This window comes from Lycium barbarum, chromosome 10, assembly GCF_019175385.1.
Source record: "Lycium barbarum isolate Lr01 chromosome 10, ASM1917538v2, whole genome shotgun sequence".
NCBI classification, from domain to species: domain Eukaryota; kingdom Viridiplantae; phylum Streptophyta; class Magnoliopsida; order Solanales; family Solanaceae; genus Lycium; species Lycium barbarum.
In genome coordinates, this window is record NC_083346.1 from 64,694,524 (window position 1) to 64,766,612 (window position 72,089).

Below are 72,089 nucleotides of genomic sequence, written 5' to 3' on the forward strand. Positions count from 1 at the left end.
TGCTTGTAAGGTGTTTGCTTAGAAACTTGATGGATTCAAGGATTAGAGACTTTCGCCTAGGCGATGATCTGACACTACTATACTTAAGTTATTTTTCTTGGACTGTATTGTGGTTGTATTCGCTCAAGTATGTACATTGCCAATTATATCATGCGTTCCCGTGTTGTCTATTCTCTTACCCTGTGAGTTATTCTCGATACATTGTTAGTAAGGTGGTAGAGTCCCCTATCGTGAGGAGAGCATATTTCAAGGATAGATTGTAAAACTTGGATTGCAACTGAATACAGTAAGGTTACTTAATTTAAGGAATAAAGTTAGTTCATATGAAACAAGGCATGCATTGTGTAGTTAATGAATTAAGGATTAGAAGTGTATATTTAGGCCTGGAAAATGATTTATGTAGGGAATATCTCTCTCTTGATAGACCCCTCCCCTTGTACTGATTCTGCTAATTAATTGAGTTGTTACTATCATTCTTACCTGTTGATTTCTATTGTTATTTATGTTCTCCTAATCGTTGTCGGCGAATGATACTTACCAGTATGAGTGTTGTACTGATGCTACTCTTACTACACCCTATTCGGGGTATAAAGTTGTTACAGGTTGTGTTCGTGGACTTGTTAGCTTCCGAAGATCTTCCGGTGTCCATTCCAAAATCTTCTGTTAATTTCAGTCCAAAAACAGAGGTTGTATTTTGTTGTAATGTACTTCGAAAAGTTGTAAATCTTAGAAGCTCTTATACTAGTCTAGACCCGATTTTAGGAAATGGGTAATGCATAAGTACTCTTATTTATTACTGGTTTTTAGATGATGTTGGAATTACTAAGTGTTATATTATTATTTCATTTATATAACTTGAGTTGTGTTTTGGAAAAAGGGTTCGCCTACCAAGTGGGATTGGGTAGGTGCCCCCACGATCCACAATTTGGGTCGTGACAAGAGGAGTCCACAAATTCGAAGAAGCTTTTATGCCTCCCGTAAAAGTGAACCGTAACAGATGGCGACTCCGCTAGGGATTTTTTAAATAGGTTCTAACCGTAAGAGTTTCAACATAATGTGATTTGTTGTGATTATTTTCTTAATTGTTTACTTTCTTGTATATATACCTGCCATTGCATGCATATCATAAATTCTGCTAAACTGGCAAAAAACTACATGGTTTCAAGGCAACTACGCGGATTCGCGATCGATCCTTCACTAAAAATCCAAATATATTTCCTTGCAACACGTTGAAGATGAAGTTGGTTCGCGGTCCTCCTATAGCCGACAACAATTCACCTCAAGTAGTTTGCCTAGGATATAGCAAAACCAAATCCTAACGGATTAGCGTATGCTTACCTAGACGAGCGTGGATATTTGAGACGTATCTAACTAAGCCCAATAAGAGACCACCTTGTGTCAAGACGCTCTATGACCTGAAGACACCGCATCCAAATATGTGTGTCACGACCGAACGAGGGGCCGTGACGGGTACCCGGTGCTAACCACCGAGCACCACTCGTTCTATTACTCATCATACTCATTAAACGTTATTTTATCAAGTTCATACTCAAATCATAAGAAAATCATCTTCCATTTGAGAACATAAATACTTTTATGTAAATAAGTCTTTCGGCTATCAAAATGATAATATATATATATATATATATATATATATATATTGTTACACCTTGGAAAATTCCCCGTTAGGGTACTGTGAATAGGCTAGTGAAGAGTACGATGTATATGGTGATTTGATACGTAAGAGATATCATTTGATGATCTTAATCGAGATTCGAAGACATTTGACCAAAAGGAAGAAGTTTAGTAAAGAAAGAAAAGGATATGTTGCGTGTCGGGTAAGAATTTCGTGCGACGAGTTAATGGTGGCATAATGATAACTTGGAGACGAGCGAACGTCCCTTAGATTGGTATTAAAGTGTTAAACAAGTGTTGAGAAGGTTCCATAACGATCGGAGATCAAACGAGTCGACGAGAACAAGTCCCGGAAAGCTGGACAATATACGGCTAGACATACGGGCCGTATAAAATTCAGGGACCGTATGTCCAGACCGTAGATTCAGCCTAGAACAGCATACCTCACTAGACCAAATATATGGTCCAACATACGGTCAGTGAAAAACATATGGACCGTATGGTTGTCCGTATAAGTTGATCGGGCCAGCTTTTAATTCAATATAAGGGACCCTTTTTCATTTCATTTTACTTCATTTCCACTCTCCACAAGTCAAGAACCCTCTAGAATATTCTCCATCACTCATCCACACGAAAATCAAAGGAAATCCATAATCAATAACACCAAATCCATGAAACAAAGTGTATGAAACCTAGCCAAAGTTCATCTAACTGAAGAAAACCCAAGGGAAGTGAAGTAGGGTTTTGGTGCTAGAGGAGTAACTCCACTCAAGACTTGTTCATCCATCACCTAAGGTAAGTTTCATGACCATACCATGTTGTTTAAGGTATTGAAAGGCTAAGACACTTGAATTGTAAAAAGACATAGAAAATGGGTCATAAATGAGTAAATAGTGTCATGGTTGAATGGCGAATGTTGGTGCGTTGTGACTATGAATATGTTATAAATGACGTTTAGACCATGGAATAAGTATTATATATGAGAAAACGTGATACTGACTTATAACCATATTGTGGAGAACTTGAAAGGAAATGGTGAATTGTGGTAAAACTGCAAATGATTATTGTTGTTGCCATATTGTGAATGTTGACATGAACGCTTGAGAGTTGGTATAGAATATGGGAAAAGTAGTATAAACAAAGGAAATGCTGCCCAATTTTCCCTAGAAATAGCGACACGTTCTTATAGTCGATTAACTAACGTTAATGCGAATTCTCTCTTGAAGGTAGAAACGTGACATTGAAGGAGAACAAGCAAACGATAGACTAATTAACCGAGAAAGGTAAGTGAGGCTAGTCCTTTCCTTCTAATGGCATGAATCCTATATCGTGACTCTTCTTTCCTTTTCATGAATTGTTATATTGCGGAAAGCTAAAAAGCCTATGTCAATGAATAGCTAAGAGATATGTTATGAGTCCTATAATGATGATGATGAGTTAAAGTATAGAGATTCTAAAATGTATGATATGATGATCTTATGATGTTAATGATGTTATTTATTGCGTACACTCACCTTATATGCTAATTGCTTCAAGGTGAGGCAGAATGTCAATGAATGCTCCATAATGAAATCGGGGGATCACGACCTTACGTCACCCCGATAAAGTATAGTTGTCCTTGAGCCTTATGCATGTACTATGATAAACATATTATGATGAGTATATTATGATGAGCATATTATGATGAGCATATTGTGATATAACACCGCGCCTATATGTCCGGGCAGTCACCGCTAAGGCGGGCAGCGTATACACCATGGCCAGATGGCATGGGCAGACACCACTAGTGGGCGGCATGAGATGACACCCCGGACGCGGGAGGCCTGGACGCAGGCTAATACTATGATTATTACACCGATCCGATATGGACGGGCAGCTTATACTTTATCACACCGTACCTGTATGGACGGGCAGCTTATACATTTATGCATACATGACATGATGATAATTATGAGTAAGCCAGCGTGCATTATTTCCTTTATACTTGACAGTCAGGTACAGATGTTCCGTATTGATATTTCTTTTATTTCGTTATCTTATTTCATTGTTTGTGGCTCTCATACTCAGCACAATGTTCGTACTGACGTCCGTTTTCTTTGGACGCTGTGTTTATGCCCACAGGTAGACAGGGAGGTGAGCTTGATCCGGACTCATAGAAGCTGTCAGCTGATTGAAAGCACTCCTTTGTTCCGGATGTGCTTGATTATTCTTTTGTGTACATTTGTATATATAATTTTGAGCACGATGGGGTCTTGTCCCGTCTCTATGTCTAGCACTACAGTTGAGGCTCGTAAATACGCAGTGTGGGTTATATGGTCTCACGAGATTGCTAATATGTATGTGTCTTATTTTGATAGCCTAAAGGCTTATGTTTATAAAAGTATTTATGTCTTCAAATGAAAGATGATTTCCTTATAATTTGAGTATGAATGTGATCAAAGAATGTTAATAAGCATGATAAGTAGTAGAACGAGTGGTGCTCGGTGGTTAGCCCCGGGTACCCGTTGCGGTCCCCAGTCGGGTCGTGACAAAAGTGGTATCAGAGCAGTTCAGTCCTAGGAAGTGTCTTCGAGCCGTGTCTAGTAGAGTCTTGTTTATGGTGTGTTGCGCGCCACATCAATAAACAAGAGGCTACAGGGAATTTAGGAAAAATTACCATCTTTCTTCTTATGAGATCGTGCGATAGAGCTATGTATAAGATTTATCCTCCCTAATAGTGTGTTGTGCTTTCAGAATGCCGCCAAAGGGAAAAAACTACAGCCGTCCAGAAGGGCAAGACTACGACAAAGAGGCGGGCAGAAAGAGAGCCCCCGATGAATATAGAAGAAGGCGAATAACATAATGAGGCCTTATCTAATACTTCTTCTACCCCGCCTAATGTGGTAGAACAAGGAGGAGCTCCAGCTCCAATTCCTCCACCGGTTGCTTTGGGTCAACAAGTGACCGAGGCCATACATTTATTGACACAATTAGTTGCCGCACAGGAACAACGGCAAAATGTGAGTTCAAGTGATTGGGTAGCTAGTACCAGAGCCCGTGATTTTATGAGTCTAAATCCTCCAGAGTTTTTCAGGTCAAAGCCGCATGAAGACCCGCAAGGTTTCATCGATGAGATTTTGAGGACGTTGAGGATTGTCCATGCCTCCGAAACCGAATCCGTGGAGTTGGCATCTTATAGACTCCGGGATGTGGCAGTCTTATGGTATAATAACTAGGTATTGTCAAGAGGAGAGAATCCGCCTCCTCCGGTTTGGAAAGAATTCGTAGATGCTTTCATTCGTCATTACTTTCCACCCGAGGTCCGCCGAGCTAGAGCGGATAGATTTCTAAATTTGAAGCAAGGGAACATGAGTGCCCGGGAATATAGCCTGCAATTTAATTGATTGCCTAGGTATGCCTCGACTATGGTGGCCGACATGGAAGATCGGGTACATAGATTCGTGAGTGGCTTAGGGCCACATTTATTTAAAGATTGCTTGACAGCTTCGTTGCAAGAGGGGATGGATATTTCCCGAATACAAGCCCATGCTCAGCATCTAGAGGGAAGAGGGCAACCACAAAGAAGTGATCGTGATATTGATAGAAGGCAAAGTAAGAGGACCAGATCTATGGGAGTAGACAGTGATTATAGAGGGGGATCGAGGCAGACATATTCTAGGTACTCAGGCCAGTCAGTGACTAATGCACCTCCTCGATTCGCAGGTAGGATATTTGATCGCTCCTTCCATTCACGACAGGGCCAGAGTTCGAGGGCCTCAGATTCCCAGTTCAGGGAAGATTATAGTCAGAGGAGACCCCCAATAACCCGATGCAGCCAGTGCAGTAGATTACATTCCGGACAGTGTCGCCAGGGTTCGGATGCTTGCTATTCTTGTAGCCAGGTTGGGCACATGATGAGAGATTGCCCGTCGATCAGTGGTAGAGTTGGGGTTCAGCCTACAGGATCAGTGGCTGGTTCATCGTCAGTGCGCCCGGTAGGGCAGACTCCTCAGACTCCAGCAGGCAGAGGTAGAGGCAGAGGGGGAGCATCTCCTTCAAGTGCCACGCAACCCCGTGTATATGCTTTAGCCGGACGGCACGATCTTGAGTCCTTCCCGGATGTGGTTACAGGTACATTGTCTATATTCTCCCGTGATGTGTATGCATTGATAGATCCGGGTTCTACTTTCTCTTATATTACTCCATATGTTGCTGGTTGTATTGGGGTGAAACCTGAGCCCGTCAAACCTTTTGCGGTATCTACTCCGGTTGGTGATTCCGTGATAGCTAGACAAGTGTATAAAAATTGTGTAATTGTGATATGTGATTGCCAAACCAAAGCTGATTTAATTGAGCTGAAAATGCTAGATTTTGATGTAATTATGGGTATGGATTGGTTGGCCTCGTGCTATGCTAATGTTGATTGCCGAATGAAAATAGTTCGATTCAAATTTCCGGGGGAGCCCATGCTTGAATGGAAAGGTAATGCAGCATCTCCGAAAGGTAGGTTTATTTCCTACCTTAAGGCAAGAAAGATGATAGCTAAAGGCTATATTTATCATCTAGTTCGAGTACATGACACCGAGGCATAGTCGCTAACTTTCCAATCAGTTCCGGTAGTGAATGAATTTCCGGATGTGTTCCCGGAAGAGCTTCCAGGCATTCCTCCCGAGCGGGAAATTTATTTTGCTATCGATGTGTTGCCGGACACCAAGCCTATTTCTATTCCTCCGTATCAAATGGCTCCGACAGAATTGAAAGAGTTAAAGGCACAGCTAAAAGATTTGCTTGAAAAGGGGTTTATTAGACCCAGTTCCTCACCGTGGGGAGCCCCAGTCTTGTTCGCGAGAAAGAAAGACGGATCCCTACGAATGTGCATCGATTATAGGCAATTGAACAAAGTGACGATAAAGAACAAATATCCTCTCCCGAGGATTGATGATTTATTTGATCAACTACAGGGCGCCAAGTGGTTTTCTAAAATAGACTTGCGGTCGGGTTATTATCAAGTGAGAGTTAGAGAGGAAGATATTCCCAAAACAGCTTTCAGAATGAGATATGACCACTATGAATTCTGGGTGATGCCGTTTGGGTTGGCTAACGCTCCGGCCGTGTTTATGAATTTAATGAATAATGTATATAGGCCTCTCTTGGATTTATTCGTGATAGTATTTATTGATGACATTCTGGTGTACTCTCGCACAGAATCAGAGCTTGCAGATCATTTGCGAATTGTTCTTGGCATTCTTCGAGCCCGGGAGTTATATGAAAAATTTTCAAAGTGCGAGTTTTGGCTAAATTCTGTAACATTTCTGGGCCATGCTATTTCAGACGATGGCATTCGAGTCGACACTCAGAAAATTGAAGCTGTGAAGACTTGGCCAAGGCCTACGACGCCTACGGAAGTTCGCAGTTTTCTGGGTTTGGCAGGTTATTATAGAAGATTCGTAGAGGGATTTTCATCTATTTCAGCCCCATTGACGAAACTAACCCAGAAGTCGGCTAAATTCCAATAGAATGATGCATGTGAGCGCAGTTTCCAAGAGTTGAAAGACAGATTGACCTCATCCCCAGTCTTAACACTTCTAGAAGGGTCAGATGGCTATGTCATGTATTGTGATGCTTCTGGTGTTGGGTTAGGATGCGTATTAATGCAGCACAGTAGAGTTATTGCATATGCTTCGAGGCAGCTGCGGAAACATGAAAAGAACTATCCAACCCATGATCTTTAATTGGCTGCTGTTATTCATGCATTGAAAATGTGGAGACATTATTTGTATGGAGTGCATGTTGATATCTATACAGATCACAAGAGTCTTCAATATAATTTCAAACAGAAGGAGTTAAATTTGCGGCAGAGGCGGTGGTTAGAACTATTGAAAGATTATGATGTTAGCATTTTGTACCACCCCGGAAAAGCAAATGTAGTAGCCGATGCGCTTAGCCGCCGATCAATGGGTAGTTTATGTGAAGTCCCTCCGGAAAAGAAAGAGATGGTTCATGAGCTCCACCAATTGGCAAATCTTGGAGTGCGTGTAATTGATTCGGGTAGTGCAGGGATTGGCATTAATGATCCTACAGTTTCATCTTTGAATATAGAAGTGAAAGAGCGGCAATATGAAGATCCTAAACTGTGCCATTACAGAGACATATCTCATGGAAAGGAGAAGTCACCATTTAATGTTTCTATGGCTGAAATTCTTAGATACCGAAGCAGGCTATGCGTGCCGAATATGGCAGAATTGCGCCGTCGAATTCTAGAAGAAGCCCATTGTTCTCGGTATTCTATTCACCAGGTGAAACCAAGATGTATCATGATCTCAAGATGATGTATTGGTGGGATGGCATGAAGAGAGACATAGCAGAATTTGTAGCTTAGTGTCCAAATTGCCAACTAGTGAAAATAGAACATCAAAAGCCAGGAGGGTTGTTGCAAGCAATGAAAATCCCTACTTGGAAATGGGAAGTGATTAATCTGGATTTTATCGTGGGGTTACCTCGTTCTCGGGGTAAGTATGATTCTATATGGGTGATCGTGGATAGACTCACGAAAGCAGCTCATTTTCTTCTAGTCAGAACCACATATTCAGCAGAAGATTATGCCAGGTTGTATCTCAAAGAAATTGTACGACTCCATGGTATTCCATTATCCATTATCACAGATAGAGGAGCACAGTTCACAGCCAAGTTCTGGAAGTCCTTTCAAGAAGGTCTGGGTACTCAGGTGAGGCTCAGTACGACATTCCATCCGCAAACTGATGGGCAAGCCGAGCGAACTATTCAGACTTTGGAAGATATGCTATGAGCATGTGTGCTGGATTTCGGAGGTAGTTGGGATGATCACCTACCCCTTATTGAGTTTGCATACAACAATAGCTACCATTCCAGTATTCAAATGGCTCCGTATGAAGCGTTATATGGAAGGAAATGCAGGTCCCCAATCAGATGGTTTGAAATAGGAGAAGCACAGCTAGTTGGCCCTGAATTGATTCAACAAGCGGTAGAAAAAGTCAAAATGATCCGAGATCGATTGTTGACAGCCCAAAGTGGCCAAAAGTCTTATGCGGACAATCGCCGACGAGACTTGAAATTTCAAGTTGGTGATTGGGTGTTCTTGAAAGTATCGCCCGTAAAAGGGGTGATGATATTTGGCAAGAAAGGGAGGTTAAGTCATAGATACATTGGACCCTATAAAATTATCCGTAAGATGGGTCATGTAGCCTATGAATTGGACTTGCCTTCGGAGCTCGAATCAGTCCATCCAGTTTTCCATGTTTCGATGCTCCGCAAGTGTGTTGGAGATCCCACTAGGATTGTTACGATTGATGATGTCCAAGTGACGGAAAAGCTAGCATATGAAGAAGTGCCTACTACCATTCTAGACAGGCAAGTGCGAAGACTTCGAAATAAGGAAGTAGCCTCAGTCAAGGTTTTGTGGCGAAACAAAAACCAGGAAGAAATGACGTGGGAAGCGGAAGAGAAAATGAAATCCACATATCCACACCTATTCCAACCCCCAACAGAGATTCAATATGAAACACTAGCACTATGAGGTATGTACGCCTACTTTTTATCCTGTTGGTCGTGTATGGCCATAGATATGATGATATTGTGTTGTAGCCCTTTGAGGCAATGATATTATAGGTTGTTGTGACAGGTTGGTAGTGCCATGTTACAGGGGAAATTCTGGCGAAATTTTCGTAGAATTCCGAGTGTTTAACATTCGAGGATGAATGTTCCAAAAGAGGGGAAGAATGTTACACCTTGGAAAATTCCGCGTTAGCGTACTGTGAATAGGATAGTTAAGAGTACGATGTATATGGTGATTTGATACGTAAGAGATATCATTCGATGATCTTAATCGAGATTCGAAGACATTTGACCAAAAGGACGAAGTTTAGTAAAGAAAAAAAGGATATGTTGCATGTCGGGTAAGAATTTCGAGCGACGAGTTAATGGTGGCATAATGATGACTTGGAGACGAGTGATAACATCCCTTATATTGTTATTGAAGTGTTAAGAAGGTTCCATAAGGATCAGAGATCAAACGAGTCGACGAGAACAAGTCCCAGAAAGCTGGACAATATACGGCCAGACATACTGGCCATATAAAATTCACGGACCGTATGTCCAGACCGTAGATTCAGCCCAGAATAGCATACCTCACTGGACCAAATATACGGTCCAACATACGGTCACTGAAAAACATACGGACCGTATGTTGGTCCGTATAAGTTGATCGGGCCAGCTTTTAATTCAATATAAGGGACCCTTTTTAATTTCATTTTACTTCATTTCCACTCTCCACAAGTCAAGAACCCTTTAGAATATTCTCCATCACTCATCCATAAGAAAATCAAAGGAAATCTATAATAAATAACACCAAATCCATGAAACCAAGTGTATGAAACCTAGCCAAAGTTCATCTAACTCAAGAAAACCTAAGGGAAGTGAAGTAGGGTTTTGGTGCTAGAGGAGTAACTCCACTCAAGACTTGTTCATCCATCACCTAAGGTAAGTTTCATGACCATACCATGTTGTTTAAGGTATTGGAAGGCTAAGACACTTGAATTGTAGAAAGACATAGAAAATGGGTCATAAATGAGTAAATAGTGTCATGGTTGAATGGCGAATGTTGGTGCGTTGTGACTATGAATATGTTATAAATGACGTTTAGACCATGGAATAAGTATTATATATGAGAAAACGTGATACTGACTTATAACCATATTGTGGAGAACTTGAAAGGAAATGGTGAATTGTGGTAAATCTGCAAATGATGATTGTTGTTGCCATATTTTGAATGTTGACATGAACGCTTGAGAGTTGGTATAGAATATGGGAAAAGTAGTATAAACAAAGGAAATGCTGCCCAATTTTCCCTAGAAATAGCGACACGTTCTTATAGTCGTTTAACTAACGTTAATGCGAATTCTCTCATGAAGGTAGAAACGTGACATTGAAGGAGAACATGCGAACGATAGACTAATTAAACGAGAAAGGTATGTGAGGCTAGTCCTTTCCATCTAATGGAATGAATCCTATATCGTGACTCTTCTTTCCTTTTCATAAATTCTTATATTCCGGAAAGCTAAAAAGCCTATGTCCATGAATAGCTATAGAAGATAAGAGATATGTTATGAGTCCTATAATGATGATGATGATTTAAAGTATAGAGATTCTAAAATATATGATATGATGATCTTATGACGTTAATGATGTTATTTATTGCGTACACTCACCTTATATGCTAATTCCTTCAAGGTGAGGCAGAATGTCAATGAATGCTCCATAATGAAATCGGGGGATCACGACCTTACGTCACCCCGATAAAGTATAGTTGTCCTTGAGCCTTATGCATGTAGTATGATAAACATATTATGATGAGTATATTATGATGAGTATATTATGATGAGCATATTGTGTTATAACACCGCGCCTATATGGCCGGGCAGTCACCGCTAAGGCGGGCAGCGTATACACCATGGCTAGATGGCATGGGCAGACACCACTAGTGGGCGGCATGAGATGATACCCCGGACGCGGGAGGCCTGGACGCAGGCTAATGCTATGATTATTACACCGATCCGATATGGACGGGCAGCTTATACTTTATCACACCGTACCTATATGGACGGGCAGCTTATACATTTATGCATACATGACATGATGATGATTATGAGTAAGCCAGCGTGCATTATTTCCTTTATACTTGACAGTCAGGTACAGATGTTCCGTATTGATATTTCTTTTATTTCGTTGTCTTATTTCATTGTTTATGCCTCTCATACTCAGTACAATGTTCGTACTGATGTCCGTTTTCTTTGGACGCTGTGTTCATGCCCACAGGTAGACAGGGAGGTGAGCTTGATCCGGACTCGTACAAGTTGCCAGCTGAATGAAAGCACTCTTTTGTTCCGGAGGTGCTTGATTATTCTTTTGTGTGCATTTGTATATATAATTTTGGGCACGACGGGGTCTTGTCCCGTCTCTATGTCTAGCACTCCAGTAGAGGCTCGTAAATACGCAGTGTGGGTTATATGGTCTCACAAGATTGCTAATATGTATGTGTTTTATTTAGATAGCCTAAAGTCTTATGTTTATAAAAGTATTTATGTCTTCAAATGAAAGATGATTTCCTTATAATTTGAGTATGAATGTGATCAAAGAATATTAATGAGCATGATAAGTGGTAGAACGAGTGGTGCTCGGTGGTTAGCCCGGGTACCCGTCGCGGTCTCCAGTCGGGTCGTGAAATATTTATACATAGTAGTACCCTCGTGAGACCATATCACCCACACTGCGTATCTACGAGCCTCTACTAAAGTGCTTGACATAGGGACGGGACAGGACCCCGTTTTGCCCAAAATATACACATGTACACAAAAGAATAATCAAAGGCACCTCCGGAACAATGGAGTGCTCTCAAATCAGCTACTAGCTCCTTCGAGTCCGGATCAAGATCACCTCCCTGTCTACCTGTGGGCATGAACACAGCATCCAAGGAAAACGAACATCAGTACGAACATTGTACTGTGTATGAGCATAAACAATAATAATACGCCAATGAGATAAATGAGGCATCAAATAAAGGGCAACTGTATCTGACTGTCACTTACAAAAGAAATAATACATACTGGCTTACTTCATAATCGTCGTCATGCCATATATGCATACATGTATAAATGTATAAGAGTATAAGCTGCCCGTCCATATAGGCACGGTGTGATAATAATTAACCTGCGTCCAGGCCTCCTGCGTCCGGGGTATAAGCTGCCCACTGCAGTGGTGTGTCTGTCCGTGCCATATAGGCACGGTGTAATATCATTACATATACTCATCATAATGCACGTATAATAACCCAAAGATAGCTATACTTTATCGAGGTGACATAAGGTCGTGAACCCCGGATTCCATTATGGAACATTTATAAGTATCCTGCCTCACGTTGAAGGAAATAGTATATAAGGTGAGTGTATACAATAAATGGCATCATTAACTTCATGGTATTCTGCCTCACCTTGAAGGAAATAATATATAAGGTGAGTGTGTACGATAACGACATCATTAACTTTATGGTATTCTGCCTCACCTTGAAGGAAATAATGTATAAGGTGAGTGTATACAATATATGACATCATTAGCGTTATAGGAACATCATATCATGAACTCTAGAATCTTTATACTTAACTCATCATCATCATTATTGAACTCATAATATATCTCTCATCTCATATGGCTATTCGTGGACATAGGCTATTAGTTTTCCGAGATATAGAGGATTCATGAGGAAGAAGGAAAAATTATGCCATCCGATTCATGCCATAGAAAGAAACGACTAGCCTCACATACCTTTTTCGTTTAACTATTCTATCGTTTGCTTGTTCTCTTTCAATGCCCACGTTTCTACCTTCAAGAGAAGTCGCATGAACATTAGCTAATCGATTTTTCTCTTGTTTGAATAAACCCTTTAAACCTAATTTATCTTATAAATTAGTTTGCGAATCTAAAAAATACAAAAATCCAATAGAGTCCACAACTTCGAAGTAGCTTTTATGCCTCGCGTAAAAGTGAACCGTAACACGTACCCCTTTAGACGGGATTGATGTTGTATTCAGATGAATTAGGATATAGCCTTGGTTGGGATTGTTTGTTTGTAGGTAGTCCTCGTCGGCCTAAATTCAGGGTTACCCCTCCAGAGTTACAGTTACAGAGTGGTACGCTCGGGCCGAGTATGGCACCAGGTGCCGGCCATGCCTCTCCAGATTTAGGGCGTGACAAATTCCCCCTGTTTATATGCTCCTACTAGTTTTTCCTTCTTTCACCCTTCCCTTTTACATATGCACATATATATATTTTGGAAAGGTGAGCTATAGGGATAGTATTCTTTAGTATATGCTAAGGTTGGTGAATTTGGATTGACTGGGAGGGAATGGTTTATTGGATCTTGCTGAATCTTTGAATCTTTTTCAATTTGGTTCCGTAGTGAGAGAGATAAGGTTCATTAGGTTAAATAGCTGTAAGATGCATGAGCACTGTGGTGTGAACGAGTATTTGAAGAGTCTTCTTGGAAGTGGGATGACATAATTGAGTCAGGTTTTCAAGAAGGCTTACTTTTACGCTTTTCAATACACCTTAGTTCCTGCTATGGATGACTAGGGTATTGACACAGGTTTTGATCTAAGCATTTAATTTACTACAAGAGACGGACTGCATACCTGAATTGCACATGACTAACCATATGCGAACTGTGATTTTCATGCCATTTCTGTGACCGTCACTATGTTAGACCTTTAGGAGTTTATGACCATACTAGGCTATAGGACATACAACTCAATTTATAAGATTGAGTAAAATATTTAATTTCTTTTAAAAGCACAAAGTCTTAGACAACGTTCCTAGCCAATTTTAAAGAATAATGTGTAGCTTTAATCATTCTCAATACTAAATTATTCTTTTTCACCCATGCTTAATCAATGAAGGAACTATTTACCATAACCTGTTGTTGTCATGGTGGGGATTTGAACGCTTTAGCACTTCATTAGATGAGGTTGAGCTACTTGTCTCGGTTGACTATCCTCAATTTTCTTGATAGAACGGGTTCTTCAACCTGGTTCATGGTCACTTGGGTACGTTCCACTTCGGATGCATCCTTCTCCTTTTATCTGCCTCTTATTGATAGGTGCTCTCTTCTTCTTCTCATCTTTGCACTTCACCTTTGATAACTCTGAATTTTCATCAGAGTTTTGCTATTGTTCCCTCTCACACTTAGCCCTGGGTGGATCAATGAACTCATTCCTTTATTATTTATCCTCTCTAAGCCTTCCTTTCCCATTTTTCATAAGCGTCGACAGAATTTCTGATTTATTACTATTGTACGATTTTGAGCAAGGCTTTGTATATATCATTGTTTTGCTTGACTTCTGCCACTCTTCCTACATGGTTGCTTAGAGATTGATTTTACGAACCTTGTCTGGCTTGGGTCCCTTCCTTTTGCCTTTGTTTGCTGGACGTCTCTTCTTCTTGTGCATTTTGCCTCCATTCTCTTTTACCGGTTCCAGTTTTTTTCCTTTCAGGATGATTCCAGCACTTTCAATCAGCTTTTGAGCTTCAGCTTGGAACGCTGCTATGTGTGAATTGAGTTGAGCCATCTGTTCCTTCAATGTGCGATTTTCCCTTATTATTTTTCTTTTGCTTCTCGGACATCTTCTTGACCCTTTCTTTAGACTGTCAATGGTGCTCAACAACTTGACTCTTTCGTCATTCATGTCTCAACATTCATAACTCAATTTCATCACCAATGCTAGGAGCTTCTTCTTAAGAAGGATTTCTAGTTTTCTGAGATTAAGTATTCTTTCCCAATTGTCCTTCTTCATGTTAGAGTCTGAATATCCAACGATTATGAAAGCCATGCAACGTGCTTCTACCAATTCTTTCTTGGTGCTTAGATTGGAACTTGCTGTCAAGGGCTCCTTTCTTTTAATTTTCCAGGTTGAACACTCTCCATTCTTGGAGCTTGAATTTTCATACACAAGACATTCTTTGCGATGATTATTATATACAAGGTCTTCTACTTTTAATATCTCTATGTCGCTGTCTGATTTGTCAGATATGGCCCTTAGTTTTGAACAGTCTTCTTTCGCCTTGTGTGTTAGAAAGTACTTATATAGTCCACTATCAGCATGGTACTTGTTTCACAGGCTTCTCTTATGTCCAGAACTTTCAGATCCCAAGAAAGAGAAAGGCTCCTTAGGATTTTTTCGACTAAATCTTCGTTTGAGAAGGTCTTGCCAAGTGCTGTAAGATTCCTAACAATGTTGACAAGTCTATCAAACATATCTCTGATTGATTCCTTCCTTTTCATGGCTAATAGTTCATATCTTCTCATAAGCGTATTCAATCTGATCTGCTTGTCTTTAGTCATATCCTTGTGAATTTAAGCTAGCAGATCCCAGATTTCTTTGGCACTAGAGCATCCTGAGACTCCATAGAACTGATCATTTCCTCTGTGTCACTGTAGAATGTTTATTGCTCTATTGTTTAGCTACAGTTTTGCAGCATCTTTAGCCGTGAATTCCTCCTTAGTCTTGTGTCCTCTAGTTCCATCATGCATGATCTTTGTGGGAATCAATGGTCCATTCTTCATAATTAACACAACCTATAGTCCAAAACCTTTAGATAGGTCTGCATCTGATTCTTCCATGTGACATAGTGCTTGCCATTAAACAGAGGAGGCTTGGAGATTGATTCCCCTCTGTTTTGTGCTATAGGTTGTGCATCCATTCTGTTCTTCTCTCAAGGTGTTAACGTCTGTAGAGAGAACCTTGCTCTGATACCACTTGTTCGGTTACACGGCCTACATCCTATCCTATACGTAACAAATTTTCACCTAAGTATGGAACATGTTACTATACCTGTTCTATGCTAGCGTCTTTACGGAATCAAAAATTGCAGGTAAGTAAAGGACACACGATATTTACGTGGAAACCACCCAGCTCAAAAGGTGATAAAAACCACGACCTACAGAACTATAGGATTTGCCTCAAACTTCACTACAACTGAGCCAACTGCAAATTAAGTTGCAAACCTTGCAACCTAATCCCAACAACAACAGCCTTGCCACCCAAACTCTGACTAGCAAGCTATCTTCAAGCTAGACTCTAACTTGAAGTTACAATGCTTGTATCTACTTTTTGTGCTTCTAACTAAGTGGATAAAGATACAACTTGAAAGCACAAACCTAATACAAGATTCTAGACTTAAGAACTGGAAAACATTATTCATTAGAAAAACTCCTTCAATCTGTCTTCTTATACTAGGGACGCAACCAAGAATTCTTGAATATGCTGGATAAATCTTTTGATAGCACGATAATCTGAATTCTCTCTATGTGGGTGTGCAAACTTCTTCTTGGTAAGACCTGGGTATTTATAACTTTTTAACTCTGCAGGTCGGTCGACAAAACCTTCTCCATGTTAGATAATAACACGCATAAGGTTTTGTGTTGTACTTGGATTCCTTCCTTGTTGAGTCGGCTTCTTTTCCTTGTAGAAGGCTTACTTATGTCGACAAATATGGCAAGGAATATCTCATACTTGACCGCTAAGTCTTTACCATAATTCTTCTACAAGTCCTTGTTGCTACAGGATTTGTTTGGAACATGTTCACGAACCTGTTTCATCTACCTGGTTTGTCCATCTCTAAATATCTGCATTGTTGAGCTGGAACATGTTCATGTACCTGTTCTACCTATCTCTTTCATTTTTCATCTGCTTTTGAACTACTTCTGAGATCTTGGCTGGAACATGTTGACAGACCTGTTTCATATAATTTTGTAAGCTCTGTATCTGCAATTGGTCTTCTCCACTCCTTCACCTCTGATCACTGCTAGGTCATTCATCCATTACACTTGATGACCTGTGATCATCCCTCTTCTGCATATGATCACTACTTTGACTCTGATTGTGTTCTTGCTCTGTGTTGGAACATGTTTGCAGACTGGTTCATCTGTTAACCTGATTCATATGCTTTGTCTGCAAACTCTTTAGCTGAATAATTTCTTCCTTCTGAACACTCTTCTGAGTCTGAGTCACTCCACTTCTCCTCCTCATGATCTCCTTACTTCTAGGTCATCTAATCACCACAACTGATGACTCCTTAGTTTAGAACATGTTTGTGCACTTGTTCTATTTTCCCCTTTTAACTGCTCCGAGACTGAGTCATCATATCTTTATCTTCTCTCCCTTTTTCCACCTTGTTTAGTTGCTCTATTCATATATAATACATATTGTACACTGAAAATCTCTGTAGGCTGGGTTACTTCATCTTGTCTGCTTGTCTGTATCTGATAGAACATGTCTGTGAAGCTCTTCTACTCATCCTGTGTTGTATGCTTTTTCACTGAACATTATTGTCATCTTCTTCTGCATTGCTTGTTCCAGGTGTATGGTTTCTCAATCAAAGCTACACGCATGGCTTTATGCCAACACATGGCATTTTTACAAAAAGGATATACTTGAAGCTTTTTTCATGAAAAACTTATAAGGGCAAAAGGGACATAACATTTGGACCAAATTAAGTTGAACTCTACTGAAGAGAAATCTTTGGTATGTTTTGGTCCGAAAATGAAGTTGTCACTTTAAGACCTTAAATCCATATTTTCTGAAGGAATTCCACTTCTTTTCAAAATAAAGAGATTTTGCCAAAATATTTCAAATTATATGCTAAGACATGATATACAATATTTTAAAATGTTTTTTTAAGCAAATAATTATAAATCACACATTGAAGCTTGAAGGTCAATCGTATTGTACAAATTCTTAATATCGGGGTGTCTTAACACCTTCCCCGAGGAATCACCAGAACCCTTACCTCGAACTATGGTTTAAAAGGATTTAAATCTTATTTGCCTAAACCCTTTTACTTAGTTTTCCTAATTTTCCTTATAAATTAGGTGGCGAATCTAATAAAACATAAAATCCATAAGTGTAACGACCCGTTTTGCTGTTACCGACTTTCCTCAATCTGTGTCCAATAATCCTTGGTCAATTGTGCCCCGTTGTCACGACCCGGCTAGGGGGCCGCGACGAGCACCCGGTGCTACCCCACCCGAGCTCTCCCTTATCGTATATAACATAACATCTAGGTGAACCATAAGTCAATTCGTGCTTTTCTTATCGTTAATCATATTGATCCCATTAGACGACCATCATCATTTAACATATCACAGACATCTGTGCCACATCATAAGTACAAGGCCGATGTGGCTAACAAAAGATATACAAAACATGGGCCGACATGGCCGAACATCTCTACCCACATACACATGACTACGAGCCTCTAAGAGTATGACATATCGTATGAGCGGGACAGGACTCCGCTATGCCCATAATTATATACACAAAAGAATAAGTACCCAAAAGCTACGGCTCCGAAAGAAATGGAGCTCTGCTATGCAATCTCTGAATAAGCAGCTACGGATCAAGTCTGTCTCCCTGTGCACCTGCGGGCATGACGCAGCGTCCACAAACAAAAGGACGTCAGTACGAAGAATGTACTGAGTATGTAAAGCATGATCAACATCAATATAGAAGCATAATAGATATCAAATGAAGATAGCATAGGAGGGGAGACAGTAATATCATCATCATCATGTCGCTTACTTGCATACATCGTCGTTCGTATCCCATAATAATACTCGTACCATACTTGTGCTCATATTCGTATACATGTACTTATTCGTATTCCTATACATGGTCTTTTCACATTCATATTCATATTATATACATAGTCATTTCATATACATAGCCTTTACATAGCATACCCGACCTCATAGGATCGGTGTTTCATACATACTTGGCCAACCAATGCTCAAGATCATACATACCTGGCCCTACCAAGGCGTCAGGGTTATCCGTACCTTCTGCAGAAGTGCACACGCGTTACGTAATCATATACATACTTTATACATAGTTATATACATATAGTCTTACCCGGCATCATAAACTCGGGGTCTTATCATAGCCCTTCATAGGCACACATATACATATATCATAGCTCGTAAGCATCTCTAGTCTCATTTTACTCTCATCATCATTACTATCCTCATCATTATCGTTACATTTACATTATAGACTTACTCGTCATACGAGGAACGTAGTATAATCATAGTACATATCAAGGGTCGTGAGCTTATGAGCTCGGAATGTCAACCATGTGAAGACAACATACTCATATAGAGGAATTTAGGAATTTGGCCAAGAACCATGCCTTATGAAAGAAGGGTTAGCCTTACATACCTTTCCGTCGAACTATTCTACACTTGCACGTTCCCTTCCAATGCTAGCGTTTATACCTTCATTAATAGCATAACAATGGCCATTAGTCATCCACATTATCCACATTATCTATATTCCTCAATTTGCCTCTAATCCACCCACATTCATGGTCATAACACCCATCTTCGTCCATTCGTCTAAAGTGTTTAGTTCATGATCTTAATACCATTTATAACACATTCATATCACAACACAACAACATTCATATCTCAATTCAAACTATTTCTCAAAATGTCACTATTCATCATTCATGACCTAGTTGACCACATTTTCTACAATCCATGTATTTTAATTCTCCAATACCTTAAACATCTTGTAAAAATCATGAATCTTACCTTGGAAGTTGTAGGAACAAGCTTTGGTTGGTAATACTTTTCTTTGAGCAAAACCCTAGTTTTTCTCCATTTGGATTCCTTGACTTGGATGATCCTTGATGATTCCCTTATCCTTGATTCACTTGTCTTAATGTTATTGATGACTTATAATCCTTGAAATCTCATATAATAAATGTAGAGAGAAGTTCTAGAGAGAAGTGGTGTAATGTTGTAATGAAATAAAATAAGTCTTGATCCTCATATTTAATGAATTGGAAAATCTGTGCTGGGTGAACAGTGGTCGTCCATGGAGGTTTACGGTCCGTATTCCACTTTACGGACCGTCCTTCGTGGTCATCTTTAAGCTTAATCAGGACCAGAAACCATGGTCGTAAATCACTTTACTGTCCGTCCACCAGGTCGTATTATACCCTTTTCCTCTGCTGGCTGAAAGTTGAAGTTGGGCATGCCAGTTTACGACTTCAAGTTTACGGACCGTATTGCACTTTACGGTTCGTATTTTGCACTATACGACCACTGGGCAGTTTTGCCAACTTTCAATTTTTTCTCATTTCTCGACTTTTCATTCTAATCATCCACATCCCTTCACATACATTTCCCATGAAACATTATACACTCGCACTCCTCGCACACATCATTAGTCCATTTACTTGCGTACCAACGGAAAATTTCCGAATTTTTGAGGTGTAACATTCTACCCCCCTTAGGAACATTCGTCCTCGAATGTTAAAGGCTTGGGGAATTCTATAAAAATTTCGCCAGAGTTTCCTCTTTAATGTGGCACTACCACCCTGTCACAACAACCCACAACAACAATGCCTGACAGGGCAATAATACAACAACACTAGAAATTTGGCCACACACGACCTGAACGTAAAAAAGGGAAAACATGCATACCTTATGATTTTGACGTCTCATCTTGGACTTCTTCCAAGGGCTGAAATAAATGTGGGTATTTGGATCGCATATTCTCTTCTGCTTCCCATGTCATTTCCTCTCGATTGTCATTTCTCCACAGAGCTTTAATTGAGGCCACTTCTTTGTTTCTAAGCCTCCGTACTTGCCTATCTAATATGGCAATAGGTATTTCATCATAAGTTAACGTTTCTGTCACTTGAATATCATTCACTGGGACGATCCTCGTAGGATCTCCAACACAGTTCCGAAGCATCGAGACATGAAATACTGGATGGACTAACTCCAAATCTGGAGGTAGATCTAGTTCATAGGCCACTTTGCCTATTTTACGCACAATTTCGTATGGCCCAATATACCGGGGACTGAGCTTCCCCTTTTTGCCAAATCTCATCACGCCCTTCATTGGCGACACTTTCAAGAATACCCAATCTTTCACTTCGAACTCTAAATCTCTTCGGCGATTATCCGCATAGGACTTCTGACGACTTTGAGCCGCTAGCAACCGATCTTGTATGAGCTTAACTTTCTCTATTGCTTGCTGGACCAAGTCTGGTCCTATCAACTTAGCTTCTCCGATTTCAAACCACCCAATTGGGGATCTACACTTTCGCCCATATAGAGCCTCATACGGTGCCATTTGAATGCTAGAATGATAACTGTTATTGTAAGCAAACTCAATGAGTAGCAAATGGTCATCCCAATTTCCTCCAAAATCTATCATACATGCCCGTAACATATCTTCAAGAGTTTGAATAGTACGTTCAGCTTGCCCATCAGTCTAGGGGTGAAATGCCGTGCTAAGGCGCACTTGGGTCCCTAAACCTTCTTAGAAAGACCCCCAAAACTTGGCTGTAAACTGAGTCCCTCTATCGGAGATAATAGATACCGGAACGCCATGGAGTCTCACTATCTCTTTAAGGTAAAGCTTGGCATAATCTTCTGCCATATAGGTCGTTCTGACCGGTAAGAAATGCGCTGACTTTGTGAGCCTATCCACGATCACCCATATCGAATCATATTTACGTCGAGAACGGGGTAACCCTGTAATGAAATCCATATTAATCACTTCCCACTTCCAAGTTGGGATTTCTATAGCTTGCAATAAGCCACCCGGCTTTTGGTGTTCTATCTTCACTTGTTGGCAATTAGGACACTGAGCTACGAATTCTGCTACGTCTTTCTTCATCCCATTCCACCAATATATAGTCTTAAGATCATGATACATTTTCATCGCTCCGGGGTGAACGGAGTAACGGGAATAATGAGCTTCTCTCAAAATCTGATGGCGTAGACCTGCCACATCGGGAACACATAACCTGCCTCGACATTGGAGAACTCCGTCTTCCGAAATGTCAAATGATGACCCCTCCTTCTGAGGGAGTGTATCTCTGTACTGCATTAGCATGGGATCCTCATATTGTCGCTCTTTTACTTCCGCTACTAACGATGAAACTGCTGAATTCTGAATAGTAGCTCCGCTGCTACCTGAGTCCACCACTCGGACTCCTAGGCTAGCTAACTGCTGAAGATCACGGGCCATCTCTTTCTTTTTTGGTCGTACATCACTTAGACTTCCCATCGACCTACGGCTAAGAGCATCAGCCACAATATTTGCCTTTCCGGGGTGGTACAGGATTTCAACATCATAGTCTTTTAGCAACTCTAGCCATCGTCGTTGCCGCAAATTCAACTCTTTCTGCTTGAAGATGTACTGGAGACTCTTATGATCTGTATAAATATCCACGAGGACACCATATAAGTAATGTCTCCATATCTTTAAAGCATGGACCACCGCGGCCAATTCTAAGTCATGGGTAGGATAATTCTGCTCATGTTTCCGTAATTGTCTAGAAGCATACGCAATCACCTTACCATTTTGCATCAATACACAGCCTAGCCCGACGCCTGAAGCATCACAATAAATAACATATTCTTCCAATCCCTCTGGAAGTGTCAAGACTGGGGCTGAAGTCAGTCGGTCCTTCAACTCTTGGAAACTATGCTCACAAGCATCTGTCCATTGAAACTTAGCTGACTTCTGAGTCAACTTGGTGAGCGGTGCAGAAATAGAAGAGAAATCCTCAACAAATCTTCTGTAATAACCTGCTAAACCAAAAAGCTACGAACCTCCGTAGGGGTCGTGGGCCTTGGCCAAGTCTTCACTGCCTCAATCGTTTGGCTATCCACTCGAATACCGTCAGCTGCAATAATGTGGCCCAGAAATGCCACTGAGTTCAACCAAAACTCGCATTTGGAAAACTTCGCGAATAACTCTCGAGCTCGAAGAACTCCAAGGACAATTCGCAAATGATCCACATGTTCTGCCTTGGATCTAGAATACACTAGGATGTCATCGATGAATACAATCACGAATCGATCCAGAAAAGGCCTGAATACATTGTTCATTAAGTCCATAAACACTGCCGGTGCATTAGTTAGCCCAAACGACATTACTCGGAACTCGAAATGTCCATATTTTGTTCTGAAAGCTGTCTTAGGGATATCTTTCTCCCTAACTCTTACTTGGTGATACCCGGACCTCAAATCAATCTTTGAAAACCATTTGGCACCTTGCAATTGATCAAATAAATCATCAATCCCCGGGAGGGGATACTTGTTCTTAATTGTCACTTTATTCAATTGTCGATAATCAATGCACATTCTGAAGGAGTCATCCTTCTTCCGGACGAACAATACGGGTGCTCCCCACGGGGATGAACTAGGCCTAATGAAGCCTTTTTCAAGCAGGTCTTTTAATTTCTCCTTCAATTCTTTCAACTCTGCGGGTGCCATCCTATAGGGAGGAATAGATATGGGATTAGTGTCTGGAAGCACATCAATCGCAAAATCGATCTCTCGCTCGGGAGGAAGGCCTGGAAGCTCTTCCGGGAACACATCCGGAAATTCGTTCACTACCGAAACTGACTGAAGAGTCGGCGACTCAGCTTCTACATCTTGAACTCGTACTAGGTGATAAATGCACCCTTTCGTGATCATTTTCCTTGCCTTTAGATAGGAAATAAACCTACCTTTTGGTGATGCCGCATTCCCTTTCCATTCTAAGACTGGTTCTCCCGGAAACTGGAAACGTACCATCTTCATTCGGCAATCAACATTGGCATAACAAGAAGCAAACCAATCCATGCCCATAATAACGTCAAAATCTACCATTTCTAGCTCATGCAAATCAATCATGGTACGACGATCACAAATCACAATCACACAATTCCTATATACTCGGCTAGCTATTACCGAGTCACCCACGGGTGTAGACACCTCAAAAGGTTTGATAGACTCCGGCTCAATTATAAATCGACCCGCAATATATGGAGTAACATATGATAATGTGGAGCCCGGATCAATCAAAGCATATACATCATGAGAGAATACCGATAATATACTTGTGACCACATCAGGAGAAGACTCAAGATCTTGGCGTCCAGCCAAAGCATAAATACGGTGCTGAGGACCGCTAGTACTGGGAGCTCTGCCTCTACCTCTACTATGGCCGACTGGCGCATGTGAACCTGGCCCCGTAGGGCGTACAGATGCCGAAGATCCGGCTACCGACCCTGATGGCTGGGTCCTACCTCTACCATGTACTGAGGGGCAATCATGCATAATATGGCCTGGCCAACCACATGAATAGCAAGCGTCTGAACCTGATCGACACTGACCCCAATGCAACTTTCCACACTGAGAACATCGTGGTACGGGTGGCCTTGGCTGGCCTAAATCACCTCTAAACTGAGACCCCGAATAACCCTGACTCGGCTCGGGACGAGTAGATCTGTCAAATCTCTGCCCCGTGAACTGTGGAGGTGTACTGGTCATAGAATAGCCTGAATGGCTGGGAAACTGCTGTCTGTGTCCGCCCCTGGACTCGCTCCTCGAACCCGAAGGTCTGGCCCTCTTGTTATGGCCCCTATCCTGCTCTCGTTCATTTCTCCGCTGCTGTAGGTGTTCCTCTAATTCCTGAGCATGTGCCTGAATGCGTGCAATGTCCATGCCATCCTGAAGGGACGCAGTTAAGCATTTATCCATCAAGTGTGGCCCTAGGCCTTTCACAAACCGGTGCACCCGATCGCCCATATCCGCTACCATGGCCGAAGAATACCTAGCCAAGGAATTGAAGCGGAGACTATACTCTGTAGCACTCATGCTACCTTGCCTCAGATTCAAGAATTTATCGGCCCTAGCTCGCCGAACTTCTGGAGGCATGTAGTGACGGAGAAAAGCATCGACAAACTCTTGCCATACCGGCGGAGGTGCATTGGCTCCCCGCGAAGCCATCCATACTGTATACCACTGGATCGAGATATCTCTCAATCTATAGGACGCTAGCTCTACCGACTCAGTGTCTGAAGCATGTATCAACCGGAGCGTCCTTAGCATACCATCAATAAAGTCCTGGGGATCCTCCTCCGGTTTCGACCCAAAGAATTCCAGGGGTTTCAAAGCAATGAAGTCACGGGCCCTTGCACTAACAGCCCTGTCACCTTGCCCTGCGCTTGGCCTCTGAGTCTGGGCCGCAACCAACTGAGTCAACAAATTAATGGCCTCTCTCACGTCTTGGCCCGAAGCATTCGGTGGAGGAGCTGGAGCTGGGGCTGATGCTCCTACGTGTTCCTCGGTAATAGGCACTGTCTGGGAGGACTGAGATTGAGCCGCACTCTGGGACTCATCTTCCTCTACTACCGGTGGCGGTGCTCTTTCAGCCCGCTTTTCTGCCACCGTCTTGCCCTTTTGGGCTACTGTAGCCTTTTTCTTTTTAGGCATCTCTGAAATACACAACATACGATTTAGGAACGAGAATTTCTTACATCATAGCTCTATCGCACGATTCTTATGAAGAAAGAAGGTCATATATTCCTAAAATGTCCGCAGCTTCTCGTTTATAAGTGTGGCGCGCTACACACCCATAACCAAGACTCTACTAGACACGACTCGTAGACACATCCTAGGACTGAACTGCTCTGATACCACTTTTGTCACGACCCTGCTAGGGGCCGTGACGAGCACCCGGTGCTACCCCACCCGAGCTCTCCCTTATCGTACATAACATAACATCTAGGTGAACCATAAGTCAATTCGTGCTTTTCTTATCGTTAATCATATTGATCCCATTAGACAACCATCATCATTTAACATATCATAGGCATCTGTGCCACATCATAAGTACAAGGCCGACGTGGCTAACAAAAGATATACAAAACATGGGCTGACATGGCCGAACATCTCTACCCACATACACATGACTACGAGCCTCTAAGAGTATGACATATCGTATGAGCGGGACAGGACCCCGCTATGCCCATAATTATATACACAAAAGAATAAGTACCCAAAAGCCACGGCTCCGAAAGAAATGGAGCTCTGCTATGCAATCTCTGAATAAGCAGCTATGGATCAAGTCTGTCTCCCTGTGCACCTGCGGGCATGACGCAGCGTCCACAAACAAAAGGACGTCAGTACGAAGAATGTACTGAGTATGTAAAACATGATCAACATCAATATAGAAGCATAATAGATATCATATGAAGATAGCATAGGAGGGGAGACAGTAATATCATCATCATCATGTCGCTTACTTACATACATCGTCGTTCGTATCCCATAATAATACTCGTACCATACTTGTGCTCATATTCGTATACATGTACTTATTCGTATTCCTATACATGGTCTTTTCACATTCATATTCATATTATATACATAGTCATTTCATATACATAGCCTTTACATAGCATACCCGACCTCATAGGATCGGTGTTTCATACATACTTGGCCAACCAATGCTCAAGATCATACATACCTGGCCCTACCAAGGCGTCAGGGTTATCCGTACCTTCTGCAGAAGTGCACACGCGTTACGTAATCATATACATACTTTATACATAGTTATATACATATAGTCTTACCCGGCATCATAAGTTCGGGGTCTTATCATAGCCCTTCATAGGCACACATATACATATATCATAGCTCGTAAGCATCTCTAGTCTCATTTTACTCTCATCATCATTACTATCCTCATCATTATCGTTACATTTACATTATAGACTTACTCGTCATACGAGGAACGTAGTATAATCATAGTACATATCAAGGGTCGTGAGCTTATGAGCTCGGAATGTCAACCATGTGAAGACAACATACTCATATAGAGGAATTTAGGAATTTGGCCAAGAACCATGCCTTATGAAAGAAGGGTTAGCCTTACATACCTTTCCGTCGAACTATTCTACACTTGCACGTTCCCTTCCAATGCTAGCGTTTATACCTTCATTAATAGCATAACAATGGCCATTAGTCATCCACATTATCTAGATTCCTCAATTTGCCTCTAATCTACCCACATTCATGGTCATAACACCCATCTTCGTCCATTCGTCTAAAGTGTTTAGTTCATGATCTTAATACCATTTATAACACATTCATATCACAACACAACAACATTCATATCTCAATTCAAACTATTTCTCAAAATATCACTATTCATCATTCATGACCTAGTTGACCACATTTTCTACAATCCATGTATTTTAATTCTCCAATACCTTAAACATCTTGTAAAAATCATGAATCTTACCTTAGAAGTTGTAGGAACAAGCTTTGGTTGGTAATACTCATCTTTGAGCAAAACCCTAGTTTTTCTCCATTTGGATTCCTTGACTTGGATGATCCTTGATGATTCCCTTATCCTTGATTCACTTGTCTTAATGTTATTGATGGCTTATAATCCTTGAAAACTCATAAAATAAATGTAGAGAGAATTTCTAGAGAGAAGTGGTGTAATGTTGTAATGAAATAAAATAAGTCTTGATCCTCATATTTAATGAATTGGAAAATCTGTGCTGGGTGAACAGTGGTCGTCCATGGAGGTTTACGGTCCGTATTCCACTTTACGGACCGTCCTTCGTGGTCGTCTTTAAGCTTAAGAAGGACCAGAGACTTTGGCCTGCATGCATGGGATTTACGACCCTTTTCCTCAGCTGGCAGAAAGTTGAAGTTGGGCATGCCAGTTTACGACTTCAAGTTTACGGACCGTATTGCACTTTACGGTCCGTATTTTGCACTATACGACCACTGGGCAGTTTTGCCAACTTTCAATTTTTTCTCATTTCTCGACTTTTCATTCTAATCATCCACATCCCTTCACATACATTTCCCATGAAACATTATACACTCGCACTCCTTGCACACATCATTTGTCCATTTACTTGCGTACCAACGGAAAATTTCCGAATTTCCGAGGTGTAACACCCGTAGTTTTACGCGGGGGATTTTCAGTTATAATTGACTTTCAGTCGAGTTAGAAGGAAATTAAAGACTGAGTTAGGGCCACCTGAGCTCAGTGCATCGCCCCAGCGAGGGGGGACCGCAATAGCGAGGGGGGAATCGCGATAGCGAGTCCACCCCAGTGTGTCGTTCCTAGCCATAGCAAAATATTCAAATCTAGATGTTCCGCCCCAGCAATGGCTCCTCAGCCGAGGTGGAAGAAATGAATCTCCTTAAATTTCGCCACCGTGGTTGATAGTGCGCCGTAGTGGTAGCCCGCCACGGTGGTCCAAGCTCACCACAACAAGAGTAGCTAGGCAAACCTGGTATTTAATGCTTATTTCGGGATTTGACCTCATTTTTCACCCAACTCTTATTCCAAGCCGCCTTTGTGGACATTTTCAGAGGAAATCCCATGGAACCTTGGGAAGGGTAAGCTCTAAACCTTAACTATTGCATCTTTATTTGATTTCTTCATTTATCCTATTAAGGTTTTGACTATAGGACTTAATAAAATGGGAACTTCCTAACTTGTAAAACCCTAGGTGGGTAAAATGATTTCCTTAACTTAGAATCATGGCTTTGCTGAAAGAACTCATTGGTTCCTAGCCTAAGCTAGTTACCCAATTTCGTATTCTATCTTTTCCATTATTTTGCAAATCGGTTAAGTCTTGAGTCTTCTTGAAAGTGGGGATTTTAAGGAAGAATACATTTGATGTCTTGTTTCGGTTTAGATGACTATAAAATCTAGGTGGTTAATCAATAGAGGCTTAGAAAACCTAGTTTAGGGAAAATGTTTCGATTTTTACCCATGCAGGCCCAGGTCGTATTTTAGATTTTCTGTATTTTAGATTTTCTAGTTTCTTGTTGGGTTTGTATACCCTAATTATCAACACTTTGCTTACTCCGATTTCTCACTATTCCTAGACCCTTCCGTTTAGATTTTCTTTTGGAAAAATGGAAGATGAAGATCAAGTGGATGTTCGTGGCACCTGCTCGTCCTCGAGGTAGGTTACTACTTAATTGAGTTAGAATCCGATTAGGATTTCATATATGTACAATAATGATTGATGGAGAAAGCATGCTTAGGTCCCCGGAGACGGTGTTGGGATGGATAATTCTAGGTTGGTACTGTTATGTGTAGCTTGTTGCCTTAGGATTCGAGCTTGGTATCTCCTTGACTGTGTGTGCTAGTGACTAGTTGGTACGATTGGGCTCGCGCCATGTGACTTGAGATATATTGTTGCCCAAGCTTACCCTTTTGGTTAGATTTCGGATAGCGAATCATTCGTAGAGTTTGTTATGGGCGGAGAAAGCATGTTACGCCTTCGGCTATGAAGTTGGAATGGATTACTTAGGATTGGTATCGTTGACTGATTTGTGGCTTGTTACCTCTTTTTAATTTATTGGCTTGTTGCCATATGTGTGATATTGGACTTGTACTTAGTTTCCATATTGTGATTGTGATACAGTTGCCTCTCCTTATCTTGGTAATATCATTAATAGAGGAAAGAACTTGATTTAATCTTCATATTGTGATATGTGTCCATGTGTCGCACGATTGGCATTGATATGATTTCACTTGGCATTGATATTATGCATGGCACTCATCCTCATTTACATGATACATTGGTATGAGCTGTGATTTGGTACTGATGATGATAAGTGAGACAAAGGAACATCCGAGATCTTTGCCAAATTGTATATGAGAGAGATGAGTGTCCAACGGCCAAGGTCTTTACAGGGATCGTGAGAGTGGTACATGGACTTTGCAGGTCCCCCATGGGTTATGACTATCGAGGCGTGGAGGTACTCCGTCCGTAGCATATGTGTACGGAGATTACATTTGGCCAGTGCATTGCATATCATTACATTTCACTTGCATAGCATTTCTTATCATTGCATGGTACATTTCCTCATTGATTCCTTGGTTGATGATTCATTTGAGTTGCAGCGTGCTTGTAAGGTGTTTGCTTAGAAACTTGATGGATTCAAGGATTAGAGACTTTCGCATAGGCTATGATCTGACACGACTATACTTAAGTTATTGTTCTTGGACTGTATTGTGGTTGTATTCGATCAACTATGTACATTGCCCATTATATCATGCGTTCCCGTGTTGTCTATTCTCTTACTCTGTGAGTTATTCTCGATACATTGTTAGTAAGGTGGTAGAGTCCTCTATCGTGAGGAGAGCGTATTTCAAGGATAGATTGTAAAACTTGGAATGCAACTGAATTTATGAATTTGATGAACAACGTATTCAGGCCTCTCTTGGATCTATTTGTGATTGTATTTATTGATGATATTCTGGTATATTCTCGCACGGAATCGGAACATGCAGATCATTTGAGGATCGTTCTTGGTATTCTTCGAGCCCGGGAGCTATATGCAAAATTTTCGAAATGCGAGTTTTGGCTGAATTCTGTGACATTTCTGGGCCATGTTATTTCCAATGACGGTATTCGAGTCGACACTCAGAAAATTGAAGCAGTAAAGACTTGGCCAAGGCCTACGACGCCTACAGAAGTTCGTAGTTTTCTGGGTTTAACAGGCTATTATAGAAGGTTTGTAGAGGGATTTCATCCATTTCAGCCCCATTGACGAAGTTAACCCAGAAGTCGGCTAAATTCCAATGGAATGACGCTTGTGAACGTAGTTTCCAAGAGTTGAAAAATAGGTTGACCTCAGCTCCAGTTTTAACACTTCCAGAAGGGCCAGATGGCTACGTTGTGTATTATGATGCTTCCGGTGTGGGATTAGGATGCGTGTTAATGCAACATGGTAAAGTTATTGCAGATGCTTCGAGACAATTGCGGAAACATGAAAAGAACTATCCAACGCATGATCTTGAATTGACTGCGGTTATTCATGCCCTGAAAATGTGGAGGCATTATTTGCATGGTGTGCATGTTGATATCTATACAGATCACAAGAGCCTCCAGTACATTTTCAAGCAAAGGGAGTTGAACCTGCTGCAGAGGCGGTGGTTAGAATTATTAAAAGATTATGATGTTAACATTTTATACCACCGCCCGGGAAGGCGAATGTAGTAGCGGATGCACTTAGCCGCCGATCAATGGGCAGTTTATGTGAAATCCCTCCAGAAAGGAAAGAGATGGTTCAAGAACTTCATCGATTGGCTAATCTTGGAGTGCGTGTAATTGATTCAGGTGATGCAGGTATTAGTATCAAAGATTCCAAAATTTTGTCCTTGGATCTGGAAGTGAAGGAATGGCAGTATGAAGATCTTCAGTTATGTCATTATAGAGACGCATCGCATGGAAATGACAAGTCTCCGTTTGAAGTTTCTAGTGATGGAATTCTTAGATACCGAGGCAGGTTGTGTGTGCCAACTGTGGCGGAATTGCGCCGACGAATTCTAGAAGAAGCACATTGCTCTCGATATTCTATTCACTCGGGTTCAACCAAAATGTATCATGATCTCAAGATGATGTATTAGTGGGATGTTATGAAGAGAGACATAGCAGAATTTGTAGCACAATGTCCAAATTGCCAACAAGTAAAGCGGAACATCAAAAGCCAGGAGGCCTATTGCAAGCGATAGAAATACCCACTTGGAAATGGGAAGTGATTAACATGGATTTCATCATGGGATTACCTCGTTCCCGTGGTAAATATGATTCTATATGGGTGATCGTGGATAGATTGACAAAAGCAGCCCATTTTCTTCCAGTGAGAACCACGTACTCAGCAGAAGACTATGCAAGGCTGTATCTCAAGGAAATTGTGCGACTCCATGGTATTCCATTGTCTATTATTACGGATAGAGGAGCACAGTTTACAGCTAAGTTCTGGAAGTCTTTTCAAGAAGGTTTGGGCACGCAAGTGAAGTTTAGCACGACATTTCATCCACAAACTGACGAGCAGGCCGAGCGTACCATTCAAACCTTAGAAGATATGCTACGGGCGTGTGTGTTGGATTTCGGTGGTAGTTGGGATGATCATTTGCCATTAATTGAGTTTGCATAACAACAGCTACCATTCTAGTATACAAATGGCTCCGTATGAAGCGTTATATGGAAGGAAATTTAGATCTCCAATCGGATGGTTTGAAATAGGAGAAGCACAATTAGTGGGCCCTGAATTGATCCAACAAGCAGTAGAAAAGGTCAAGGTGATTCGAGATCGGTAGTTAACAGCACAAAGTCGCCAAAAGTCTTACGCGGATAACCACCGGCGAGACTTGGAATTTCAAACTAACGATTGGGTATTTTTGAAAGTGTCACCAATGAAAGGGATAATGAGATTTGGGAAGAAGGGGAAACTAAGTCCTAGGTACATCGGACCCTACAAAGTCATTCGCAAGGTGGGACAGGTAGCATATGAATTGGAATTGCCTTCGGAGCTTGAATCAGTCCATCCAGTCTTTCATATTTCGATGCTCCGCAAGTGCGTTGGAGATCCCACAAAGATTGTCCCAATAGACGATGTGCAGATAACAAAAAAGGCTAACTTATGAAGAGGTGCCTATTGCCATCTTGGATAGGCAAGTGCGAGAGCTTCGAAATAAAGAGGTAGCTTCAGTTAAAGTCCTATGGCAAAACAACAATCGGGAAGAAATGACTTGGGAGGCAGAAGAGAAGATGAGGTCCAAGTATCCGCACTTATTCCAACCCCCAGGAGAGATACAAAATGAAACGCCGACAATATAAGGTATGTATGCCTTATCTTTATGTTTTTGGTCGTGTGAGGCCATAGATATGATGCTATTGTGATGTAGCCCTGTGAGGCAATGATATTATGGGTTGTTGTGACAGGCTGGTAGTGCCAAGTTACAGGGGAAACTCTGGCGAAAATTTTGTAGAATCTCGAGTGTTTAACATTCGAGGACGAATGTTCCAAAAGGGGGGGAGAATGTTACACCTCGGAAAATCCCCCGTATATGTACAGTGAATAAGCTAACCAAGAGCGTAGCGTATGCGATGCTTTGATGAGCAATAAAGAGTATTAGATGACCCTCGACGAGATTCTAAAGGCATACAATGCAAGGAAAGAAAGTTGCTAAGGAAAATGAATCATACGTGGTGTATCGGCTAAGAATAACAAGCAACGATTTGATGATGGCATAATGAGGTCTTAGGGATAAGCAATAATGTCCTTTAGATGGGTATTGAAGTGTTAAATAAGTGTTAAGAAGGTTCCATAAGGATCGGAGATCAAACGAGTCGACGAAAACAAGTTCCGGAGAACTGGACAACATAGGCAAGACATACTGGCCGTATAATATATACGGACAGTATGTCCAGTCCGTAGATCCAGCCCAGAACACCAAGGTTCACTGGACCAAATATACGGTCCCAACATACGGTCAGTAAATATTAGACGGACCGTATGTTGGTCCGTATAATGAGGGTCGGCCAGCTTTTTAATTCACTTAAGGGATCATTTTTTTCATTCCATCTTGTTTCATCTTACACTCTCCAACCCAAGAACACTCTAGAATATTCTCCAAACACTTCAACCACAATAATACCAAGGAAATCTGTCACGACCCAACCCCGTAGGCCGTGACTGGTGCCCGACCTGGATACCCGTATACATACCTATCAGATATAGTCAAACTGAAACTACGAACAATATGGAACTTTACAAAAGAACTCTGAAGGTTCATAGCGTCATCATATATGTATATTCAGATACACTGTCTCCTGAAGAGTCACAACTGATCATATCATGAAATAATACGCAAGCCGACAAGGCTGCCACTATAGACGAACATCATACCACAGCACATCGTATAGACACAGCTGAACAGAACCCATACACAACCCACACATATGTCTACAGACCTCTAAGAGTACGAATAACGAAATATGACAGAACATGGCCCCGTCGTACCCCAATATATATATATATATATATATATATATATATATATATATATATATATATATATGTATGTATCATAAGATTTATACCAAAATCTAGGCTCCGGAACAACGGAGCTCTCCAAGATAACAGAAAGAGAATCCTAAGCTGGCGGATCACCAAAGCGAGTATCTGCACCTGCGGGCATGAAACGCAGCCCCCCGAAGAAAGGGGGTCAGTACGGAATATGTACTGAGCATTTAAAGCATGAAAAATAGTAAACAGGATCATAACTGAAATAAGGAGTACAGGAAACAAGTACAACCTCCAGAATACCAAAACACTTGCCTTTGAAACATAAATCATGCATGTCAATATCATATATCATATACATATATACCGTACCCTACCCTCTAGTGAGGGACTCGGTGAATAAAGTCATCATATGCCCTCCTGGCCACCATAACAGGTCATCATATCATCATATCATTATATATATACCGTACCCGGCCCTCTAGTGAGGGACTCAGTGAACAATGCAGTGAAACTATGCACGATAACATACCCGGCCCGGGACTCGGTGAAAGACATATTGAGGCATGCACGAGCAGAGTAGTGAGAAACCATAGGCAATTTAAATCATTATCAAGACTCAACATAATAAGAAGAAAGGTTAACGCCTGAGTATCAATAGCGGCAATCGTATCAAGTATCCCTCGGATATCATTATAGAATATATCAAGAGGCTTCGGAATCATAGACATGTATCAAGATCATATGAAACAATTTATAGAAGTCTGGACATTAGTTATTACCGAGTTCCTGAGAATAGGAGATTATGTATCGACAGTTATCCAACGTACAGAAACTGAAGAGGAAGGCTCAATCACTTGAGAATTGTAATATCAAGAAGTGAATAAGAATCATAAATATCACTCAAAGCTTATGAATGGAATTACCCCAAAGTTCATATCAGTCTTCGCTTAAGTCTAAGACATGCCAAAAGAAAGAAGGGATAACTTTACATACCTGTTAGCGACTATTCGTGAATCCTTTCGCCTCGTTGCTCTTTTAGCCTATTTATATAAGCGTAACGTTATCGTTAGTAACTACATTTTCTCATTCACAAATCTATAGCCCATTTCTTATATAACTTATCGTTTTAGTTCAGATATTCTCGTTTTAGGGTTTTCTATTATCTAAAGACTTAACGAAAATCGGGCAGCATTTCCCCTATATATTCGCCTAACCCGAATTTCTAATTATCCGCCTGTCAACACAAAAATACCAACAACAACAATATAAATATAAAATTCTTACAATTTAGCCCATAACAATTCCAACAACCCAACAACTTCTCTAAATTCATTTCAGCCCACATATAAAATTCGATTCATGCATTTTCTTAATTCCAATTTCGTCCAATCCAATTTTAATAACTCCATTACAACACTCTTAACACCATTACACCATAAAATAAGAAAATCTTACAAAATTTTTCTCGGAGGAATTTCTACGCTCGATTGCTCCAATTTCACAATTTCTTCTTCTTCAACTCAATATCCAATGTTGCTATCACTTCCTTGAACTTGAAATTTACTTGAAACTTATCAAAATATTCAAGATCACAATTTTTTTCTTCAACCCCATGGCTGGCCGAGAGCAGCCATGGAGATTTTGTGATTTCCCTAAGTTAATTTTTCTTGAAAATGAATTCAAAGTTGTAAATTGTTCACACTTATTCCTATATATATGATATCTTATAGGTAGACACGTGCCTTATTACTCACTAATCAAATTCATGAATTGCCTTTATTTTTTTATTTTTAATTTAAAAATCGGGTGGGGCCCACTAGATCATATAATTAATTAACTTAATTACTTAAAATTAATAACTAATTCCCACTTAACAATCTAATCACAATTAATTAACTCCTAACCTCCAATAACATTTTTACACTAAATAAAATTTACAATTAATTTATATTCTAATTAAAAATTGAACTTTAAAGGTTTCTATTTCGTGTCCGAAAATGACTCCGCCTTTAACTTGAGTCAATTTTCTTGCGAATAATTCGTCGTATGAAAATACGGGGTATAATAAAATCAATGATCAACAACATCAAATTCATGAATCAAAGTCTATGAAACTCAAGTAGAAGTCATCCAAACTAAGAAAACCAAGAAGAGGAGAAATAGGGTTTTGGTGAAAGAGGGAGAAATCCACTCAAGACTTGTTCAACCATCATCCAAGGTGAGTTTCATGACCATTTTATGTTGTTTATGGTATTGGAAGGTTAAGATACCCGAATTGTAGAAGAACATAGCAAATGGGTCATTCAAGAGTGAATAGTGTCATGAGTGAGTGGTAGTTGAATTGAATCATGAATGTTAGTGTGTTGTGAGTATGAATATGTTATAAATGACATGTAGACCATGAGATAAGTGTGATACATGGGTAAATACGATAGCGAACCCAAAACCATAAATGTGGGGAAAAATGAAGAGAAATGGTGGATCATGGCCATTGTATATGAATGATAATTGTGATTTGCTATATTATGATTGTTATTGTGGGTGATTGGGAGTTGATATGGAATACGGGAAAAGTAGTATAAACAAAGGAAGTGCTGCCCAATTTTCTCTAGAAATAGTAGTGCATTCTTATAGTTGGTTAACTAACGATCGTAGGAATCCTCTTTTTGAAGGTAGAGGTGTGACATTGAAGGAGAATAAGCAAACGCTAAATTGCTTAAACGACAAAGGTATGTGAGGCTTAACTCTTCTTTCAAAAGGCATGAATCCTTCAAGCTTTCCACAAATCCTTCTATAAGATAAAGCTTAAAAGTCCTTCTATATATTAAATCCCCTATGAGCATGATAGTGATGACAATGAGCTAGAGTCTAGAGACTCAAGAAATTGTGGCATGACGTTCCTAATATGCTAATGATGTTATTATTGTTAACACTCACCTTATGTTTTATTCCCTTCAAGGCGAGGCATGATACTCATAAATGTCCATAATACAATCGGGGGTTCACGACCTTACGTCACCCCGACATAGTATGGTTGTCTTAAAGCCTGATGAATGCTCTTAATGCTAATGTATGTCATGACAATAAGATGATAAGTAATGCTAACTTGTAACACTATGGGATACATGGAACACTAAGAAATGATAACATGATGCTATGGCTTGAGATGTATAATAATGACGTGTTATGATTGATGTTGTGATGATAAGATTCCACCGCGCCTATATGGTCCGGCATGTCACTGTTAATGCGGGCTGCGTATGATTCCACCGCACCTATATGGCCGGGCATGTCACCGCTAATGCGGGCTGCGATGTTTACACCGAGCCGAGAGGGCCGGGCATGATCACCACTAGTGGGCGGCATATGAGGGTTACCCGGACGCGGGTAACGATACAGATTATGATGTGATGATGTATATGATGACATACGTGATGATGTATGGGATGTGATAACATGTGTGCTACGATTATGTAAAATGTGAAATATGATAGTAATACGATTGCCTATGACATTGGTGCAGGTTACATCTTTGTCCCATGACTCATGATCTTTCTATTATGCTTGTTTATTCCATTCCTGCCTCACATACTCAGTACAATATTCGTACTGATGTCCTTTTTCTTTGGACGCTGCGTTCATGCCCACAAGTAGACAGGGAGGAGATCTTGCTTCGGATTCTTAGAGGCTGCTAGCTGACTGAAAGCCGTCCATTGTCCCGGAGGTGCCTATGATGATTCTTTGGTGTACAGTTGTAGATGTCATCTCTTCGAGGCTCGTAGATCCTCGACGTGGGTCGTGTGGTTTCATGGCATGGTCATTATGTATATATATATATATATATATATATATATATATATATATATATATATGTATATTATTTTGCTAGCCTAAGGGCTCGTATGTATAAAAGCATTTCGTTTCTAAATGAAAATGGATTTTATTATAAATTAAGCATGAATCGGATAAATGATTGCTAAATAAGCTTAATAAGTGATGTGTTATAACCCGTATATTGTACGTTTGGAAATTCTAAAGTCGATGTGGAAAGTTAAGGGCGAAACCATTTTCAAAAATTATATGAATGCACAAGTTGTCATGAATATTATTTATGACTATTAATAGTATGAAAATATTGTGAGAAGCTAAGGGCAAGAAGAGAAATTCGCAAAACGGGTCATGGAAATAATGTGGAGGAATAGGGTTAAAATAGGAATTTTGCAAAATTCAAAAAGAGCATGAAATGGCCATGTTGGTCGTGTGGCATGCATGGTGCATGTCCACATTTTCATTAAGTATGGGGGCCATTTGTAACAAAAGAAAAATAGGGTCAATCTTGTATAAGAAGACTTTAGTCTTCTTTGACCATTTCATTAGAAAATTCAAGAAAAGAAAAGAGAAATCTAGAAAGAATGAAAGGTGGAGGAGGGGGCATGTGCCCCTCACATGCATAAGGCATATATATATATAAGTGTATGGTCATCTTTTAAATCAAAGAGAGTGAAAGAAAAAGAAAGAACACAAAAGAAAGAGAGAGAGGGGGGTTCGGCTAGGGGGCTGGCCGAAACCAGCCCCTCAATTTTGATCATGGGAAATCATTTCTTTCGTGTTTTTATACTAAGTGGAAGATGCTCTTTAACATGGTAGAATTGTTGGAGCAAGCAAAACACTCATATGGATGATTTATGAGCCTTAACCGAGTGGAGAAGTTGAGGAATGAAGGTAAGGAACTAACCCTCTTTCAAGTGTTACGGATGTTGTTGAAGTGTTGTAGGATGTAGAAATGAGTGAAATTTATGAAATATGTGTGTGTTGATGTTTGGCCGTGCATGGGTGTGCTTAGTAATGTGTATGTAGAGTAGTGTTGGAGTGATGAATCAATGATATTCAACATGTTTGTGTGTTGTGGTAATGTGTAGAAAATGAGTGGAATTCATAGAATGATGAATAATGAGGAATAGCCGTATGGTCCCCCTTTTATGTAGTTGAGAATGAATAAATCGTCGTTAGTATTTTGGTTGTCGTCGTTGTGGGTTTTATGATGGAAAATGAAGTTTTAATAATCCAAGTTAAGATTATAATCGTGTGGGCCGCATTGGAAGGAAATGTAGTCTTGATGTGGTTTCTTGAATTTATGAAATGAAGTTGTAAATGTATGTATTGTGACATAATGTGTGAATTTGGAAGGAAAGAATGTGTTTGGTGTTGTTCTCGGGTTTGGGGACAATCTCGGGTGAGTTGGAACCTAGCTTGGGTCGTTTCGGAAAATTTTGTGGATTGTTGGAAATGTTATGGAATCATGTTCGTATGGTTTTGGATTGATTATATATGTGGATTAAGTTGTTGGAAGATTATGAGAATTGAATTGAATTGAATTGAAGTGAATTTTACGTAATTGATTATTGAATTGTTGTTGGAATAATTGCTAGTATTGTTGTTGGTTTGGCCGGGTCAAATTCTCGGGTTGTTGCTGTTGATTTGGAGCCGAGCCATATTCTCGGGGTTGGTACATTTACAGGGGAGATGCTGCCGAAATTTCGGCAGAATATAAATGAACGTATTGAAAGGGTGAGGCAAGTATTTGACGAAGGAACTAATGAATGGATGAACTCTCTTGCATGTAGGCAAACAAGTTGGATGCACAAGCGTAACTAGTTGGTCGCAGCACAGGTATGTAAGGCTTACCCTTCATTCTCTGGTATGTCCTAGAGCCAAGTAAGGTATGACGTGATATGCTGCTTTGGGGTAACTCTATTCTGTGATTCTGAGACTGGTTATGATTCTAAATCACTTCTTAATCTGAGTTTGTGATTCTGGTTCATCCTTGGATATAAGTAATTGGATATAAGTATTTGATATAAGTATTCTGATATTCGTATTTTGATTTAAATATTCTGACTTGAGTATTTTGATATAAATATTTTGATATAAGTGCCTTAATGTCAGTCCTTGATATAAGTATTTTGATACGAGTATTTTGATATAAGTAATCTGATGTAAGTATTTTGATATAAGTATCCAGATAAAGTATTATGATATGAGTCTTCTGAAATAAGTATTCAACATAAGCATTTTGAAACATGATTTCTGATGTAAGCGTTCTATTATAAGTACTCTACTATGAGGATTCTGATATGAGTACTCTGATGTGAGCATCCAATATGAATGTTCTTTGTAAGCTTTAGCGTCTCTAACTTTCGTATACAATATCGGATTGTTTAGAAGCGTTCGAAGAGGTTCCGGTACCAAAAACGTTCATGATCTTTCTGTATGTACATATGGTCCCAAAATCTCTATTTGATCTGATTCGTAAGGACATCTGAAGGCGCCTGATATGATTATGACTCTGATCCCCCGAAAAAGGCCCCTGAAACGCTTATAAAGCGTTCTGTACTTCGAACGCTCGTAACTTCCTCATACTACGTCGGATTGACCTGAAATCTGTTCCGAGCCTCCAGGTATCGGTAAGTACACTGGTCTGTCGAGTCTTGATTTCTATGCATGTGTTTTTCTCACGACTCTGCTCATGCATATGTTATGATTTCCTTCACCGAGTCCCGGGCCGGTACGTATCGTGCGGATGGTTCGCCGAGTTCTCTGTTGAGGGCCGGGTTCCATATATGAATTCCGAAGTATGATGTGTCCGGTTCCGGGGTACTGTGTCGTATGTCCGTCCCCGGTTACCGAGGATATATTATGAAGTATGATGTGTCCGGGCTCGGGGTGCTGTGTTATATGTCCGCCCCGGGTACCGTGGTTATGTTATGATGTGTGACGGAGATGGGAGCAAGGTTTCTGAAATATGATGTGTTGTGGCACCAAAGGTACGAGTGGCGACCACGTTCCTGTGTTATCGCGCGCATCCCTTGGCATTGTTCACTGGTTCCTCGGTGTGTTATCTGTCCCCGAGGTTACCATGTATATGATAGGATGTGACCGGTCCCTCGGCGTGATATTTGTCCCCGAGGTTACTGTATGTACGATATGGTATTTGTCCCGGTGTGGTATATGTCCCCGGGGCTACCGCGTATGTGATATGATATCCGATTCCGATATGCATGACTTGTGATGGAGACTAAGCATTCTGACCTTCCGTATATTCTATATTCCGCTTGCTATATGACATCATTTGAGTAACCTGTACGTTTCACATTCGGTCCGATATAAGACGTCATCTGAGCATTCCGTACGTTCTGTACTCCGTCTGACGTATGACATTATCTGTGCGTTCTGTACGTGCCACACTCCTTCTGATACCTGATGTCGGTATGTGCGATTTGTGTCTGGAAAGTAAGCATGGCGGCATTCTGTATGATCTGTATGATTTTGTTACGCTCTGTATGATCTGTACGGTCTGTATGATCTGTATTGGTTTGTACGATCTGTGTCGGTCCGCATGATCTGTATTGGTCTGTACGATCTGTAACTGAGAAGTAAGTAAGTCGTCAATTTGGATAATATACTTACCCTTTGTACTAATTGCTTCGATTATGGTTCTGCTTTCTGTATTCTATGTCTTACATACTCAGTACATATTCCGTACTGACCCCCTGTTCTTTGGGGGCTGCGTTTCATGCCGCGCAGGTACTCCCAGATGAGTTGAAGATATTATAGAAGATGTTCCAGCGAAGATGGCAAACTCCATTTGCTCCTGGAGTGCTGCCGAGCCAGAGTATGTGTGCTGTGATGTCTGATATATGTTAGAGACTTTGCAGACAGTGTCGTGGGTATAGTATGTCAATCTGTAAACGGCTCCTTCGGCCGATATGTCGGTCTGTGTTATGTATTGAATTTTGTATGACTATAGATTTGTTCGTTTGGAAGCTTCGAGAAAGAACATTTCTGAAAGAAAGAAAAAAAAATTTACTATATATTTTATCTGGTCTGATTTAAAAGTTTGACGAAATTTTATGTGCGGCAAGAGTCTGAGGGTTCGCTCGGCCCTAATTAAGAGTCGGGTGCCCATCACACCCTAGTAAGGTCGGGGTGTGACATGATGGCACTAGCGGTGCTCCGTGGTTAGCCCCGGGTACCCGTCACGGCCCCTAGCTGGGTCGTGACAGGTCAACAAGTGACCGAGGCCATACATTTATTGACACAATTAGTTGCCGCACAGGCACAGCCGCAAAATGTGAGTTCAAGTGATCGGGCAGCTAGTACCAGAGCCCTTGATTTTATGAGTCTAAATCCTCCAGAGTTTTTCGGGTCAAAGTCGGATGAAGACCCGCAAGGTTCCATCAATGAGATGCTGAGGACGTTGAGGATTTTCCATGCCTCCGAAACTGAGTCCGTGGAGTTGGCATCTTATAGACTCCGGGATGTGGCAGTCTTATGGTATAATAACTGGGTATTGTCAAGAGGAGAGAATGCGCCTCCTCCGGTTTGGCAAGAATTCGTAGATGCTTTCATTCGTCATTACTTGCCACCCGAGGTCCGCCGAGCTAGAGCGGATAGATTTCTAAATTTCAAGCAAGGGAACATGAGTACCCGGGAATATAGCCTACAATTTAATTCATTGCCTAGGTATGCCCCGACTATGGTGGCCGACATGGGAGATCGGGTACATAGATTCATGAGTGGCTTAGGGTGACATTTATTTAAAGATTGCTTGACAACTTTGTTGCAATACGGGATGGATATTTCCCGAATACAAGCCCATGCTCAGAATCTAGAGGGAAGACGGCAACCACAAAGAAGTGATCGTGATATTGATAGAAGGCAAAGTAAGAGGACCAGATCTATGGGAGAAGGCAGTGATTATAGAGGGGGATCGAGGCAGACATATTCTAGGTACTCAGGCCAGTCAGTGACTAGTGCACCTCCTCGATTCGTAGGTAGGAGATTTGATCGCTCCTTCCGTTCAGGACAGGGCCAGAGTTCGAGGGCCTCAGACTCCCAGTTCAGGGAAGATTATAGTCACAGGAGACCCCCAGTACCGCGATGCAGCCAGTGCGGTAGATTACATTCCGGACAGTGTCGCCAGGGTTCGGATGCTTGCTATGCTTGTGGCTAGGTTGGGCACATGATAAGAGATTGTCCATCGATCAGTGGTAGAGTTGGGGTTCAGCCTACAGGATCAGTGGCTGGTTCATCGCCAGTGCGTCCGGTAGGGCAGACTCCTCATACTCTAGCAGGCAGAGGTAGACGCAAAGGGGGAGCATATACTTCAGGTGCCACGTAGCCTCGTGTATATGCTTTACCCAGACGGGAGGATCTTGAGTCCTCCCCGGATGTGGTTACAGGTACATTTTCTATATTCTCCTGTGATGTGTATGCATTGATAGATCCTGGTTCTACTTTCTCTTATATTACTTCATATGTTGCTGGTTGTATCGGGGTGAAACCTGAGCCCATCAAACTTTTTGAGGTATCTACTCCGGTTGGTGATTCCGTGATAGCTAGACAAGTGTATAAAAATTGTGTAATTGTGATATGTGATCGCCAGACCAAAGCTGATTTAATTGAGCTGGAAATGCTAGATTTTGATGTAATTATGGGTATGGATTGGTTGGCCTCGTGCTATGCTAATGTTGATTGCCGAATGAAAATAGTTCGATTCAAATTTCCGGGGGAGCCCGTGCTTGTATGGAAGGGTAATGCAGCATCTCCGAAAGGTAGGTTTATTTCCTACCTTAAGGAAAGAAAGATGATAGCTAAAGGCTATATTTATCATCTAGTCTGAGTACATGACACCGAGGCAAAGTCGCCAACTTTCCAATTAGTTCCGGTAGTGAATGAATTTTCGGATGTGTTCCCGGAAGAGCTTCCAGGCCTTCCTCCCGAGCGGGAGATTGATTTTGCTATCGATGTGTTTCCGGACACCAAGCCTATTTCTATTCCTCCGTATCGAATGACTCTGGCAGAATTGAAAGAGTTAAAGGCACAACAAAATATTTGCTTAAAAAGGGGTTTATTAGACCCAGTTCATCACCGTGGGGAGCCCCAGTCTTGTTCGTGAGAAAGAAAGACGGATCCCTATGAATGTGCATCGATTATAGGCAATTGAAAAAAGTGACGATAAAGAACAAATATCCTCTCCCGAGGATTGATGATTTATTTGATCAACTACAGGGCGCCAAGTGGTTTTCTAAAATAGACTTGAGGTCAGGTTATCATCAAGTGAGAGTTAGAGAGGAAGATATTCCCAAAACAACTTTCAGAACGAGATATGGCCACTATGAATTCCGGGTGATGTCGTTTGGGTTGGCTATCGCTCCGACCGTGTTTATGAATTTGATGAATAATGTATTTAGGCGTCTCTTGGATTTGTTCGCGATAGTATTTATTGATGACATTCTGGTGTACTCTCGCACAGAATCAGAGCATGCAGATCATTTGCGAATTGTTCTTGGAATTCTTCGAGCCCGGGAGTTATATGTAAAATTTTCAAAGTGCGAGTTTTGGCTAAATTCTGTAACATTTCTGGGCCATGTTATTTCAGACGATGGCATTCGAGTCGACACTCAGAAAATTGAAGTTGTGAAGACTTGGCCAAGGCCTACGACGCCTACGGAAGTTCGCAATTTTATGGGTTTGGCAGGTTATTATAGAAGATTCGTAGAGGGCTTTTCATCTATTTCAGCCCCATTGACGAAGCTAACCTAGAAGTCGGCTAAATTCCAATGGAATGATGCTTATGAGCGCAGTTTCCAAGAGTTGAAAGACAGATTGACCTCAGCCCCGGTCTTAACACTTCCGGAAGGATCAGATGGCTATGTCATGTATTGTGATGCTTCTGGTGTTGGGTTAGGATGCGTATTAATGCAGCACGGTAGAGTTATTGCATATGCTTTGAGCCAGCTGCGGAAACAAGAAAAGAACTATCCAACCAATGATCTTGAATTGGCTGAGGTTATTCATGCATTGAAAATGTGGAGACATTATTTGTATGGAGTGCATGTTGATATCTATACAGATAACAAGAGTCTTCAGTATATTTTCAAACAGAAGGAGTTAAATCTGCGGCAGAGGCGGTGGTTAGAACTATTGAAAGATTATGATGTTAGCGTTTTGTACCACCCCGGAAAAGCAAATGTAGTAGCCGATGCGCTTAGCCGCCGATAAATGGGTAGTTTATGTGAAGTCCCTCTGGAAAAGAAAGAGATGGTTCATGAGCTCCACCAATTACCAAATATTGGAGTGCGTGTAATTGATTCGGGTAGTGCAGGGATTGGCATTAATGATCCTACAGTTTCATCTTTGAATATGGAAGTGAAAGAGCGGCAATATGAAGATCCTAAACTGTGCCATTATAGAGACATATCTCATGGAAAGGAGATGTCACCATTTAATGTTTCTTTGGCTGGAATTCTTAGATACCGAAGCAGGCTATGCGTGCCGAATGTGGCAGAATTGCACCGTCGAATTTTAAAAAAAGCCCATTGTTCTCGGTATTCTTTTCACCCTGGTGCAACCAAGATGTATCATGATATCAAGATGATGTATTGGTGGGATGGCATGAAGAGAGACATAGTGGAATTGGTAGCTCAGTGTCCAAATTGCCAACAAGTGAAAATTGAACATCAAAAGCCAGGAGGGTTGTTGCAAGCAATGGAAATCCCTACTTGGAAATGGGAAGTGATCAATATGGATTTTATCGTGGGGTTACCTCGTTCTCGGGGTAAGTATGATTCTATATGGGTGATCATGGATAGACTCACGAAAGCAGCTCATTTTCTTCCAGTCAGAACCACATATTCAGCAGAAGATTACACCAGGTTGTATCTCACAGATAGAGGAGCACAGTTCACAGCCAAGTTCTGGAAGTCCTTTCAAGAAGGTCTAGGTACTCAGGTGAGGCTTAGTACGGCATTCCATCCGCAAACTGATGGGCAAGCCGAGCGAACTATTCAGACTTTGGAAGATATGCTACGAGCATGTGTGCTGGATTTCGGTGGTAGTTGGGATGATCACCTACCCCTGATTGAGTTTGCATATAACAATAGCTACCATTCCAGTATTTAAATTGCTCCGTATGAAGTGTTATATGGAGGGAAATATAGGTCCCCAATTGGATGGTTTGAAATAGGAGAAGCATAGCTAGTAGGCCCTGAATTGATTCAACAAGCGGTAGAAAAAGTCAAAATGATCCGAGATCGATTGTTGACAACCCAAAGTCGCAAAAAATCTTATGCGGACAATCGCCGACGAGACTTGGAATTTCAAGTTGGTGATTGGCTGTTCTTGAAAGTATCGCCCATGAAAGGGGTGATGAGATTTGGCAAGAAAGGGAAGTTAAGTCCTAGATACATTGGACCCTATAAAATTATCCGCCAGATAGGTCATGTAGCCTATGAATTGGACTTGCCTTCGGAGCTCGAATCAGTCCATCTAGTTTTCCATGTTTTGATACTCCGCAAGTGTGTTGGAGATCCCACGAGGATTGTTCCGATTGATGATGTCCATGTGACGGAAAAGCTAGCACATGAAGAAGTGCCTACTGCCATTCTATACAGGCAAGTGCGAAGACTTCGAAATAAGGAAGTAGCCTCAGTCAAGGTTTTGTGGCGAAACAACAACCAGGAAGAGATGACTGTTACATCCGGCATTTTTGCATATTCGAACAATTTGAGATAACTTGGCTTGTAATGAATAAGGCCATAATTGGACCTTACTTGGTATGAATGTGTTGGCTATGAATACATTGGTGTGGAATTACGAAAGGAGGCCAAGGGCAAAGTTGGAATTTTGGAAACTTGTGCCATGAATTACAATTATTTAGCCAACAATTGGGCTAAAAAAAAAAAGAAATAAGGCCCAAAAAGGGAAGGCCCAACCGGCCATATGCCCTTGACCCAAGCCCATGGAATTAATTTCCATGTGGTAATATATATTCATCTATATCATATAGAAGCTTCAAGAAAAACAAAGAACAAACAAGAGAAAAAGAGAGAGAGAGAGAGAGCACGGCCAAGAGGAGAAAAGAAAGAAAAGAAAGAAAAAAAATTCTTGGAGCCTAATCTTGGTTCAAAAAATTCATTTCTTGTGGAATTATTACCAAGTGTAAGACCCTCTACAAGATGGTGTAAGTATTTTGGCAAGAAAGTGATTTTTGTAGCAAGTGGAAAACTTGAAGAAAAGGTGAGAAACAATTCATTATCTTATGTTATTAAGTTTGGTTTGTGTTGTAATATGTAGAATTGAGTAGAGTGTATGGAAATATGGAAGTTTGTAAAGTGGGTATGTTGTTTGAAAGTTGGCCGTGTGTATGCATGAATTGCATGTCCATAATGACTTGAATCTTTGTTGAAATCTAGTGTAGTTATGGTAGAAATTGTATTAGAAATGAAAGTGGAATGAATTAGTGAAAGTTGCAGAATATAGTATGTGGCCGTGTGGTGTGTGTGGATGATGGAGTGTGAATTTAATCTTGGTTGTATGTTAAGTGTGTTATGGTGAAATGAATGGAAAGATAATAATCTTTATTGTCATGGAAAAATGGTTATTAAGTTGTTGTAGGAAAACATGCAGCTTTGTTATGGTTTATGTAAAAATGGAAATGAAAGTATCAAGAGGCAAATTATGATTAATGTTGATGAATTTGGAAGATGGAAATGTAATATGAACTTGTAAGTTGAAGGTTAGGAGAATTGGATAAATTGTGGCTTTGATGGAAAGTTTGTATGTTTGTATATCTTATGAATATTTTGTGAAAATGGTATGATATGCCTCCGAAGTATGTTGTAATGACCTTGTTAAGTGATGAATATGAAAATGATAAGATTGATTTGGAAATGTAAGGTCGGAATGAAAGATATTGTGTTATGTCGGAAAGATGGCTAGTTATGCCATATTGTATATTTTGTAGTACTTGTGTTATTGTTGATGTTGTTGATGGATTGTTGGGTTGCTGTGTTGATGTATTAAGCCGAGCTAAGTCTCGGGGGTGTTATATGTATAGGGGAAATGCTGCCGAAATTTTGGTAGGCAATTATATGATTAAGTATGGAATCCTAAAGGTATGAATTGACAATTGGTAAACTTGACCATTTGTAGATTCTGGACGAAATTGGAATCGAAGCCAAGCGAGCGTAAGACGCAATCGAGGTATGTAAAGCCTTCCCCTTTATTCTTAGGCATGTTCTGAACATGATAGGCTCGACCGCGAGCCTTAAATACGACTCCGTTCCTCGGAATTCGAGATGGAAATCCGCTCCAATTCCTTCAGTAAGATTGAAACCATTTCCTTATAAAATGTCTTTAAAGTGAACTTTTGTATGAAACTTTCCTTAAACGGAGTCGGAATACTTCTAAATGATTATGGATGACCTCATAAGGTCTTTTATCAGTCATTTACGTATGTCGCCTCGAGTTGGTCCGAGGTGGGCCCACGGAGCCCCGATACCTCTTGTATGGCCTAAATTGCCTTCTTTCTGTCCGTTTTTCACAGGCAACATCTGAACTATCATTTTGACCCTGATATGACTATTTTTATATAAATCTTGCAAAATGGTTTTGACATCTGAAAATATGAGTCTGGTGATAATCTGTCGTGCCTTCCCAAGTAGGACATAGGCGCGTATTATGAATACCATCCGAATACTCTGATTTGACTCGCCGCTTGGCATACTTCAGTTTGATTGAGTCTGTATGTGTGTGGTTTCTCATTAATCTGTTCGTGGATGTCTCAATGCTTCCTTCACTGCGTCCCGGGCCAGGTTCTGTTATCGTGCATATTCCTCTGCATTGTTCATCGCGTCCCTCGGTGTGCGGGCCGGGATCTGGTTATATCAGTATGATATTATGATCTGTGTATGGGGATGGCGGCCAGGATGGCACATTATCTGATTCTGTCTGTCCACCGCGTCCCGTACTAAGAGGGCCGGGTTCTGTTTACCGCGCCCCCGTGATAGGGCCGGGATCTGTATGTATGTATGTATGTGCTATCAGCAGTTATATAAGCACATGACTCTGTATGATTCTGTATGACTCTGCATGCATAATTCTGTCCGACACACGTCTGTCTGTCCGTATGTATTGTGATTCTGTCTGTCCGTATGTATTATGATTCGGTCTGTCAGTCTGGACCATGATTCTGTCTGGCCGTCTGGATTATGACTCTGTCCGGTATACATCCGTCTGTCTGTTCGACTTATGATTCTGTCTATTATATTTCTGTGTTTCCGGTCCAGATTATGATTATGTTTGATACATTTCCGCTTTACATACTCGGTACATTTTTCGTACTGACCCCCGGTTCTTCGGGGGCTGCGTTACATGCCCGCAGGTACAGACGCACCTGGAGATACACCTCCAGTCTAGGACTCAGATTCTGCTATTTTGAAGAGCTCCTTTGATCCGGAGTGAATACTTTTGGTATATATCTTCTGACATCTGTATATTCTGTATGTATGACAATTCTGGGAACGGCGGGGCCCTGTCCCGTCATCTGATTCTGTATGTCTGTTAGAGGCCTGTAGATATGTATGTGGGTTACGGGTTACATCTGTTCAGGTAGGTGCGTACGATTTTGTGACTCCGTCTGCTTTGTTAGCCTCATCGGCTTATGCAAAAGTTTCAATATGCATATGTATATATTTTCGCGCGCGCCGTATCTGTAAACACCTATTTGAAATATTCTGTCTGGTACGCCGATTCTGTCAAGTAGGTACGTATGGGTATCCAGTTAGGATACCAGTCGCGGCCCACGGGGTTGGGTCGTGACAGAAGTGGTATCAGAGCGGTTAGTCCTCGGTATGTCTACAGGCCGTGTCTAGTAGAGTCTTGTTTATCAGTGTGTTGTGCACCACATCTATAAACAAGAGGCTACAAGACATCTAGGATGTTACCCTTCTTTGGATTCTTAGATCGTGCGATAAAGCTGTACGATTAGGATGATTCTCCCTTACGAACTGCTGTATCTACAGCGAGGCTCCAAAAGAGCAGAAGTGTCAGTATTTGGGGGAAATGTTTCTTACCCTCTTCCTGCAGGTGATTGTAGGTTGATAAAGAATGAAGAGGAATGCTTCTGATGATGGGGATGGGGGTGCTAAGAAGGCCCCTAGGATATCACTAGGACCGAGTAGGCAGATCCCCAGCTACTCGATTGAGACAGACCCTTCGGAGGATCCAGAGACAATTCCTCCAGAGTTTCTGATCCCCAGAGCAGAGGATCCCAGGGAAGATAGTTATGATACCGACCCATCGGAGGACCCAGCGACGATACCTCCAGAGTTTCTTACCCCCAGGGAGGGGGATAGCCCCGATGCTGAGCCACTAGAGCATTCCTCTGGGACGCCGGAGGAGGAGGTTCCCGAGGACATGCCAGCAGCTCCTGTAGTGGAGCATTATGTTAGACAGGCTTCTCCGGCGAGTGTTACGCCCTACTCCAGTCCTTTGTCCTGGCCATCCGTGAACCAGGAATTATCGGGCTACCTATACTCCTCCGATTCAGATGCAGGTAATAGCGGGGGCCAGGCGAGTTGGGGTCAGACGGATGATGATGATAAGGGACACAGTTCCCACGGCAGCTCCCCAGGTTAGACCCGAGATTGATCAGTTATGAGTATATAAGTTTCCTAGAATTTTCGATGTGTGTATAATATCTGTAAAAGTGTTGTTCAATGACGACGACAGAAATTTAAAAAGGATTAGAGACCTAGTGATTAAAGGCAAGGGCGACTGAGATGTCCCCACTGTCAATGTAAATCTAGAAATCCCGGATGAAAGTGAACAGGAAAGTGCCTCCGATGCCGTTTGAGTCGGGCATGTGAGGTAAGCCTCGACATCCGTATACTCCTATCTGTAATTGTTAGCCCCGTGTGGCTACGAGGTGACATGATATGATATATACATATGTGTATATGTGTTGGCCCTGTAAGGCATGGTTGGCATTTCTGGTGTACAGGTTCCGGATAGTAAGAAATACAGAGGAACCTCTGCCCAAACTTTTCCAGGAATATAGAGGTAAATATGTAAATTAAGTACTAAAAAGGTTCCGCGATGCTTGTCGGAATTTAGTTTCCTTCTGTTGGTGGTTGGAGAGCATCTTACGGTAATATTTTATCAGATTTCATCGACTATTTGGAGACGGAATTCGTGGGACGAAGACTTAAATCCGTGGGTTGTCTGTAATCGTAGGTATATGTGTATGAAAGTGAATATTGAAGATTCAGAAAAGCAACAGGGTAATTGTATGACTTAGCCCGAGGTGGGACCCGCTACGAGAAGTTTCCGAAAATTTGCTAAGACCCCGATCTGCCCTAAAATTATGTGACAAAGGTCGTGCGGGGCAATCGATGAAATTATATTAGCCCTAACACGTCAAAATGCATGAAAGTCTCGAGGTTAAGCGTGCTAAGGCCAGGGCAATTCTGGGATGGGTGACCCCCTGGGAAGTAATGCAAAATTTTTCACAAGTGTAAGTATGATGGATATAAATGGAAATTTAGGGTAACCTAAGGGAAAAGAGAATGTGTGGAGTAACTAGTGCCCTTACAGGAGCCGCGCAGACCGATGCGGACTAAATGGGCGAAAATAAAAAGCACAATACCGCTCGGAAATTGAGCTAATTTGAATAACGGTCGAAGGTGTTCGCCAGTAAGATACTAGCAAATGTATATGTATGTGTGTATGTATATGTGTATGATTTTCGTCTGGTACCCATATGGGTCAAGAGCCGAGTCCCAGCGACAAAAATTGTGATTGACGAAAGGTTTTACTAAACCGAATAGATAAAACGAAGCGGGGGGGGGGGGGGGGGGGTGAGGACGCGAATGTTGTCAAGGAATAGAAAAAACCCTATTACATTATAACTCAGTCTGGTATGACGATGTCTGGAAAAGAAAATGAGTATGGACAGTAGGAAAGACGAAGGATAAGAAGTGTGAATAAGCGGAATCTTTGAAAGAGTCGATAAGCGACACGTGAGATGATCTGTATGACAACTTGGCGAACAAGTTCACAAATAAGGGAAATTTTCGTAAATCACTGGAGCCTTAATAGGAGTGATCTGATTTTAATCCAGATTCTATCTGTTATACTTCTGCACTTCCGATTATGATAAGGCTCTGCCTATTATGCCTCTGTACTTCTGAACTCGATTATGTTTCCGTCTGATAAATCTCTGTATGTCCGATTCTGATCATGAATCTGTCTGATAAATCTTTGTACGTCTAACTCTGAATACGTTTCTGTCTGACATACCTCTGTATGATTGACTCTGATTACGAATCTGTCTGACACACCTCTGTATGTCTGACTCTGGATACGAATCTGTCCGATATATCTCTGTACGTCTGATTCTGATTACGAATCTGTTTGATACATCTCTGTACGTCTAATTTCTGATCGCGGATCTATCTGATACCCTCCCATGCATCTGACTTTGACTACGAATCCGTCCGCCATAGTTTAGTACGTTTGCCTCCGATTACGAATCCGTCCGATATGCTCCTGTGCGTCCGATCTCAGTTCTGAATCTGTTTGGTACGACGTGGAATCATGATGATATGGTAAGGAACCGAAGAGTATGAGAAGAAGTGATAGTAATTATAATGTCTGAAAAGCTTTGAAGGAAAAGGAAGAAAGGACACAATGTCTGAAAGAGCGAAAAGCATTCATCTGTTACGAGAGTATAGTTCATGGCCTAGTGACTCTGTGGGATATGAGAAAATACGTTATGAAAGCATATGAGTCAGCAATGTGAAGAATTACTCCGTTATATTAGTAAAGAATCCATATCGGAAAGTCAACGAAGGACGATTATAAACAGAACCCTCCCGAAGTAGTATGACGCCCCATGAGGTCAATTTAACATTCGAGGTCGAATGTTTTAAAGGGGGGGAGGATGTTACATCCGGCATTTTTGCATATTCGAAAAATTTGAGATAACTTGGCTTGTAATGAATAAGGCCATAATTGGACCTTACTTGGTATGAATGTGTTGGCTATGAATACATTGGTGTGGAATTACGAAAGGAGGCCAAGGGCAAAGTTGGAATTTTGGAAACTTGTGCCATGAATTACAATTATTTAGCCAACAATTGGGCTAAAAAAAAAAAAAAATAAGGCCCAAAAAGGGAAGGCCCAACCGGCCATATGCCCTTGACCCAAGCCCATAGAATTAATTTCCATGTGGTAATATATATTCATCTATATCCTATAGAAGCTTCAAGAAAAACAAAGAACAAACAAGAGAAAAAGAGAGAGAGAGAGAGAGAGAGCACGGCCAATAGGAGAAAAGAAAGAAAAGAAAGAAAAAAAATTCTTGGAGCCTAATCTTGGTTCAAAAAATTCATTTCTTGTGGAATTATTACCAAGTGCAAGACCCTCTACAAGATGGTGTAAGTATTTTGGCAAGAAAGTGATTTTTGTAGCAAGTGGAAAACTTGAAGAAAAGGTGAGAAACAATTCATTTCCTTATGTTATTAAGTTTGGTTTATGTTGTAATATGTAGAATTGAGTAGAGTGTATGGAAATATGGAAGTTTGTAAAGTGGGTATGTTGTTTGAAAGTTGGCCGTGTGTATGCATGAATTGCATGTCCATAATGACTTGAATCTTTGTTGAAATCTAGTGTAGTTATGGTAGAAATTGTATTAGAAATGAAAGTGGAATGAATTAGTGAAAGTTGGAGAATATAGTATGTGGCCGTGTGGTGTGTGTGGATGATGAAGTGTGAATTTAATCTTGGTAGTATGTTAAGTGTGTTATGGTGAAATGAATGGAAAGATAATAATCTTTATTGTCATGGAAAAATGGTTATTAAGTTGTTGTAGGAAAACATGCAACTTTGTTATGGTTTATGTAAAAATGGAAATGAAAGTATCAAGAGGCAAATTATGATTAATGTTGATGAATTTGGAAGATGGAAATGTAATATGAACTTGTAAGTTGAAGGTTAGGAGAATTGGACAAATTGTGGCTTTGATGGAAAGTTTGTATGTTTGTATATCTTATGAATATTTTGTGAAAATGGTATGATATGCCTCCGAAGTATGTTGTAATGACCTTGTTAAGTGATGAATATGAAAATGATAAGATTGATTTGGAAATGTAAGGTCGGAATGAAAGATATTGTGTTATGTCGGAAAGATGGCTAGTTATGCCATATTGTATATTTTGTAGTACTTGTGTTGTTGTTGATGTTGTTGATGGATTGTTGGGTTGCTGTGTTGATGTATTAAGCCGAGCTAAGTCTCGGGGGTGTTATATGTATAGGGGAAATGCTGCCGAAATTTTGGTAGGCAATTATATGATTAAGTATGGAATCCTAAAGGTATGAATTGACAATTGGTAAACTTGACCATTTGTAGATTCTGGACGAAATTGGAATCGAAGCCAAGCGAGCGTAAGACGCAATCGAAGTATGTAAAGCCTTCCCCTTTATTCTTAGGCATGTTCTGAACATGATAGGCTCGACCGCGAGCCTTAAATACGACTCCGTTCCTCGGAATTCGAGATGGAAATCCGCTCCAATTCCTTCAGTAAGATTGAAACCATTTCCTTATAAAATGTCTTTAAAGTGAACTTTTGTATGAAACTTTCCTTAAACGGAGTCGGAATACTTATAAATGATTATGGATGACCTCATAAGGTCTTTTATCAGTCATTTACGTATGTCGCCTCGAGTTGGTCCGAGGTGGGCCCACGGAGCCCCGATACCTCTTGTATGGCCTAAATTGCCTTCTTTCTGTCCGTTTTTCACAGGCAGCATCTGAACTATCATTTTGACCCTGATATGACTGTTTTTATATAAATCTTGCAAAATGGTTATGACATCTGAAAATATGAGTCTGGTGATAATCTGTCGTGCCTTCCCAAGTAGGACATAGGCGCGTATTATGAATACCATCCGAATACTCTGATTTGACTCGCCGCTTGGCATACTTCAGTTTGATTGAGTCTGTATGTGTGTGGTTTCTCATTAATCTGTTCGTGGATGTCTCAATGCTTCCTTCACTGCGTCCCGGGCCAGGTTCTGTTATCGTGCATATTCCTCTGCATTGTTCACCGCGTCCCTCGGTGTGCGGGCCGGGATCTGGTTATATCAGTATGATATTATGATCTGTGTATGGGGATGGCGGCCAGGATGGCACATTATCTGATTCTGTCTGTCCACCGCGTCCCGTACTAAGAGGGTCGGGTTCTGTTTACCGCGCCCCCGTGACAGGGCCGGGATCTGTATGTATGTATGTATGTGCTATCAGCAGTTATATAAGCACATGACTCTGTATGATTCTGTATGATTCTGTATGACTCTGCATGCATAATTCTGTCCGGCACACGTCTGTCTGTCCGTATGTATTGTGATTCTGTCTGTCCGTATGTATTATGATTCTGTCTGTCAGTCTGGACCATGATTCTGTCTGTCCGTATGGATTATGACTCTGTCCGGTACACTTTCGTCTGTCTGTTCGGCTTATGATTCTGTCTATTATATTTCTTTGTTTCTGGTCCAGATTATGATTATTTTTGATACATTTCCACTTTACATACTCGGTACATTTTTCGTACTGACCCCCGGTTCTTCGGGGGCTGCGTTACATGCCCGCAGGTACAGACGCACCTGGAGATACACCGCCAGTCTAGGACTCAGATTCTGCTATTTTGAAGAGCTCCTTTGATCCGGAGAGAATACTTTTGGTATATATCTTCTGACATCTGTATATTCTGTATGTATGACAATTCTGGGTACGGCGGGGCCCTGTCCCGTCATCTGATTCTGTATGTCTGTTAGAGGCCTGTAGATATGTATGTGGGTTACGGGTTACATCTGTTCAGGTAGGTGCGTACGATTTTGTGACTCCGTCTGCTTTGTTAGCCTCATCGGCTTATGCAAAAGTTTCAGTATGCATATGTATACATTTTCGCGCGCGCCGTATCAGTATTGACTTGAATCTGTAAACACCTATTTGAAATATTCTGTCTGGTACGCCGATTCTGTCAGGTAGGTACGTATGGGTATCCAGTTAGGATACCAGTCGCGGCCCACGGGGTTGGGTCGTGACAATGACGTAGGAAGCGGAAGAGAAATTGAAATCCACATATCCACACCTATTCCAACCCCCAGTAGAGATTTAAGATGAAACACTAGCACTATGAGGTATGTACGCCTATTTTTTATGCTTTTGGTTGTGAGTGGCCATAGATATGATGATATTGTGTTGTAGCCCTGTGCGGCAATGATATTATAGGTTGTTGTGATAGGTTGGTAGTGCCATGTTACAGGGGAAACTCTGGCAAAATCTTCCTAGAATTCCGAGTGTTTAACATTCGAGGACTAATGTTCCAAAAGGAGGGAAGAATGTTATACCTTTGAAAATTCCCCGTTAGCGTACTGTGAATAGGCTAGCAAAGAGTACGATGTATACGGTGATTTGATACGTAAGAGATATCATTTGATGATCTTAATCGAGATTCGAAGACATTTGACCAAAAGGAAGAAGTTTAGTAAAGAAAGAAAAGGATATGTTGCGTGTCGGGTAAGAATTTCGAGCGACGAGTTAATGGTGGCTTAATGATGACTTGGAGACGAGTGATAACGTCCCTTAGATTGGTATTGAAGTGTTAAACAAGTGTTAAGAAGGTTCCATAAGGATCGGAGATCAAACGAGTCGACGAGAACAAGTCCCGGAAAGTTGGACAATATACGGCTAGACATACTGGCCGTATAAAATTCACGGACCGTATGTCCATACCGTAGATTCAGCCCAGAACAGCATACCTCACTGGACCAAATATACGGTCCAACATACGGTCAGTGAAAAACATACGGACCGTATGTTGGTCCGTATAAGTTGATCGGGCCAGCTTTTAATTCAATATAAGGGACCCTTTTTCATTTCATTTTACTTCATTTCCACTCTCCACAAGTCAAGAACCCTCTATAATATTCTCCATCACTCATCCACAAGAAAATCAAAGGAAATCCATTATCAATAACACCAAATCCATGAAACCAAGTGTATGAAACCTACCCAAAGTTCATCTAACTCAAGAAAACCCAAGGGAAGTGAAGTAGGGTTTTGGTGCTAGAGGAGTAACTCCATTCAATACTTGTTCATCCATCACCTAAGGTAAGTTTCATGACCATACCATGTTGTTTAAGGTATTGGAAGGCTAATACACTTGAATTGTAGAAAGACATAGAAAATGGGTCATAAATGAGTGAATAGTGTCATGGTTGAATGGTAGTTGGATGGAATCATGAATGTTGGTGTGTTGTGATTATGAATATGTTATAAATGAAGATTAGACCATGGAATAAGTATTATATATGAGAAAACGCGATAATGAGCTATAACCATATTGTGGAGAACTTGAAAGGAAATGGTGAATTGTTGTAAATATAGGCAAATGATGATTGTTGTTGCCATATTGTGAATGTTGACATGAACGCTTGAGAGTTGGTATAGAATATGGGAAAAGTAGTATAAACAAAGGAAATGCTGCCCAATTTTCCCTAGAAATAGCGACACGTTCTTATAGTCGATTAACTAACGTTAATGCGAATTCTCTCTTGAAGGTAGAAACGTGACATTGAAGGAGAACAAGCGAACGATAGACTAATTAAACGAGAAAGGTATGCGAGGCTAGTCCTTTCCTTCTAATGGCACGAATCCTATATCGTGACTCTTCTTTCCTTTTCATGAATTATTATATTCCAGAAAGCTAAAAAGCCTATGTCCATGAATAGCTATACAAGATAAGAGATATGTTATGAGTCCTATAATGATGATGATGAGTTAAAGTATAGAGATTCTAAAATGTATGATATGATTATCTTATGACGTTAATGATGTTATTTATTGCGTGCACTCACCTTATATGCTAATTCCTTCAAGGTGAGGCAGAATGACAATGAATGCTCCATAATGAAATCGGGGGATCACGACCTTATGTCACCCCAATAAAGTATAATTGTCCTTGAGCCTTATGCATGTACTATGATAAACATATTATGATGAGTATATTATGATAAGTATATTATGATGAGCATATTATGATGAGCATATTATGATGAGCATATTGTGATATAACACCGCGCCTATATGGCCGGGCAGTCACCCCTAAGGCGGGCAGCGTATACACTATGGCCAAATGGCATGGGCAGACACCACTAGTGGGCGGCATGAGATGATACCCAGGACGCGGGAGGCCTGGACGCAGGCTAATGCTATGATTATTACACCGATCTGATATGGATGGGCATCTTATACTTTATCATACCATACCTATATGGACGGGCAGCTTATATATTTATGCATACATGACATGATGATGATTATGAGTAAGCCAGCGTGCATTATTTCCTTTATACTTGACTGTCAGGTACAGATGTTCCGTATTGATATTTCTTTTATTTCATTGTTTATGCCTCTCATACTCAGTACAATGTTCGTACTGAAGTCTGTTTTCTTTGGACGCTGTGTTTATGCCCACAGGTAGATAGGAAGGTGAGCTTGATCCGGACTCGTAGAAGCTGTCAGCTGATTGAAAGCACTCCTTGTTCCGGAGGTGCTTGATTATTCTTTTGTGTACATTTGTGTATATAATTTTGGTCACGACGGGGTCTTGTCCCGTCTCTATGTCTAGCACTCCAGCAGAGGCTCGTAGATACGCAGTGTGTGTTATATGGTCTCACGAGATTGCTAATATGTATGTGTCTTATTTTTATAGCCTAAAGACTTATGTTTATAAAAATATTTATGTCCTCAAATGAAAGATGATTTCCTTATAATTTGAGTATGAATGTGATCAAAGAATGTTAATGAGCATGATAAGTAGTAGAACGAGGGGTGCTCGGTGGTGAGCCCGGGGTACCCGTCGCGGTCCCCAGTCGGGTCGTGACATATATATATATACAGTAGTACCCTCGTGAGACCATATCACCCACACTGCGTATCTACGAGCCTCTACTAGAGTGCTAGACATAGGGACGGGACAGGACCCCATTGTGCCCAAAATATACACATGTACACAAAAGAATAATCAAAGGCACCTCCAAAACAATGGAGTGCTCTCAAATCAGCTACTAGCTCTTACGAGTCGGGATCAAGATCACCTCCCTGTCTACCTGTGGGCATGAACACAGCGTCCAAGGAAAACAGACATCAGTACGAACATTGTACTGAGTATGAGCATAAACAATAATAATACGTCAATGAGATAAAGGAGGCATCAAATAAAGGGCAATTGTATCTGACTGTCACTTACAAAATAAATAATACATGCTGGCTTACTTCATAATCGTCATCATGTCATATATGCATACATGCATAAATGTATAAGAGTATAAGCTGCCCGTCCATATAGGCACAGTGTGATAATAATTAACCTGCGTCCAGGCCTCCTGCGTCCGGGGTATAAGCTGCCCACTACAGTGGTGTGTCTGCCCGTGCCATATAGGCACGGTGTAATATCATTACATATACTCATCATAATGCATGTATAATAACCCAAAGATAGCTATACTTTATCAAGGTGACATAAGGTCGTGAACCCCCGATTCCATTATGGAACATTTATAAGTATCCTGCCTCACGTTGAAGGAAATAGTATATAAGGTGAGTGTATACAATAAATGGCATCATTAACTTCATGGTATTCTGCCTCACCTTGAAGGAAATAATATATAAGGTGAGTGTGTACGATAAACGACATCATTAACTTTATGGTATTCTGCCTCACCTTGAAGGAAATAATATATAAGGTGAGTGTATACAATATATGACATCATCAGCGTTATAGGAACATCATATCATGAACTCTAGAATCTTTATACTTAACTCATCATAATCATTATTGAACTCATAATATATCTCTCATCTCATATGGCTATTCGTGGACATAGGCTATTAGTTTTCCGAGATATAGAGGATTCATGAGGAAGAAGGAAAAATTATGCCATCCGATTCATGCCATAGAAATAAAGGACTAGCCTCACATACCTTTTTCATTTAACTATTCTATCGCTTGCTTGTTCTCCTTCAATGCCCACGTTTCTACCTTCAAGAGTAGTCGCATGAACATTAGCTAATCGATTACTTAAACGTGCTTACTAAAGCTAAAGAAAATTGGGCAGCATTTCCTTTGTTTCTACTACTTTCCCCATATCATATTTCAACTCCCAACGTCAATAATAACATTCATAATATCGTCATCATTATTCAATTCCCACAATTTACTCTCATGGTCATCCATAGTCATAATCATACTACAACGTAACATTAATTCTCATCTATTGTTTCTCTCACACTCCTAACATCATTCATAACGTGATTACAATCTCAACATATCAAGATTTATGATTCATATTAATCTAGTATTCACAATTGTCACTAATCTTATCTTTTGTAATCCATTTTCCATTTTCTTCCAAAATCCAAGTGTTTCAACCTTTCCATACTTTAAACAACATGGAGAAATCATGAAACTCACCTTTGAATGCGTAGGAATGGGTTTTGGATGGCAAAACTTTACTTAGAGAAAACCCTAACTTCACTCCCAAGAGAATTCTGGACTTGGAGGAACCCTAGTGAGCTTCTAGCACTTGATTCACTTGGATTCTTGATATTGATATTTTATTTCCTTTGAATTCTTGTATATGAAGTGTGTATGGAACCCTCTAGAAGCTTGGAGAGAAGTGGTGAAGTGAGGAGAATGAATAAAATGAAGTGGGATCACATTTAAATACTTGGAATAACTCAGCCCGTCGGGACTTATACGGACCACTTATACGGTCCGTATAACATATCACGGGCCGTATAAGTGTTCGTGGTTCACCACCATGGAACACATAGTTGTTGTTGGGTTATACAGACCAATATACGGTCCGTATAACATTCCACGGGCCGTATAACATGGTCGTGTAACTCACAGTTTTCCTGAAGTTGTTCTGGTCGTTTCATTTGATCTCCAATCCTTATACAACCTTCTTAACACTTGTTTAATACTTCATTAATGATCTAAACATCCCTATAACTCACCCTCAAGGCCTTGCCAAAAAATTCTTAATGCAAAAATTTATGAAACCTTTCCTAAACCTCACTTACACTCCACTTATCCTTATCAATTCTTATTCCATCAACTCATATAACTTCAAGATCTTAACGTACACATTCTAGGACCATTAATTATTCGTCTTATAATCTTAAGAACTTCCTGTTATCCTTAAGCTCGCAGTCGTTCACTCACTACACGACGACATGAATTTTCAAAGGTGTGACACTCTTCCCCCCTTTTTGGAACATTCGTCCTCGAATGTTAAACACTGGGGAATTCTACGAAAATTTCGCCATAGTTTCCCCTGTAATATGGCACTACCGTCATGTCACAACAACCCATAATAACATTGCCTCACCGGGCTACAATGCAATATCAATATATTTGTGGCCACACATGACCAAAATCATGAAAAGTAAGCATACATACCTCATAATGTTGGTGTTTTATCTTGATTCTCTTCTGGGGGTTGGAATATGTGCGGATACTTGAACTTCATACTCTCTTCTGCTTTCCAAGTCATTTCTTCCCGGTTGTTGTTTCGCCACAAGACTTTGACTGAAGCTACTTCCTTATTTCGCAGTCTTCGTACTTGCCTGTCTAAGATGGCAATAGGCACTTCTTCATACGATAGCTTTTCTGTCACTTGGACATCATCAATTGGAACAATCCTTGTAGGATCTCCAATACACTTACTGTTATATCCCGTATTTTTGAACGTCAGATTATTTGCTGAGGTGGGACCCACACATCGAGATTTTTTTTTGGGACATCTGAAAATTCATATGAATCACATATGAGAAGTTAAACACGACTCAAGAAGGACCCTTGGGCCAAATCAAAGTGGAAGTCCTCCAAACGAATATTTTTAAGAAAACGTTTTCGGGTGATCTGACTTCAAGGGGCAAAAACGGTATTATAAGTTTGGAATTTGGAAAAGTACCAAGAAATAGAAGTTGTAGATAATTGAATTAGGTTTCCAACCATAGGTCGTGGGTCCCCAGGTGACGTCGGTACAAGGAGATATGAACGTTTTAGGGTCGAAAGGTCAGTGGGCTAGGCCCAACTCGGGACCAAACCGAGTTGGCCCAAAAAAATCATAAAAAATAATAAGGCCCAAATTTGTGAGGCCCAACCGGCCATGGTTATCACAATAAGTTCTAGAGGTTTCAAGAAAAGAAGAACAAGAGAAAGAAGAGAGAAAAGCTTAAGGCCATTTCGGCCATAGAAGAAGTCCATGAGAAAAATTGATAAAAATTCTTCAAAAATCAATCCCTACCAAGTAAAGGGTGCTTAACAAGGTGGAGTTGTTGTTGGAGCAAGAAAGATTCAAAATCATACAATTTGCCAAGTTGTAGTCAAGTGAGAAGTTGAAGAAGAAAGGTGAGTTTTGATCTTTCTTTATGTGTTATGAATGGATTATATGTGTTGTAGTATGTTAAAATGGATGAAATTCATGAAAGAGATAAAAATAGGGGTGTGGCCGTGAGGTATGGAACATGTATATATGTGTAGAAATTGTGTTTTAATTAATTTATCTAGTGTTTGGTTGTTATTGTTGTGAATGATATGTGGAAAATGGAAGTTGAATAAATTTGGAGAGGTTGTAGTGTGTATGCTTGATGTTGGCCGTGTAGTTGTAGAGTAATATGGAAGAAAAGGAGTCAATTCTATTTAATGCTTTGGTTGTAGTTGAATTGTGGATGCTAGATTGCTAATGAATGCATAATAATCTTGTGAAGTTGAAGTAGGTGGAGGTTTGTTTTAGAAGATATGTGAATTGAATGTAATGTTCTTGCATGCATGGAAGGTAATGTGGTTAGTATGATGTTGTTGGAATATAGATCATGAGGTTGTTATTGTTTTCATTAAAGTTAGAAAGTTTTTGGAAGAAGTAGTAAGTTGATTGAATATGGAAATTGTTAGTATTGTTGTTGTTGGAATTGTGGTTGATATTTTGGCCGGGTTTGAATTCCCGGGATTGTTGTTGATTGAAATTAGCCAAGTTGAACTTGGTGGGATGGAGTATTTATAGGGGAAGTGCTGCCGAAATTTCGGTAGCCAAATGTTTCCTTAAGAATTCAACTCTAAGTATCCTAATAAGAGTTTTGGTAAACATGACCAATTTGCAGATTTTGACGAGATTGCAACGTGAATTCGGAATAGCAAAAGAAGCGGAAAGAGGTATGTAAGGTTTCACCCTTCTTTCTATGGCATGTCTTAGACGTAATAAGTTGGGTATGCGCCTCGGGGACAAATCTCTTCCCCGGAATCCGCATCCAAAGTTTTTCACTTTTTGTTCAATAGAATTGAATTAGAAAGTGTGCAAATGATGGAAAGACCTCTTAAACCCCTAGAACTTGCATAAGTGGGACCCGATTACCATAAGACCCTCACAAGTAATGACATGACACGTAATATATGTAAATCATATACGTCACCCCATCCGGCCCGAGGTGGGCCCGCTACTCTCGGATTTTCCTTACAGTCTTGCTTGACTTACTTGAAGTGAATCCAAAGGCAACCTTTGATCCCGATTTCGTTACCAAATGATAAATACTATGACTCCTCTAACGAGGGCACTTCCATGACGATAATGATAACAATGATGTTAGATAAGAGAATATGCCTATGATACGTACTACCGGAACGACTCTATGACTAAGATGACTAAGCTAAGTATCTTATGTAAACATGAAAATGATAAACTAATTTTTGAATCTTATTTATATTTCCTAGCTATGACTTTATTTTCTAAATGATTTCAAAGTCTATGAACTGTCATCTATGATGCCCCGATTTCATTCTACGTTTACTTTAATATTATTCCCCGTTGGTAGTCTCACCTTAAAATACTCATTACTTCAAGGTGAGACAAAGCGATCACGAGTATTCTATAATATAACCGAAGGTCACCGACCATTACGTCACTCTGATGACTACATGATTCTTCTTTGGGCTTTCCTGCGTGCCTATGAGACATATGTATATAGGATACGTAAATGCATATAAGACATGTAAATGTATGTAAGATATGTGTATATATTTTTAAAACATGCACATGACGAAAGAGCTAGAGCGCTATAGACGTTGATACATGCACATGATACACGTATATGTATATGATAAAAGCACCAGAGCGCTATAGACGCTGATGTACCTACACGACACACGTATAGGTATATGATAAAAGAGCTAGAGCGCTATAGACGCTGATATATGTACATGATATATGCTTGTGTATACGGGGAAAATGGAGGTAAGGGCAGCGCGTTATGAACGCATATCCACCTGATCAGTTGGCATTACATGATATGATATCGTCCCGGACGCGGGATGTGCATATTTATGGTTAAATGGATCGGCTGCCGATGCCTCGGCAATATGATATATTCTATTTTATGTATATATACATATATATGAGTAAGGAAAGCTAAGGAATCACGGAATCTGCCCAAGGGCACTCATATGTACAGGTTATGTTTCTATACCAGGACATGTGTTGTAACTCTCTTATGTCATTATACATGATTCATATTTTCCGTATATTACTATTCATGCCTTACATACTCGGTACACTATTCGTACTGACGTGCCTTCTTGTGGACGCTGCGCTTCATGCCGCGCAGGTCAGCAGACAGGTGGACTTGATCCTTAGAAGCCTTACCAGCAGTGTTGACAGCGCTCCAGTTGTTCCGGAGCCCCCACTTTCGTGGTACTATTTTGTGTATGTATTTTCCGGCACGACAGTACTCGACCCTTTCTATGTATAAGTGTACTTTGTCTAGAGGCTCGTAGACAGATATGTACAGTCAGTTAAGTACAGTTAGGTATATGGTGTTTTGGCATGCTAATGTTGATGTATAAGTGATAACGAAGTTTATTAGTCTATGTTCAGAACGCCGCCGCTAATGTTAATGTTCAAAAAAAAAAATATGGCTCTGTTTACATGGCTTGCTAAGAGGTAAAGGTAAAACGATAGACAAGGGGTGCTCGGTACAAGTATCGGGTACTCGTCACGGCCCCTAGACGGGTCGTGACACTTACGGAGCATTGAGACATGAAAACTGGGTGGACTGATTCAAGCTCTGAAGGTAAGTCCAACTCGTAGGCTACATGACCCACCTTGCGGATAATATTATAAGGTCTAATGTATTGTGCACTTAACTTCCCTTTCTTGCCAAATCTCATCACCCCTTTCATTGGTGACACCTTCAAAAATACCCAATCATCAACCTGAAATTCCAAGTCTCGCCGGCGATTGTCCGCATAAGATTTTTGGTGACTTTGGGATGTTAACAATCGATCTCGGATCACGTTGACTTTTTCTATTGCTTGTTGAACCAATTCAGGGCCTATTAACTGTACTTCTCCTATTTCAAACCATCCAATTGGAGACCTACAGCTCCTTCCATATAAAGCTTCATACGGAGCCATTTGGATACTGAAATGGTAGCTATTGTTATATGCGAACTCAATCAGAGGTAAGTGATCATCCCAACTACCACCAAAATCTATTATACATGCCCGTAGCATATCTTCCAAAGTCTGAATAGTACGTTCGGCTTGTCCAACGGTCTGCGGATAAAATGCTGTGCTAAGCTTCACTTGGGTACCTAGACCTTCTTGAAACGACTTCCAGAACTTGGCTGTAAATTGCGCTCCTCTATCTGTGATAATAGATAGTGGAATACCATGGAGTCACACAATTTCTTTGAGATACAATCTTGCATAGTCTTTCGCTGAGTATGTGGTTCTGACTAGAAGAAAATGAGCTACTTTTGTTAATCTATCCACAATCACCCAAATAGAATCATACTTGCCTCGAGAACGAGGTAGTCCCACAATAAAATCCATGTTGATAGCTTCCCATTTCCAAGTAGGGATTCCCATTGCTTGCAATAATCCTCCTGGTTTCTGATGTTCGATCTTCACTTGTTGGCAATTTGGACACTGAGCTACAAATTCTGCTATGTCTCTTTTCATGCCGTCCCACCAATATATCAACTTGAGATCATGATACATTTTGGTGTCACCAGGGTGAATAGAATACCGAGAATAATGGGCTTCTTCTAGAATTCGACGGAGCAGCTCTGCAATATTCGACACACATAGCCTGCCTCGGTATCTAAGAATTCCATCCATAGAAGCTTCAAATGGGGACTTATATTTTCCATGAGATGTGTCTCTGTACTGGCACAATTGAGGATCTTCATACTTACGCTCTTTCACTTCTATGTTCAGAGATGAAGCTGCGGGATCATTAATATCAATCCCCGCACTACCCGAATCAATTACACGCACTCCAAGATTGGCTAATTGATGGAGCTCATAAACTAATTATTTCCTTTCTGGAGGAACTTTGCATAAACTTCCCATTGATCGGCGGCTGAGCGCATCAGCCACTACATTTGCTTTTCCGGGGTGGTATAAAATATTCACATCGTAATCTTTCAATAACTCTAACCACTGCCTCTGCCACAGATTTAACTCCTTCTGTTTGAAAATTTATTGCAGACTTTTGTGATTTGTATAAATATCGACTTGCACTCCATACAAGTAATGTCTCTACATTTTTAATGCATGAATGACTGCAGCCAATTCGAGATCGTGAATTGGATAGTTCTTATCATGTTTCCGCAGCTATCTCGAAGCATAAGCAATGACTCTACCGTGCTGCATTAATACGCATCCTAACCCAACACCAGAAGCATCACAATACATGACATAGACATATGACCCTTCTGGAAGTGTTAAGACCGGAGCTGAGGTTAATCTGTCCTTCAACTCTTGGAAATTGCGTTCACAAGCATCATTCCATTGAAATTTAACTAACTTCTGGGTTAGCTTCGTCAATGGAGCTGAAATAGAGGAAAATCCCTCTACGAACCTTCTATAGTAACCTGCCAATCCTAGAAAACTTCAAACTTCTGTAGGCGTCGTAGGCCTTCACCAAGTCTTCACAGCTTTAATTTTCTATGTGTCGACTCGAATTCCATCATCTGAAATAACATGGCCCAAAAATGTTATAGAATTCAGCCAAAACTCGCACTTTGAAAATTTTGCTTATAATTCTCAAGTTCGAAGAATTCCAAGAACAATACGTAAATGATCTGCACGTTTTGATTCTGTGCGAGAGTATACCAAAATATCATCGATGAATACTATCACGAATAAATCCAAGAGTGGCCGGAATACATTATTCATCAAATTCGTGAACACTGCCGGAGCATTAGTCAAACCCAAACGACATCACCCGGAATTCATAGTGGCCATATCTCGTTCTGAAAGCTGTTTTGGGAATATCTTCTTCTCTAATTCTCACTTGATGATAACCCGACCTCAAGTCTATTTTAGAAAACCACTTGGCACCCTGTAGTTGATCAAACAAATCATCAATCCTTGGGAGAGGGTATTTGTTCTTTATTGTCACCTTATTCAACTGCCTATAATCGATGCACATTCGTAGGGAACCATCTTTCTTTCTCAAGAACAAGACTGTTGCTCCCTACGGGGATGAACTGGGTCTAATAAACCCCTTTTCAAGAAAATCTTTCAACTGTGCCTTTAGCTCTTTCAATTTTGTCAGAGCCATTCGATACGGAGGAATAGAAATAGGCTTGATGTCCGGCAAGAAATCAATGGCGAAATCAATCTCTCTTTCTGGATGAAGGCCTGGAAATACATCCGGAAATTCATTCACTACCGGAATAGATTGGAACGTTGGAGACTCTGCTGTGATATCGTGAACTCGAACTAGATGATAAATATAGCCCTTAGCTATCATCTTCCTTGCTTTAAGGTAGGAAATAAACCTACCTTTTGGAGAGGCTGTATTACCCTTCCATTCAAGCACGGGTTCTCCCAGAAAATGAAATTGAACTACTTTCATTCGGCATTCTACATTAGCATAACATGAAGCCAACCAATCCATACCCATAATCACATCAAAATCTAGCATTTCCAGCTCAATTAAATCAGCTTTAGTTTGGCGATTGCATATCACAAGTACACAATTTTTATACACTTGTCTAGCTATCACGGGATCACCAACCGGAGTAGATGCCTCAAAAGGTTTGATCGACTCAGGTTTCACCCCAATACAACCAGCAACATACGAAGTAATATAAGAGAGTGTAGAACCCTGATCTATCAATGCATACACATCATGGGAGATTATGGATAATATACCTATAACCACATCCGGGGAGGACTCAAGATCCTGTCGTCTGGCTAAAGCGTACACTCGGGGCTGAGTAGCACCTGAAGTAGATGCTCCCCCTCTGCCTCTACCTTGACCTGCTGACATCTGGGGAGGCTGACCTACTGGGCGTACTAAAGATGAACCAGCCACTGATCCTGTGGGCTGAACCCCAACTCTACCACTCATCGATGGGCAATCTCGCATCATATGCCCAACCCGGCTGCAGGTATAGCAAGCATCCGAACCCTGGCGACACCGTCCAGAATGTAACCTACTGCACTGGCTGCATTGCGGTACTGGGGGTCTCCTCTGGCTATAATCTCCCCCAAACTGAGAATCTGGGGCCCTCGAACTCTGACCCTGTCCTGAATGATAGGAGCGATCGAATCTCCTACCGGAAATCGAAGAGGTGCACTAGTCATCGACTGGCCTGAGTATGTAGAATGTGTCTGCCTTGATCCCCCTCTATAATCACTGCCTGCCCCCATAGATTTGGCCCTCTTGCTTTGCCTCCTATCAGTATCATGATCACCCCTTTGTGGTTGCTGTCGTCCCTCTAAGTTCTGGGCATGGGCTTGTATTCAGGAAATATCCATCCCCTCTTGCTACGAAGCCGTCAAACAGTCCTTGAACAAATGTGGCCCCAAGCCACTCACAAACTTATGTACCCCTGTCTCCCATATTGGCCACCATAGTCGCGACATATCTAGTCAACGAATTAAATTGAAGGCTATATTCCCGAGCACTCATGCTTCCTTGCTTTAGATTTAACAGCCTATCCGCTCTAGCTCGGCGGACCTCGGGTGGCAAATAGTGACGGATGAAAGCATTTACAAATTCTTGCCACACGTGAGGAGGCGCATTTTCTCTTCTTGATTCTAGCCAATTATTGTACCACAATACCGCCACATCTCGGAGTCTATAAGATGCCAACTCTACAGATTCGGTTTCGGAGGCATGAATAATCCTCAATGTTCTCAGCATCTCATCAATAAAACCTTGCGGGTCTTCATCCGGCTTTGACCCGAAAAACTCTGGGGGATTCAAACTCATAAAATCATGGGCTCTGGTACTAGCTACTCGATCACTTGAACTCACATTCTGCCGTTGTGCCTGGGCGGCAACTAACTATGTCAGTAGATGAATGGCCTCGGTCACTTGTTGACCCGAAGCAACCGGTGGAGGAATTAGAGCTGAAGCTCCTCCTTGTTCTTCGACATTGGGCGGGGTGGAGGAAGTGCTAGATGGGGCCTCATTATGTGATTCGCCCTCTTCTACATTCACCGAAGGCTCTCTTTCTACCCGTCTTTTCATTGTAGTCTTGCCCTTCTGGGCGGCTGTAGCTTTTCCTTTTGGCGGCATTTCTGAAATCATAACACACTATTAAGAGGGGAAAATCTTATAACACAGCTCTATCACACGATCTCTTAAGATGAAAGATGGTCATTTTTCCTAAATTCCCTATAGCCTCCTGCTTATTAGAGTGGTGCGCAACACACCATAAACAAGACTCTACTAGACACGGCTCGTAGACACTTCCTAGGACTGAACTGCTCTGATACCACTTTTGTCACAACCCGACTAGGGGCCGTGACGGGTACCCGGGGCTAACCACCGAGCACCACTCGTTCTACGACTCATCATACTCATTAAAAGTTCTTTTATCAAGTTCATACTCAAATCATAAGAAAATCATCTTCCATTTGAGAACATAAATACTTATATTTACATAAGTCTTTCGGCTATCAAAATGATAATATATATATATATATACAGTAGTACCCTCGTGAGACCATATCACCCACACTACGTATCTAGGAGCCTCTACTAGAGTGCTAGACATAGGGTCGGGACAGGACCCCGTCGTACCCAAAATATACACATGTACACAAAGGAATAATCGAAGGCACCTCCAGAACAATGGAGTGCTCTCAAATCAGCTACTAGCTCCTACGAGTCTGGATCAAGATCACCTCCCTATCTACCTGTGGGCATGAACACAGCGTCCAAGGAAAACGGACGTCAGTACGAACATTGTAATGAGTATGAGAGGCATAAACAATAATAATACGGCAATGAGAAAAAGGAGGCATCAAATAAAGGACAACTGTATATGACTGTCAGTTACAAAAGAAATAATACATACTGGCTTACTTCATAATCGTCGTCATGTCATATATGCATAAATGTATAAATGTATAAGTGTATAAGCTGCCCGTCCTTATAGGCACGGAGTGATAATAATTAACCTGCGTCCAGGCCTCCCGCGTCCGGGGTATAAGCTGCCCACTGCAGTGGTGTGTCTGCCTGTGCCATATAGGCACGGTGTAATATCATTACATATACTCATCATAATGCATGTATAATAACTCAAAGATAGCTATACTTTATCGAGGTGACATAAGGTCGTGGACCCCCGATTCCATTATGGAACATTTATAAGTATTCTGCCTCACGTTGAAGGAAATAGTATATAAGGTGAGTGTATACAATAAATGACATCATTAACTTCATGGTATTCTGCCTCACCTTGAAGGAAATAATATATAAGGTGTGTGTGTACGATAAACGACATCATTAACTTTATGGATTCTGCCTCACCTTGAAAGAAATAATATATAAAGTGAGTGTATACAATATATGACATCATTAGCGTTATAGGAACATCATATCATGAACTCTAGAATCTTTATACTTAACTCATCATCATCATTATTGAACTCATAATATATCTCTCATCTCATATGGCTATTCGTGGACATAGGCTATTAGTTTTCCGAGATATAGAGGATTCATGAGAAAGAAGGAAAAATTATGCCATCCGATTCATGCCATAGAAAGAAAGGACTATCCTCACATACCTTTTTCGTTTAACTATTCTATCGCTTGCGTGTTCTCCTTCAATGCCCATGTTTCTACCTTCAAGAGAAGTCGCATGAACATTTGCTAATCGATTACTTAAACGTGCTTACTAAAGCTAAAGAAAATTGGGAAGCATTTCCTTTGTTTCTACTACTTTCCCCATATCATATTTCAACTCCCAACGTCAATAATAACATTCATAATATCATCATCATTATTCAATTCCCACAATTTACTCTCATGGTCATCCATAGTCATAATCATACTACAACTTTACATTCCTTCTCATCTAATGTTTCTCTCATACTCCTAACATCATTCATAACGTGATTACAATATCAACATATCAAGATTCATGATTCATATTAATTTATTATTCACTATTGTCACTAATCTTATCTTTTGTAATGCATTTTCCATTTTCTTCCAAAATCCAAGTGTTTCAACCTTTGCATACTTTAAACAACATTGAGAAATCACGAAACTCACCTTTGAATGCATAGGAACGGGTTTTGGTTGGCAATACTTTACTTGGAGAAAACCCTAACTTCACTCCCAAGAGAATTCTTGACTTGGAGGAACCCTAGTGAGCTTCTTGCACTTGATTCACTTGGATTCTTAATATTGATCTTTTCTTTCCTTTGAATTCTTGTAAATGAAGTGTGTATGGAACCCTCTAGAAGCTTGGAGAGAAGTGGTGAAGTGAGGAGAATGAATAAAATGCAGTGGGATCATATTTAAATACTTGGAATAACTCAGCCCGTCGGGACTTATACGGACCACTTATACGGTCCGTATAACATTTCACGGGCCGTATAAGTGTCCGTGGTTCACCACCATGGAACACATAGTTGTTGTTGGGTTATACGGACCAATATACGGTCCGTATAACAATCCACGGGCCGTATAACATGGTCGTGTAACTCACAGTTTTCCCGAAGTTGTTCTCATCGTTTCAGTTGATCTCCAATCCTTATACAACCTTCTTAACAGTTGTTTAATACTTCATTAATGATCTAAACATCCCTATAACTCGCCCTAAAGGCCTTTCCAAACAATTCTTAACGCAAAAATTTATGAAACCATTCCTAAACCTCACTTATACTCCACTTATCCTTATCAGTTCTTATCCCATCAATTCATATAACTTCAAGATCTTAACGTACGCATTCTAGGACCACTAATTATCCGTTTTATAATCTTAAGAACTTTCTGTTATCCTTAA